The sequence below is a fragment of the Balaenoptera musculus genome, chromosome 14 (assembly GCF_009873245.2).
Source record: "Balaenoptera musculus isolate JJ_BM4_2016_0621 chromosome 14, mBalMus1.pri.v3, whole genome shotgun sequence".
NCBI classification, from domain to species: domain Eukaryota; kingdom Metazoa; phylum Chordata; class Mammalia; order Artiodactyla; family Balaenopteridae; genus Balaenoptera; species Balaenoptera musculus.
The window spans coordinates 27766762-27830621 of record NC_045798.1 but is presented as its reverse complement, the minus strand read 5'-3'; the positions used below and the strand labels follow the sequence as shown (position 1 = coordinate 27830621).

Sequence of the window (63860 nt, the reverse complement as noted above, 5' to 3'; positions counted from 1 at the left end):
ACCCAATCCTGATGAACGCGGGTGAGCTCAGGAACCACCGAGCCCTCACTGCCTGGCTGGTCCTGCTCCAGCCTAGCCCCAGGGCTGCCCAGCAGCGACAGCAGAAGCAAACAGGAGAGGCAGGCCTGGCTCAAGCCTTGAGACTCTGGCCTCTAGGGTTTCATGGGACAGTGATCGAGCCTGCAGTTCCATGAAATTAAGTTTGTTGGGTTTTTTTTTTCCTAATAAATTTGGGATCTTTATGGCATAAAACTGATGATCAAGTAACACCAAAAGCTTGGGAATAAAGTGGAACCATGAGCAACAGGCACTGTGGCCTTGTTACGTAGCAGCTGGGGGTCAGGAGCCTGCAGGGCCCAGCTCCCTGCCTGGCCGCCAGCCACTGACCCAGCCAGGGCTCCAGGCACTGGGCACGGCCCCCCACGGGCCCCCTTTTCATAATTATGTTATCGAGGCATGCAGCCCATGATGGCAAGAATGGCTAACGGCCCCTGATGGTCTTAGTATTTTTGAAGAATTTTCATACCCATAAGTTCCCCCAAAGCAGATGTAAGTGGCTCCTGAGCTACCAGGGTCAAGACATGGGACAGAACGGGAGGCAATTGAAGCAACATCTGGACGTGTCTTCTTTGGGCCCCCACCTGACAAGTGAGAAGACTGATGCCCAGACCCCCAGGTGCCCCGTGGGGCATGAAGGTGCGGCCAGGCCCCTGCCTGTGGGAGAGGGTGGATGGGAGGCGAGCCCTCTGCGGCCTCAAAGGCGCATTGTCCTGCCCCGGTGGCTGGAACTGGGCCGGGTGATTATAATAATAACGTCCTGACGCTCAGCAAGCGGATGGGTTTCCATAGCTCAGGGAGTATCTGGTTTTCAAAGGGGAGACATTGTACAAGTGGAGTGTTGTTCACATCAGCCGTTCTCTGCAGGTCAGAGGCCCGCCCGGCGCCTGCCTCCTCCCAGAGGTGCATGCCTGGGCACACCGGGCGAGGAGCTGCACCGGGAGGCCCTCCCCACCTGCCCTACAGGGCTGCGAGGACCAGGTCCTGCCACGGGGAGGCAGAGAGTGGGATCACTTCCCCCACGGCACACGCCTGGCCCTTAAGCCTTTTCCAGGCTGTGCCTCCACCTTCTGCCTGGCCAGCCCCCCTCCTTGGTTATGATTCAGTGCAAGGCTGTCCCTCCAGGAAGCCTTCCTGGAATGGTGTTTCTCTCTTGCCCTAAAGGAGCCTCCCTTCCTCATGTCTCTGTCCCCAGCATGGTGCCTGGTGTGTAGTAGGTGCTCGAGGCACAGCTGTTGATGAACCTGGGCGTGAAGACTTTACGTTGTGTTTTCCATCCTGACAGGTCTGAGGAGCCTGCTTTGCAAGGTCTGAGCTCCACACACCATGTGTCCGTGGAAAGGGGTGCAGCTCAGAGCCGACCCGACTTCCTGCAGCTTTCCTCCTCCAGCTCTCGTGTGCCAGGGCCACACAGGGGAGCAGGAGGCCAGGTCTGCTCCAAGTGTTCCACTAGGCGCTGTGTGTCTTAACGTACAGGCAGCATAGCTGGATTGGTGCTTGTGAGACAGATGTACAGGGGGCAGAGGGGCTGGTCTGGGTGGTGTCTGAGCAGCTTGTATAAAGCTAACTTTTCGCAAATAAAAGTGATCAACTCCACACAAAATAGAAAAGATACTGTCTGAAGGCACTGAAGATCAACCAAAAGCAATCAGAAACTAGAGGGAATCCAGCCACTGGAAAAAGAAATGCACTGAGTGAGATTCGCGTGTATATGCATTTCCCCTGAGGTCCCTCCCTAGGGCAGGGCACCAGTGACCAGAATGGGAACAGGAAGCTGTAGTCCTGCTGGCTTGAGGTGCCAGAGAACAGCTGGGGTCAGCCAGAGCATCTGGAAATGAGGGAGAAAATCCTTGAAAACCTGCATGTAAACTCCCGTCAGATCCTTAGTTGATGACTGAACTGCTCGTGTGGGAGCGAGACTCAAGGAGGAGAGAGAGCAGAGATTTCAGTGATCATCCACTGCAGGGGGACAGAGAGTTTGGATCTCAAGTCCCACCAAGTCACAGGGGCTGTGCAAACACTGTGGGCCTTCCCCTGAAACCACAGCAAGTCCACACCTTAGGAGAAAAAATTAGGTTCCAAGACTAACGGGTTTGTGTAGGACTAAAGGCAAAACTGCAACAGATCCACCCTCACAAAAATAAAACCATGCCTCCAAAAGTTCAAAGTGGAAGGCCTGCTGAAACAAAGGCCAACACACTTCAGAAGATAATAGACTCCAAAGGCTCTACAAAATGCCATCAGTGTCCAGAATGCAACTAAAAATGACTAGATGGGTGAGGAACATGGAAATGTGATTCCTAGCCAAGAGGAAAAAGCAGTTCCTAGAAACCAGCCCCAAGATGATCCAGATGTTGGAATTAAATTTTTTTAAAATAAATTTATTTATTTATTTATTTATGGCTGCATTGGGTCTTTGTTGCTGTGCACGGGTTTTCTCTAATTGCAGAGAGCAGGGGCTACTCTTTGTTGCGGTGTGCGGGCTTCTCATTGTGGTGGCTTCTCTTGTTGCGGAGCATGGGCTCTAGGCGCGCGGGCTAGAGTTGTGGCATGCGGGCTCAGTGATTGTGGCTCACGGGCTCTAGAGTGCAGGCTCAGTAGTTGCGGCGCACGGGCTTAGTTGCATCGCAGCATGTGGGATCTTCCCAGACCAGGGCTCGAACCTGTGTCCGCTGCATTGGCAGGCGGATTCTTAACCACTGTGCCACCAGGGGAGTCCCTGGAATTAAATTTTAAAACAGCTTTTATAAATATATTTAAGGCCTCAAGGGAAAAATTGGCCATAATGAATGACCACAAAGAATTTCAGCAGAGAAACGGAAATGGTCAAAGAGAACCAAATAGAAATTCTAAAACTGAAAAGTATAACAGTAATGAAAATGTAACTTGATGGACTTTAACGGATTTTAAGAACAGTTTGGAGATGGCAAAAGAAAGGGTCAATGATCTTGAAGACAAATAAATAAGAATTCTCCAATCAAAAGAATAGAGAGTAACAATAGAGGTAATTCTACTGTGGATCTGAGAGACCACAGTAGAAAGTCTAGGGACTTCCCTGGTGGTCCAGTGGTTAAGACTCCGAGCTCCCAGTGCAGGGGGTCCGGATTCGATCCCTGGTCAGGGAACTAGATCCCACATGCCGCAACTAAGCGCCTGCATGCCGCAACTAAAAGATCCTGCACGCCGCAACGAACATCCTGCATGCAGCAACAAAGATCCCGTGTGCCACAACTAAGACCCGGCACAGCCAAATAAAAAAAAAAAAAGAAAGAAAGAAAGTTTAATATAATGGTGCTTCGGAGGGAGAAAAGAGAGAGGATGGGGCATAAAAAAATTTTGAAGAAATGATGACCTGAAATTTCATGAATTTTGGATCAACTTATAGATCCAAGAATCCCAACAAATCTCAAGCAGTATAAACATAAAAACAAACAAACAGCCAGGCATATCATAGTCAAACTCTTGAAAATCAAAGACAAAGAGGAAACTGTGAAAACAGTCAGAGGAATAAGGACACATTACATGTGTCTGACTGCACATCGAAAAAATGAAGGTGAGAAGAAATGGAATGAAATCTACATTCAGAAAGAAAGACAACCCAGAAATATTATTCAAAAATGAGGGAGAAATGAAGACACTTAGGTGACAGCTGGAGTGATTGCTTGCACTACAAGAACTAAGGTAGGAATGACCAGAGCAAATTTGAACAAAGAAATGGCAGGAATGGTTCTGAGTTCTGCTGTCCACCAGCTGGCTCTGGGGACGGGCCCTGAGGAAGGTCCAGGGGCAAGCAGCACAGGCAGGCTTAACAGGCTGGCAGTCCTCAGGCAGCTGGCGTCACCTCTTGGGCTGCGTATCCCTGTTTCCTTGCTGCCCTGGCTCTGGGGATCCACAGACCTGACACCAACCCTGAACACTTCAGAGCCTGATGACTGCCTCTGGGCCTCCCAGTTCAAACACACATCCAGGTCCAATAAGCACATGAAAAGATGCTCAACGTCACTAGTCACTAGGGAAATGCAAATCAAAACCACAAGGTACCACATCACGCCCATTAAGATGGCCATTATTTTTTTTTTAAAAAAAGAAAAAAGAACACCTGTAGAAATTGGAACCCTTGTGCATTGCTGGCGGGAATGAAAACTCATGCAACCACTGTAGAAAATTTGGCAGTTCCTCAAAAATTTAAACATAGCATTACCATATGACCCAGCAATTCCACTCCTAGGTATATACCCAAAACAATTGAAAGCAGGGACTCAAACAGATATTTGTATACCCACATTCACAGCAGCATCAGTCACAACAGCCAAAAGATGGGAGGAACCCAAGCGTCCACCAACAGATGAATGGATAGACAAAATGTTGTATATATGTACAAAGGAATATTATTGTCTTAAAAAGGAACGATAATTCTGATAGGTGCCACACCATGGATTAACCTTTAAAACATTCTTCTAAGTGAAATGGCAAATAATATGTGATTCCAACTATACGAGGTACCTAGAATAGGCAAATTAATATAGACAAAGTAGAATAGAGGTTACTGGGAGCTTGGGAAAGGGGTGGTGAAGAGTGTTTAATGGGGACAGAGTTTCTGTTTGGGGTAATGAAAAAGTTCTGGAGATGATGGTGGTGAAGGTTGCATAATAATATGAATATACTTAGTGCCACTGAATGTACACTTAAAAATGGTTAAAATAAATTGTATGTATATTTTACAATTAAAAATATATATACATAGAAGATGGCCTGAACAACAAAAAAAACGTTTTGGACCCAAAAAGGTATTTTCTGATGGTGTGGCCCAGTTGGGTGGGTGTGGTTGGGTGTTTTGCACAAGTCTGCTGCCCACTCTCCACTGACTGCCCTGAGTTGGCCTTAGCTGCCAAACTGTCGGGAACTCTGTCAGGAACTCCCCCTCTCCTTTGAAGCAGGAAGTTTAAATTATCAGGTCAATTAGGAAAGACACAACCGAAAAATACAAGTTTCATTCACACTTCCAGGAGGCGTTTCCTGGCTGGGTGCCACCTCTATTATTTTTGGCGAGGCTGCTGAAAGCCCCACAAACCCTGAGAAGGTACAGTGTAATCTTTGATTCCGTTTCAAGGATCAAAGCAAGTGAGTTTGGCTGTAAATGCAGATAACATTTCAGAGATGGTTTCATGGAAGAAGTCGCTAGACCAGGGCAGAAAGGGAGCTGGTGTTACATCACTTTCAGTGACCTCGGCCGCCTTGGCACTGGTAACCTGCCCCCACCTGGGGGCCCCGGGGCACGAGGTGCTAGAGGTCTCGCACGTAGGGCACCAGCTGCCCCCCGCACCGGCCCTCCCTGTGTCGGGGCGCTGGCTGGGCAGCCGCTCGGGGTCCAGCCTTGAGGGATGAGTCGAGCCAGCCAGCCCACGGCGAGGGAACCGAACCCTCAGGGGACGGTCCTCGGGGCCAACCCCGCCCCGTCGCTCCTGGGCGCACGTACGCGCCCGGCCCCGGCCGGGTCTCCAGCTACGGGTACTCTGCGGGCACTCCGTCCAGGAAGCGCTGCAGCCCCTCTGTGCCAACCCTCCCTGGTGCCCTCGGCCCCCAGCATCCCTCCTGACGCTCAGCAGTAACTCAGGGCAGTGGTCACGGCGTCTGTCCCTGAGTCCCAGCTAGAGCCAGGTGGAAGCCACGATCCCGCCGCACTAAGCCAGTCCTCAGCGCAGCGCGCCCCCGGCGCCTGCGCACGCAGCCCCACCCGCCCTCGGGCCTCGGCCCTTCCTGCGCCTGCGCACGCGGCCCCGCCTGCTCTCGTGGCACTCAGCGCGGCGTCCAGCTGGGCGCGCTCCCATCAACCCTCGCGCCCTGCTGCCCCGCTGGCAGGGCCCGGAAGCGCCTGCGCGACCGCGGCTTCACGACGCAGGGCGCAGGCGCGGCGCGGCTGGGAGGCCAGCGAGGGGCGTTCCGGGAGCCGGCGCAGGGACGTAGGGGTTGGCCGCGCGCACGCAGGGGGCGTGGCCGCACGACACGGCGGTGCTAGGACCCGCGCTGCTCGTGGCTGGGGGCGCAGGCTGCGGCCGGCGGGTTAGTGCGTTGGGGTCTGCGCCCTTCCGTCTCTTCCCGACCCCGGTCCGCGCCGGCCCTGGCCTCGCCTCACGACGGCCGGTCTCGTCCGTTTTGTAGGTGCGCTCGGACTCGCTGTCGAGGGAACCGGACCGTCGTGGCGCCGCTTGGCCGCAGGTAGGTGGGCTTCGTGCGGCGGCGCCTGAACCGGGCGCGGCCTCGGCTCCGCGGGCGCACGCTGTCCTGTCCCGGGGAAGGGCCGGGTCCCTCGGCGCCGGGCATGCTGGGAACCTCGCTCCCCGAATTAGCGAGAGCCAGGCGGGACGGGGTCCCGGGCGCGCACGGTAGCGGCTGCCTACCCTCACAGGGGGCAGGAGCGGGAGTGGTTCGTGGTCATCGTTTTTTCAGAGCTCGGTGAGGAACTGGACTGGACGGCATTTACCTGTTGTCTTGGGTCTCTGCCGCCCTAGCGTGTTTTTAGTGTTAGGATGGGACGGGCTTTCGGGTGGAAGACCCCCACCCCCCGCCCCGCCACCAGCGTTGGGGGTTGGGGAGGCAGGTGCTGGGGGCCCTGGCGGCTCCGAATGCTGCAGGCCGCCCTGGGAGGTCCTGGGCGGAAAGACCAACAGGCCGTGCCCCCTGGAGGAGCTCCCGCAGATGGGGGTAGGTAAACACATGGGAAGCCGCCCCGAAGGTGAGTGCAGACTGGCGCTCCTAGGTGGGAGCCGGTGGAGCAGTGGGGGGCGGGGTGTGTGTGTGTGTGGAGGGCTTGTTGGGGAAATCGCGCCAGGAGGGGTGAAGCAGAGAGCGCTCTGTGCAGGCCAGGAGTGGACCTCGTGTTGCAGGGAGACTGGGGAGGTGGCTACCCTCAGGCTGGACTGCGGGAGGGCTCCTTGCATCCGACGGGAATTGCACCTCCTTTTTTGTTTTGTGCCTCTTTGGGCTGCTCAGGGGTGATGGCCACTGCTCTCCAGTCCCTTTGCAGGGACCACCTTGGGGTGGGGAGAGTAGACACAGCAAGTGGAATTTAACTCAGGGGGTCGGATTCTGGGCTGTTGACAGGGAGGGGAATGCAGGGAGGATGTGTTTGGGGTGGGGGTGGCTGCATTGTGAATAGCGACATGAGTCTGGGAGACACAGGACGGGGGTGGGGGGAAAGCTGGAAGGCACTCAGGTAGTGCTTGCCATGCTTTTGGGGCTGTGATGTAAAAAGATTTTATGACAAACTCTGCACCTGATGGTACAGTGCTTGGGTGGCTGGGAGACGGTTCACAGGACTGTGAAGCGTAGCTGGTAACTGGCGTGGTGACGTGTGGTGGGGTCAGCTGCTTCTGCCGCTTACTTGTTGGCGTGTGTGGCTACAGACGAGTGACTTCACTCACCACCGTGCCTCGGGGGTGGCGAGAAGACCAGCCTTGTCAGGGGTCAGTGTTGGGCGTGACTAGAGCCGTCAGTGAAGGTTGTTGTTGTTACTCTTCTCCTGAAATTCTTTGACAGCCATCCAGGCTGTCCAAGGAAGCCCAGGGGGATCTGATCTGGCCCCCTTTTTTTCTCCTGGGATTGACATCACTGCCATCACATCTTGCCTTTGAAACATCCCAGGTGGCATGTACCTGCCTTCTGGGACCTCCCAGGCCAGCCTCTGGGCCCCCTTGCATGGAGAGCTCCTGGTGGGGGCCCAGGGTCGGCTGCCCAGTGGTGGTGGTTGGGCCTAGTTCCCACTCTTCCCACCTTGTTTTTGGACAGATCGCCTTGGATGGTGGCCTGCGTCTGACAGTCCCATCAGCTCTTCTCAGCTCTTCTGAGGCCGCAGTGGTCAGCTCCCCACTCAGCACTTGCCTGGAGCACCCCTCCGCAGCCGTCTGTCCCGTTGTGTCTGCGCGCCGCTTCTGCCTACCCTCCGGGCGCCGTCCCTCCCTCCTCTCCCCCTTCTTTCTCTAGTTGGCGTGGCAGCTCCCGTCTGCTCCCAGCATGCCTCGTGGCCGGCGCCAGGGCCCTCGCAATCCCATCCGGGCAGCAGCCAACTACGCCAATGCACACCCCTGGCAGGTGGACGGGGCCACTCCTGGTGTTGCGTACACCCCCCTAGTGGATCCCTGGATTGAGCGGCCCTGCTGTGGGGACCCTGTGTGTGTGCGCACGACCATGGAGCAGAAGAGCTCGGCGAGTGGTGCTGTGGGTGGTAAGCCCGCAGAGAGGGGCCCCCCAGCAATGCGCATGGGCCCGCGGCCCCTCAGGGTGGACTTCCACTGGGTGCCCGGCTCGGACCCAGGCACCTTCGATGGCTCCCCTTGGCTGTTGGACCGCTTTCTGGCCCAGCTGGGCGATTACATGTCCTTCCGCTTTGAGCACTACCGGGACAACCTCAGCCGCGTCTGCGAGATCCTCGGGCGCCTGACGGGCCGAGCCCGGGCGTGGGCAGCCCCCTACCTCGATGGAGACCTGCCCCTGCCCGACGACTATGAGCTTTTTTGCCAGGATCTTGAGGAAGTTATTCAAAACCCGAACAACTTTGTTGAGTACCACGCTGCAGGACCCTGTTCTTTGCCTCTGGCCTCGAGCCAGCCACCAGTGGCCCCACAGCTGCCTGTGGTGAGACAGTACTTAGCTAGGTTCTCAGAGGCCCTGGCCCTCAACATGGGCACTCCCCCCAGGTCTGTCCCCGCTGCTCTGGCCACCCCCACTGTTTCTAGTTCCAATTCCACATCTAGAAATACTCTATTTGAGCAGTTGCTAGCCATGGAGAGCAGCCCTGGGCCTGCGGAGCCTCCTGCCTTGTCCAGCTCTGCAGGCAGCACCGGTCCTGGTCCCGTGGGGCCGTCTTCCTCCCAGCCAGGGGAGGCGGCCCCCAAACCTGTCCCTGCAGTTGCAGAATCTGCTGAACCCCCTGCCCAGAAACTAGGTCCCACTAACCCAGGGGCTCCAGGACCCCAGAAAACTAAAGAGGTTTCTGAGACAGAGGCAGGCCAGGAGGCATCCATAGGTACCCCACAGGGGGCAGTGGACACCCCAGCGACCCCAGGAGAACCACCATTCTGTCCCACGCCCCAACCCACGGCACTGGACTCCGAACACGGCCTGGGCAGGTGTGGCAGTGCCCCCTTGTCATGAAGTGGCCTGCGTGACCAGGGAACCCCACGGCCCCCTGTCAGGACAGTGGGGTATTGCCAGCTAACTCTAGATGGGGTACACCAGGTAGTGCCCTGTCCACTTGCCCCTTTGCTGGGCAGGAGATGCACTTGTTTGGCGACTACCATGTCTGAGCACAAACAGCTCCCCTTAAACCCCCACCCCAGGGCACAGCAGGACAATGGCCTCTGCCCTGTGCCCCTCATTCTCCAACTCCCTCAGTAGCCCAGAGGCTGCCTCCCACTGGGCTCTTGGCTGCATCCCAACACCTTGTTGGGGAGCGCCTTCTCACCTGGCCTGTTCCCGCTAGTTGGAAAGAGTTGCGTAGGTCAGTCCCCATCAAGTTTGTACAGTCCTTGTAACTACTCCACCCCAAACCCACCGCCTTCAGTGCTGGCTGGGACTGGACTGGGTCTGCTGTGCCAGCCCTTTTGGACCTAACTCCTGTGGTGTCTGCTTTGACTCCTGCCGCAGTCTCTGCTCCCTGTGTCCCCTATCCTCTGGACTGGAAGTTAAGGAAGGCTGCATGGAGGAAGCAGCTGCTTTCATTATTCAGTGTAAGTGGGAGGGTGTCTTGGCAGAGAAGGGTGCTTCCCTATGTATGGGCTTACCAGCAGCCCTGGCCCACTGGGACAGCTTTGATGCAGGAGGGTGGGGTGGGGGCCTCCTTGCCAGTCTTAGCTCCCTTCCAGGCATTTGCCTGCTGTGTTAGCATCTAGTCTTGTTTTGGCCCGTGCTGCCCTCCCCTCTGCTCTTCAGCAGTCCTGCCTCCACACCCACTCGTGCAGTTGGCTGCTTCAGCACTCACGCCCAGCGCTGTAATGACTTGTGTCTCTGGATGGACTGTGAGTCCCTAGGGTAGGGCTCCATCAGTCAACCTCGTGTCCCTGCTACACAATCGGTGCTATTAAACATGAGTTGGATCCATGGCTGAGTGAGTCCTTGTGTATCAGTGGGAGCAGAGCCTGGGCCCAGCAGCGAGCACCTGGTCAGCATTGCAGGTGTGGTTCATGACAGGGGCTTGGATCATTGCAGGGTCTGACTGAATGGATGGGAGTGGGAGGCTTGGTGGGAGGAGTGTGGCCTTGAGAACTAGCTTCCAGGCCGGCGGTGAAGTGAGGAGCAGGCAGCAGACCAGGGCTGTGAGCCCCCAGGCCCGAGGGTGGAGTGAAGGAGGACCCGCTCTGCACAGGGAGGGTTTTCTAGTAACATAGCTGACTGGGAGGCTCCTCCAGCCCAGGTCAGCACAGGAGGGGCACAGTGCATCTGCTCCGAGGGGCAGATAGGCAAACATTTCAGGCCCCTTTGGGTCCTATAATTGGGAAAAGAAAACACCTTCCTGGAGAGTAGGAAAGAAAAAGAAGTGGAAATACAACTGCAATCAGAAAGTCATTTTAGGAAGGAAAGTAATAAACAAATGTCTGGTAAAAAATTTTAAGTAAAATAGACATTGTTGGGATTACTTCCTTTAGTAATTTGCTTGAAAAGGTTCTGGGTTCAGGTGGTTTTATTTGTGAGTTATTTTATGGCACAAACACCTCGTAAGTAAAACAGCTGCAAGTCTTAGAAGTAGGTGGGAAGCTGATATAGCCCCGAAGTGAAACAAGCAAGCTGACAAGAAATCAGTGTGTTCTGGTTCTGATCCAGTGGAGAAATTTGGATGTTCCAGCCCAGCCTGGTCACACTGCTGCCCCCATGCTATTGCTCAGGCCCGGGCCCCCCTCCTGCAGGCTGTCCTGGTCAGCTGTGGCCTGGCCCACCTGTGGGTCTGGTGTCGTTGGCAACACTGGGGCCCCAGAGCCGCCCTCTGGGGCGGGTGGCCCAGTCAGCAGCCCTCTGCACAGGCTGCCTCTCCCGTCTCCACTTAGTGGACCTGGAGTGAGTTCCCTCAGCCCAAGATTGCCATCTTCCCTTCTGACCCCCGGTCTCACTGGGGGCCTTTTCCCCCTCGGGCCCCAGACGGTTCCTGCAGGCTCGGGTTATGGTCCAGCATACCTCTCAGGGTCAGCTCTGCCACGGCAGGCCTCGGGGCTTTGGGGAGAGACTGGACAGATGACCTGTGGAAAACGGGTTCTGTTGTTGTGACCTGGCCATGAAGAAAAGGACGGGGGTGGGGGGCAGGCCTCAGTTGTGAGGGCAAGGTCACCCATTCCTGGGGTCGGGAGAGGGTGGGAGGGCGCTGGCCTTCCAGACAGGCAGCACCTATGGTTCCGCAAAGTGATTGCCCCATCTTTAGCTGGCACTGTGCCCTGCCTTTGGGCAGATGTGATGACTCAGCTGCTCTCCTCTGGGGGGGAGAAGGAACACAGAGGGCCAGGAGAGGGGGCTCTGCTGTGTGTGGCAGAAGGGCCCTTGGGTCATGGCCACTCCCGGCTCTGCACATGCAGGCAGCCCACCCGGAGGAGGTGCTCTGGGCCTGGCAGGGTTGCTGGATGTGCTCAAGGCGGGCTGTGCTGGGGCGTGCCTTCCAGACCATTGTGTCTGTCCCTCGCTTCCCTTGGAAATACCCGGAGGTCTCATTTTCTAAAGCTGGGACACGGTGGGCACTGTGGGAAGGTTTGTAAAGCGCCCGTGTCCAAGGAAACTTCTAACACCGGAAGTGTTGAGGACGAGGTTCTGTGAGATACAGAACATTTTTTAAAGCTGCAGGAACGAAAGGACGTGGAAGTTGGTGTGGAAGGATGAGCAGAGAACTTGGAAATAAAGCCGTATAAATACAGGGGTTTAGTTCACTCTGGCAGGGCTGTTTCCAATTAATGGGGGTAAAGTGGATCATTCAGTGAGAGGACTTGGAGCAGCTGGTCAGTTGTCTGGAAAACAATGAAACTCACTCTGTGCCAGCCGTGCTCCAGGTGGATTAAAGATTTAACGGTAAAAAGTCACAAAAGCACCATGGGGAGGTACGGGCAGATTTTCTGCTGTGATTCCAGGACTCGAGACGTTCTAGGTGCCGGGAACCGCAGGAGGCTTCTGGGCACGCTGAACCCTGGCCCGCGTGCCGGTGGCGGCTGCTCGCTCCACGGTCTCGGCTGAACCATGAGCCATCGGAATCACCGGTCCTCAAGGGGGCGGGGTAGGGCTGAGGGTCCAGTGGGGTATTCACCGCCTTGTTAACAGCCTGGAGGTCCGGCAGCGAGGAGTGCGGTCACCAGGCTGCTGGCGCTGTGTTGGTCAGGGCGGGCCGAGTGTGCTGCAGGAACAGAACCTCCACATTGTGGCCACCCCGTCCATTGTGGTCCCTCGGGCCGTGCCGACAGGGCTCCACTGGCTACATTTCTCCACGACCGCAGAGGCTGGGGAAGGACCGCTGTGAACCACTAGTGGTGCGCGTCACTCACCTCCATTCCCCTGGCCTGAGGAAGCCGCTGCGCCCTCCCGCGAAGTGGGTGGGGCCCTCAGCGCCGAGCCACGGGACACAGCTGTGCAGCCATGAGGGGGGGCCACGTGGGCCGTGGGGAGAGATGCCCGTGCGCACCTGCTCAGGCTGCATGGCCTAAGCGACAGGAGGTGCTTCCTCCCAGTCCTGGAGCCTGGGCATCCGAGACTGAGGTGTTGGCAGGGCTGGCTGCTCCCGAGGCTCCTCACCTTGCTGTGTGTACCCCCACGGTCTCCCTCAGTGTGTCTGTGTCCTCGCCTCCTTATGAGGACACCGGTGCTATTGGATCAGGGCCCACCATATGACCGCATTGAACCTTAATCCCCTCTTTGAAGCCTCTGGACACAACCACGTCTGAGGTGCTGGGAGTAGAGCTTCAACATGGGAACTTGGGGGAGACAGCTGGGCCATCAGAATGCCCGACGTGGATTTCTTTGTTTCCCATCTTTGCAGTCTTGGGCAGTGCTGTCGTGAGCATCCTTCTGACGTCGCCCCTGTGCGCAGAGCTGCTCCAGCCCCGAGCAGGATGTGCCCAGTTGTTCTGTATCTGGGACCCCTACAGAGGGTTCGAAGACATTACTCTATATTCCCAAGTTTAAACATTATTCCTTTCACGTGACTCTGGAATCTCCTGGCCTGCAGGGCGCCCTTGACAGCCCGTTCCTTCTCCCTGGGTGCCCTGTCTCCCTGTTGGCGGGGCCGTAAGAAGGTGAAGAGGGACGTCCCTGGCTGCCTTCCACCTGTGCGTCCGAGCAGTGCCGGCCTGGGCCAGCGGTCGGGAGTGAGCCCGCGCCCTTACACCTGCCTGTGCGGATGGCAGAAGTGCAGCCACGGTGCAGGGATGCCTGCTGGCCACTGGGAGTGCCACATCGGCCCCCAAGAGGCCTCAAATGATAACGCCCTTCACCACCACCATGCTTAGGGGCCCCTCTCCAAGTGGGACTGGGTTCACGGGAGCTTCCTGGGCACCAGCCTGCGGGCATCGGCCCCGTCCCAGGCCCTGGGGAGGGCCGTCTGGGCACTGTTGTCAGCCCTGGGGAACTGGCCCCTGTGGACCATCCCGCCTGGCAGAAGTGGGACCCAGAGGCCAGTGCTGGTGCCTGGGAATGGTCCCACTTCCTGTAAAACATGGAGCTTTTCTGTGCGTTCACCGGGAACAACCAGGGCGGCAGCCCATTGCTGGTCGGTCCCACCCCAGCCCGCAAGTGCCGGGCAGGCCGGCTGAGAATGCCCAAGTGGCCTTCCTTCCTGCCATCTCCAGCTCCTGGACCAGTGGCTCCTCACCCTGGCATTTCCTCCTGGCCCGGCAAGGATGGCCTGCCCCTCCATCCCAAGGAGTCCAGTTGGCGCCTCCAAGCCCTCAGCTGTAGGAAGCCCTTCGTACCTTGTGTTGGTCAGGCCGCAGAGGTGCTTAGGGGAGAACAGGCTGTGCTCACCTCTGCCCAGGCACCCATCACATCACGTGGACCTTGACCCCAGCGGAGGAGCCTGGTCCTCCGTGGCCATCTTCCCCAAACACGGGGCGAGTTGGAAGGGACACTCACAGCCCCCAAGGGGCTTCACACGAATTGCTGGCAGCTGCCCAAGGGCCTGGGATGCTGCCCCAGGGAGGTGAGGTCAGCGCTGCTGCTGCCTGAGCAGTGGATCCTGCCAGAGGGAGCAGCGCCCCTCCCAGGCTTTGCAGGAGCAGGTGACTTGCTTCTCTTGGATGGAACAAGAAGCTCAGGCCCAGGACGGGTGGGTGGCTGTCCTCCCCGGGCCTCAGGAGCACAGCACTCAGCTCCACTTCGGAAACTCATGTCCACAGCCATCCCCGAGTTTGCTTGTGGACCCTCCTGCTCACGGGGAGGTGCCCTGCCCACGGGGGGCGGGGTGGGTAGGCTGTAGTCGGGACTCAGGGGGCTCCTGCCAGCTGGGCTCAGGAGTCTTCCCTGTGCACTTGCAGAACAGCCAGCACGGGCCTGCCAGCCTCAGGCCGTGCGCAACCGGGCACAACTGAGGCTACCACCTGGGCTCCTGGGCGACGCTGTGCCAGAGGCAGGCAGGCCTGGGGAAGGGCTATGGGGGTGTTCCTGGTCTCCCCCCACCCACACACACATGGTCACATCAGGCCCCGGGAGGCAGGCATGGCTGGGTTGGGGGAAGGCAGTGTAGGGATGGTGCCCGGTTCCCGCCTCCCCAATGGGCTCTGAGGCCCGCTAAGCACGGGGCCGCTTGTGACACTGTCTTCCTCGCCACCCCCTCCCCGGGCCAGGGAGCTGCCTCCCCGGAACCCCTCCCCAGGATCCGCATCTTTGAAGCCACGGATACTGACAGAGGATTCAGTGAATCCAAGGTCGCCAGCCGGGCGTTGACAGATGCCCGGCCACGATACTATTTCTGATTTAATAACCGAATGGGAGGCTGGCCCTTGGTAATAATTAGGGCTAATTACTGAGGAGGTGTTGACAGAAAGGCTGAGAGGAAACAAACTACCTTTATCCCGGGGCTTAGAGTCAGATTACACTGTGCTATCTGCCCCTCAGAAAGGAGACGCTTCAATCACTCACCAGAGGCTTCAAAGGGGAAGGGGCCCTGGCCGTGCACAGGCTCAGGAGGGCTATGAAGCACGCCTTTGACTCCGAATGGCCACGCAGAGCCCACTCCAGAGATGGTTTCCTTGTGAAGTTTGACTTCCCTGGGCAAACCTGCCGCTGCACCCGGGCCTGGCCGGGGCTCTGCAGGCACGGGGGCGGAGGGGGGGCGGCCAGGGCTGGTGCTGGGGCCAGGTCCTCCCTGGGCTGGGCCCACGCTTGGCAGTCTGCAGGAGGGCAGGGCGGCTGGTGCGTTTTCCTTGGCCCAGGGAGCGAGCTGCAGGGAGCAGGGTAGGGCTGTCACCCAGCAGGCTGTCCCCTGTCTCACCTGCAGCTTCTCCACAGCATTGTGGGCCAGTCCGGCCTCCTCGGAGGGGGCTGTGTCCTCGGCCTTACTTATTGGGGGACCACTCCTGGGAGCCTGGGTGTCACTCACTGGGCCGCCCTCACCCAGTGAGCCAGCGCCGTGGACGGGACGCTGACCCACAGGGACCTTGGTGACGAGAGGCTGACTACCTAGAGGGTTGTCCTGTGTCGTGGGCTTGTTGCTGACGCGCTGTGTGCTGACTCCCCTGGACCTCCCTGCGTTTCAGAGATGGGGGAGGGGCGGTGGTCAGACCTCCATGTCCTGCTGTGAAGCAGGAGGCTTCCCAGTGATCTGGCCTGGACCGCCCCCGGGCCGCCGCGTCTGTAACGTGACTTCCAGGGGCCAGTTCTGGGATTTGGGCCTTGCTGTGGTCTGAGCTGATCAGGAAGGTGGAGGGCGATGGGGCCTGCTCAGGATGGCCTGTCCAGGTGTGGCCTGGGAGGTGCAGAGGGACTGGGTCTCGGTGCCTCCTGGCCTGGAGGACCGGCCAGCTCAGAGTTTTCCTGCTAGAATGGCCGTGCCGCATGAGAGAGAGGGGACTGCTGGGTCAGCATCTTCCTTCCCTGGTGCTGCTCTGCTTTGGGAGTAACGATGAGCATGAAGATGATAAAAGTTACCAGTAAATTGCTTAGCTGAGTACTGACTACCTTGTGTTGGGGGCGCTATTGATGGATTTAAGTCTATTTATATTAGGGCAAAAATAAGATGGGAAATCACTTCAAATAGGAGAAGCACTTAAAAATTGGCATTAAATCTGTTTAAAGTCACCTTAACTGGAATGAGAAATTGGATCTAAAGCTAGAAAAATCTAGGCAGGAAACTGGGTTTTCATAATACCTTAGTGGTAAATCAAATACCATTAACTGTAGGTCAAGAAAAAATAGCCCCCAAATATTGTTCAATATATGTTATTTGAAAAATAGCCTCCTCAAAAATGGCCAGGAGGGCGGCGGCCCAGTGGTTGCCCCGTGCCTGGAAAGTGCTGGTGCCCTCCCCTTGCGACCGTTGTGCGTGGGGACGGCCCGGTCGTCCCGTGATGAACAGCCTCGAGCACTGTGATCCACCCAAGTCTGGAGCTTATTCCGATTTCCTTAGTTTTTCTCTTGTGTCCTTTTCCAGGACCTAAGCCAGGACCATGTGACACTTGGTCACATCCCCTTGGGTCCCTCTGGGCTGTGACGCCCGAGACAGTTTCGAGGTGAGTACCCTCCGCTGGGATTTGCCGTGTGTGTTTCTTGAGATTAGCCTGGGGTCTGGGTTTCTAGGAGCAAGACCTCCAAGATAAAGGGCCATCGCACCGCATCAGACCCAGGGAACGTGCCGTCAGCATGACCTTGATCGCCTGGATGGTGGTGGTTGTCGGGTCTCCCCTGTGAGGAGGGCTGCCTCCACGCACACCCTCGCAGTCAGGGGTCCAGCTCCACCGCCTTGCAGGTCACTTGGAATTCTGCTCAGATTTGTCTGCTCTCCCCGTTGGTCTATTTCTTCAGTCGTTTCCTTCATCACTGTGAACTCACAGTATCGATCAGGACTGATTGTTGAGACACGTACTTACAGGGAGTCCCAACACATGTACAGAAACCGCTCCACGGTCAGAGCCCTCCTCTCGCTGCCCCTTGGTCATGAGCCCACCCCTGACCCCTGACCCTGGCCCCCGGCACCTCCAGTCACGCTGTCTACCTGGCCCTGCTGTTTCCAGAATGCCGTGTGAATAGGGCCAAGCAGTATGTAGCCTGTTACTCGCTCTGATTTTCTGGGGAGGCGTCCATTGTGTTGCGTTCATCAATACTTTCTTCCTGTTTTATTGCCCAAGGGTGTGTTGTCATTTCGCATTCGGGCGATATTCTGAATAGAACAGACCAGTCAGGTACAGGTGTTTGTTTGCACATATGTTTTCATTCCTCTAGATTAAATATCCAGCGGTGGAGTGCTGGCAACTTGACGATCGGCTGTTTTGTGCTCCAGGGACCTGCTGGGCTGTCATCCAGGGCGTGTGTGCAGTTTGTATCCTCACCGGCGGCTTAGTGGCCGTTGGCTTCCTTGGGGGTTTGTCTTCTTCATTTGAACCGTGTTGTTTTCATTTGCATTTCCCTAGAGGCTAAGGATGCTGAGCATCTTCTTGTGCTTATTTGCCATCTGTACACCTTATAGGTGAAGTGTCGTCTGTTCAGATCTTTTGTTTAGTTGCTGTTGAGTTTTTAAAAATATTACTGATATACTAAAACGTGCACATATTTAAAGTGGATAATTTGATAAGTTCCAACACCTGTGTAAGCATCACTATACCCAAGACATGAATGTGCCTGCTGTCCTTAGGGAATCCCTAGGGTTTGCTCCCAACCTTCGACCTTTGTAAGGTCTCTCCCCACTCCCTGCAGCGCCCCTCCCCAGGTGCCACTCATCTACTTCCTGTCGCTACTGGGTAGTTTGCACTTTTTAGAATTTTATATAAATAGAATAGGGTATTTACTCTTTTTTTCTGGCTGCTTTTAGTCGATATAGGATTTTGAGGTTGATTCGTGGGGAGGCGTGATCAGTGCCCCTTTGTTGTTGAAGATGGGTGTACCACCGTTTGTTCAGCCTTGATGGATGTTTGGATTGTTCCCAGTTTGGGACTTTTTTTGGAGAAACAGCCACACTTTATTCCAAAGCCATCGTACCAGTATATTCATAGGAGAGTTCCTTTGCTTCACGTGCTTCCCAGCAGCCAGGGGTGTGGTCAGTCTTTAATGTGGGCCGCTCCCATAAGCGTGTAGTGCATGTGACTGTGGCTTTCGTTTGCGTTTCCCTGATGACCGAAGCTGGTGAGTATGTTTTCAGGTCCTAATCTGCCATTTGCATATCTTCTTGGCTATAGTGTTTATTCACATCTTTTGCCCATTTCTTTTTAAATTTACTTTCTGTTTTTATTTACTTTTTCTTTACTTTCCTAATGAATTTTGAGGATTCTTTATATATTGTGGATGCATGATTTACAAATATTTTCTCCCAGTCTGTAGTTTGTCTTTTCATTTTCTTAACATCATCTTTCAAAGAGCAAAAGTTTCTAATTTTCTTGAAATGAAATTTATCCGTTTTTCTATTGTGGATCATGCTTACTGATAGTTTTTAAAAATCATGAATGGATGTTGAATTTTGCCAGATGCCTTTTCTGTATCAGTGTAGCTGATATGGTCTTGTGTTTTTTCTTCTCTAGTGTGTTAATGTGATGGAGTTATCTCTATTGATTTTGGAATATTGAATCTGCTTTGCGTTCCTGAAATAAACTCTAGTTGGTCATAGTGTATTCTTTTTTTTTTAAACTTATTTATTTTATTTTTATTTTTATTTTTGGTTGCATTAGGTCTTTGTTGCTTCGCGTGGGCTTTCTCTAGTTGTGGTGAGCGGGGGCTACTCTTCATTGTGCACATTGCACTGGCTTCTCTTGTTGCGGAGCACAGGCTCTAGGCACGCGGGCTTCAGTAGCTGTTGCGCATAGGCTCAGTAGTTGTGGCTCACAGGCTCTAGAGCACAGGCTCAGTAGTTGTGGCGCACGGGCTCTAGAGCACAGGCTCAGTAGCTGTGGCGCACGGGCTTAGTTGCTCCACAGCATGTGGGATCTTCCTGGACCAGGGCTCGAACCCATGTCCCCTGCACTGGCAGGCAGATTCTTAACCACTGGGCCACCAGGGAAGCCCCCATAGTGTATTCTTTTTATATACTGCTGGATTTGATTTGCATTTTTTTTGAGGATTTTTACATCTGTATTCATGAGGGTATTGGCTTGTGGTTTTCTTTTCTTGTACTGTCTTTATCTGGTTTTGGTATGAGGATCGTGCTGGCCTCAAAATGAATTGGGAAATGTTCCCTTTTTTTCTGTTTTCTGGAAGAAATTATATAGAACTGGGGCTATTTTCTCTTTAAATGTTTGGTAGAATATGCCAGTCAAGTCATGTGGGCTGGAGTTTTCTTTTCTTTGCAAGGATTTTAACTAAAAATGCAATCCCTTTAGTCGCTATAGGGCTATTCGGGTCATTTCTTCTAGGTGACCTAGAAACCCCCTAGTCTGTGGTCTTCAATTTCTATTTCATCTAAGTTGTTGGATTTATGTGCACTGAGTTGTTTACGGTATTTCCTTATCCTCCTTTTAAAGTTAGTGGTGTCTGTAGTGATAACCCTTCTTCCATTATTATAATTTGTTTCTTCTCTTTTTTCATTTGTCAGGCTAGCTAGCAATTTATCTATTTTATTGATCTTTTTAAAGAACCAATCTTTGGTTTTGCTGATTTTTCTCTGTAGTTTTACAATTTTATGTTTTATTTATTTCTTTTCTGACCTTATTATTTCCTTCCTTTTCCTGGCTTTGGGCTTATTTTTCTTCTCTTTTCTAGTTTCTTGAGGTAGAAGCTAGGTCATTGATTTGAGACCTTTCTTCTTTTCTTTCTTTCTTTTTTTTTTAAAGAAAACCTTTATTTTAATTTTTTTTTTTTTGCCACACTATGAGGCTTGTGGTACCTTAGTTCCCCAACCAGGGATTGAACCCAGGCCAGCTGCAGTGAAGGCACGGAGTCTTAACCACTGGACCACCAGGGAATTGCCTCTTTCTTCTTTTCTAATTTGGCATTTGATGCTATAAATTTCCTCGAAGTCCTGCTTTAGCTGCATCTGACAAGTTTTGATATTTTATATTTTCATTTTTATTCAGTTCAAATATTTTCCAATTTCTGTTGGGACTTCTTCTTTGGCCCATTGATTATTTAAACGCATGTTGTTTGTTTTCCAAATATTTGGAGATTTTTCCAGTTGTCTTTCTGTTATTGATTCCAGGTTAAATCCATAAGGTCAGAGAACATTGTGAGCTTTTGGTTCTTCTACATTTTTTTGAGATATAATTGACATATAACATTGTATTAGTTTCAGGTATACAACATAATGATTTGATAGTTGTATATATTGCAAAATGATTGCCATGATCAGTCCAGTTAACATCTGTCACCTCACATAGTAACAAAGGTTCCTCTACATTTTTTAAGGTTTTTTTTTTTTTTTTGGCTGCATTGGGTCTTCATTGCTGCGCACAGGCCTTCTCTAGTTGCGGCGAGTGGGGGCTACTCCTCGTTGCGGTGTGCGGGCTTCCCATTGCGGTGGCCTCTCTTGTTGCGGAGCATGGGCTCTAAGTGCGTGGGCTTCAGTAGTTGTGGCACGTGGGCTTCAGTAGTTGTGGCTCGCAGGCCCTAGAGTGCAGGCTCAGTAGTTGTGGCGCTCAGGCCTAGTTGCTCTGTGGCATGTGGGATCTTCCCGGACCAGGGCTCGAATCCGTGTCCCCTGCATTGGCAGGCAGATTCCCAGCCACTGCACAACCAGGGAAGCCCTTAAGGTTTGTTTTAAAACACAGGATATGGTCTATCTTGATGAACGTTCCATGTATATTTGAGAAGTATGAGTTGTTCTGTTGGTGGAATGTTCACTTCATGTCAGCTCAGTCCAGTAGACAGATAGCAGTATTAGGTCTCCTGTACTATTTTCTGGCCACTTGTTGAGTTGATTCCTGAGGAGGAGTTTAAGTCTCCAGCTGTGATTATGTATCTGTCTACTTCTGCTTTCATTTCCATCAGTTTTTCCTTCATGCATTGTGAAGTTCTGCTGTTAGCGGAGTACATGTTTAGGACTTTTATGTCTTCTTGATGAATTGATGCCTTGTGTCATTGTGTGTTTTCTTTTCCTTGTTAATAGTCCTTGTTTTGAGGTCTACTTTGTCTGATAATAATGTATCCATTACACCTTTTTTTTGTCATTTGTATAGTATATCTCTTTTATATTTTTACTTTCAATTTATCTATGTTTTTATTTTTTTATTTTATTTACTTATTTATTTTTTGGCCACGCTGTGTGGCATGCGGGATCTTAGTTCCCTGACCAGGGATCGAACCCACGCCCCCTGCATTGGGAACACAGAGTCTTAACCACTGGACCACCAGGGAGGTCCTCTATGTTTTTATATTTAAAGTAGGTTTCTTCTAGATAATTTACAGTCAGGCTTTTTTAAAAATAGCTTATAGTTGTTGGGTCTTACAATAGCATGTTGAGAGCATTTATGTTTATTGTAGTCATTTTATGGTTCTATTTAGGTCTTCCATTTTGTTTTCTCATTTTCCTGATGCTTTGGCCCTCTGTCCCTTCTTTCCATCCTTCTTTTGGATTATTTGGATATTTTCAAATACTCTGTTTAAATTTTCGGTTAGCTTTTTGTCTATATCTCTTATATATTATGTTTTTAATAGTTAGTAGAAGGCTTACATCCATATGGGTCCCCTTACCCTCCCCCCTTAATGTTATAGCTGTCAGATTGCAAACCCTAACAATATACATGTTCACTTAAGAGGTGGAAATTTGTCTTTTATGTTTACTATTTCTCTTCCTCTATCTTCTTGGAGTTCCACATTTCTTTCTGATCTTTCTTTTGAGCTGTAGAACCTTCTTTAATATTTCTTTTAGAGGATTTCTTCCCGCAAGAAGTTCTCTTGGTTTTCCTTCACCTGAAAATACCTTTATTTTGCCTTCATTCCCAAAAGATAATTTGCTGGATGTAGAGTTCTTTTGTTTACTCTAAAGATGTTCGACTGTCTTCTGACTTTCATGGTTTCTGATATGAAATTCACGTTCACACAGATGATTATTTCCCTATGTGTAATGTGCCATTACTGTCAGGATTTTACTGCTGTTATTTTTCAGCAGTTTAATTATGATATGAGTATGGTTTTCTTTGAGTTTATCCTGCTTATGATTCATTGAGTTCTTGAATTTATACATTTGTGTCTTTTCCCAAATTCGTGACATTTCGGGCATTATTTATTCAGGTAATTTTCCTACCCCATCTCCTCTCCTCCCCAGACTCCCATGCATGAATGTTAGACCTTTTCTATTATTCCGCAGTCCCTGATGCTCTAATCATTTATTCTAGTCTTTTTTCTTTCTGATCTTATATTGGATAATTTCTGTTGACCAGTCTTCATGTCACTGACTCTCTCCTTTGTCATCCCTGATTCCATTATTGAATGTCTTTGTTTCAGATATTGTATTATTTAGTTCTGGAACTTCCTTTTTTAAAAAAAATTTTTCTCTCCGCTGGGAACTTTCCTTCATTCATTTCAAGTGTGTTTACCTTTGCCTCATGGAGTATAATCATAAAACCTGCTTTAAAACCCTTATCTGGGACTTCCCTGGTGGCGCAGTGGTTAAGAATCCACCTGCCAATGCAGGGGACACAGGTTCGAGCCCTGGTCTGGGAAGACCCCACATGCCGCAGATCAGCTAAGCCTGTGTGCCACAACTACTGAGTCTGTGCTCTAGAGCCCGCGAGCCACAACTACTGAGCCTGTGTGCTGCAACTACTGAAGCCCGTGCACCTAGAGCCCGTGCTCCACAACAAGAGAAACCATGGCAATAAGAAGCCTGCGCACCGCAACAAAGAGTAGCCTCGACTCGCCGCAACTAGGGAAAACCCACGCGCAGCAATGAAGACCCAACACAGCCAAAAATAAATAAATAAATAATAAATAAATAAATGTATGGGAAAAAAAAGCCCCTTATCTGATATTTCCAACATCTGAACTGTCTTGAGGTTGGCATCTGTAAATTGTCGTTTCCTTTGAGAATTGACCTCATTTCCTGGTTCTGTGTGTTGAATAATTTTGTGTTGTATCCTAGACATACCCTGGACCGGGTATTACATTGGGTCCTCTGGAGAATGTTGAGTTTCGTGTTAACAGGCATTCAATCCAGTTAGATTGTCTCACCCTCTATGGGCTACAGTTTTACTCTCATTTCCATTTTCAAGGCTCTTGATACACTGCTTTGGGTCTGTCCCACTCACCAGCCACTCTGGGGTCAGCCTGAGACTTGGGCAGTGGTTTAGGTCCTAGTTCAGGTCTTAAAGCTGGTGCTGCTTTGGGTCTATCCCACACGTATGCAGCTCAGAGAAGAGCCTGGGGCTTTTGTGGGTTCATTCACAGAATTAAGGGATCTTTTTCTTTAGCTCTCTCCTCTCTGCCATTCTCATACCCACATAGGATCTGGCAGGGTTCTTTCTCCATGGTTCCTCTGGCCAGAAAGACAGGGGTCTCTCAGAGTTACTTCTTCCACATAGCTCCATGTCCAGGGCCCATCTTTGGGGCAGGGCCAAGAGAGAAGAGAAACACAGGCCATCAGGGAGTCGAACCCTAACTTTTTAGAATCTAGGATTCTATTGGCTTTTTGACTATATTTCTTGTTTTTAACTCAATCTAGGACTTAAACTAATCTCAGTGCAGAGAAAAAGTGTCTCTCCAAGTTTTAGCCACCACTGCCTTGCAGCAGTGCAACTTGGACCCACCCTCAAGGCAGTGCCCCAAGACATAAAAATAAAAGCAGGAAGCTTGTGCCCATTCAGATCAATTCTCCAACTTTTTACTGGCCTCCAAAGTCTGTCTGCTATTGTTCACTTTTCAGAGTTTTCAAGTAATTGCTGTTTATATTTTGTCTAGAGTTTTTAGTTGCAATCGGCCAGATAGAGAGGAGAGAGGCTGTAGGGAGCCTGCTTCATCCTGGCCAGAACCAGAAGCCTCTTAAGGTGGTATTAATTTACATTTCTCCATGAGTGAGGTTAAGCATCTTTTCTTATGTTTAAGGGCCATTTTCATTTCTTCATTTGTGAATTGTCTATTCATGTCTTTTGCCCAATTTTCTATTTGGTATTTAGTCCTTCTTTAATTTTGAAGACTTTATGTGTTTTAAAGATACTTTGATTTTTATCTCTTTTGACGTGCAAAAGTTAAAAAATTTATTGTTAAGTATTTTATCTTCTTAGTTGGTATTGTAAGTGGGATTTTCTCTGACGGGTTATTGTTTGTGTACATGGAAGCTGTTGAGTTCTCTTTGCTAGTTTTATTTGCTGCTACTATCACTGAAGTTTTCCTTTAATGTTTGTTTTTTTGTTTGTTTGTTTGCTTGTTTGTTTTTTGGCCGCGGCCATGGCGCACAGCATGCAGGATCTTAGTTCCCCGAGCAGGGATCGAACCTATGACCCCTGCAGTGGAAGCACAGAGTCTTAACCACTGGACCTCCAGGGGAGTCCTGTTCTTTTAATGTTTGGATCTGTTTTATCATTGATTATCTAGGGCTTTCAATGTATACCATCATGTCATCTGGAAGAGAATTTAACATCTTCTTTTCCAATTCATATGCCTCTAATTGATTTTTCTTGTCTAACTGAATCAGCTTAAACCTCCCATACAATGTTGACTAGTAGTGTAGACAGTGGGTATCCTGATCTTAATAGAAATACCTCCGATATTTCTTCATAAGTAATGTGTTGGCTTTAGAACTAAGGAGGGTGTGTGTGTGTGTGTGCGTGTGTGTGTGTGTGTGTATTATAATCATTTTTAAGAAACCCATCAGTTTCTGTTTGCTTAAGTGTTTTAATTAAAAATGGGTATTGAATTGTCAAAGGCTTTTTCAGCATCTATGGAGATAATCATATGCTTTTTCTTCATAAATCTATTAATATGATGTATGACATTAATGGATTTCCTAATTGAACCAACCTTGCATTCTAGGATAAATTCCACTTGGTCAGCATGTATTATGTTCTTAATTTGATGTTGTATTTTGTTTGCTAATATTGTATTTGCTATTTTTGTATGATAAGTGATATCAATCTCTGTTCTTCTTCTGACCAAAGCTTTAAATATATCTGATGAATCTTGGTATGTAATGTTTTATCATTTAAAAAAATTTGTGGTTTAAGTATTTCCCCTTTTACCTAGAAGTCATTTAATAAATTTAAAAAAATTTTTAGTTGGAAAGATCTTTTTGGTTTTTATTTTGTTAATTTTTTGGTTTAATTGCACTGTGATCATAGAATATTGTTTATAATGTTAATATTTCTTCTTTGCGGAACTTACTGATGCTTCCTTTGTGACGCAGTATATGATCACAGAGAATGCATTCATGTGCCCTTGAGGAGAAGGTGTAGTGTCTGTTGTCAGAGTGTGGAGTTCCCTACAGTTCCATACTGTTTACCTTGTTGAGTCTTCTGTCTCCTTACTTATTTTGTCACTTGGTCTGACTTGTACTGACGGTAGTATATTACATTCTCCAACTACTAGTGAGTTTTTTTCTGTGCCTCTTTGCATCTCCTGTAGTTTGTGCTTTATAAAGGTGTTGTTTCTGCTACTTAGTACATAGATGTTCATACATTCATTGTGAACCACAGCTTAGTATTAGAAAGTGTCTGGCTTTGTCAAATCTGATGCTTTTTGGCTAGAATTAAACTTCTTTTAAAATTAATTAATTAATTAATTTTTGGCTATGTTGGGTCTTTGTTGCTGCACGCGGACTTTCTCTAGTGCGGCGAGCGGAGGCTACTCTTTGTTGCAGTGTGCGGGCTTCTCATTGCGGTGGCTTCTCTTGCTGCGGAGCACAGGCTGTAGGCGGGCACGCTTCAGTAGTTGTGGTGCACGAGCTTAGTTGCTCCGCGACATGTGGGATCTTCCCAGACCAGGGCTCGAACCTGTGTCCCCTGCATTGGCACACGGATTCTTAACCACTGCACCACCAGGGAAGTCCCTAGAATTAAATTTTGATGTCAGTGTTTCAACTCCTTTTTTCTTACTGTTTCCGTTTGCCTGACATTCCTTTGTCTATCTTTAATTTCAGCCTTTTGGAATCACTTTAACTTGTTTTTCTTATTGACACATATTCTGAGTATGAGTCCTTTATCAGATATATGTTGCAACTATTTTATCCTTGTTTCTAGGCTCATTTTTTACTTCCTTAATGTCTTTTGAAGAAAATCATGATTTTGAACTTCTTCCGTGTGACACTGGAGTTTATTCATTTTCAGTTCTGTGGAGTATTCTGTCATATGAATGTGCCAGAAGCATCCCATTCTGCAGTTGATGGTCATTTGGGTTGTTTCTAGTTTTTATTATTATGTACAATACTGCTATGAACACTCTTGTACAAGTCTTTGTGTACAAGTGTGCAAATTTCTTTAGGGTGTTTAAGCATGGGGTTGCTGAGTCATAGGGCGTGCCAGGTGGTCCCTGATTGTTTTCCACGGTGATTGTTTCCATGTAGGCCCCTCCAACGTGGTACATGGCTGCAGTTGCCCCACATTTTGGTCAGCATTTACCAGGCTGTTTAATTTTTGGCTAATCTGCTAGGAGTGCAGTTATTTCACAATAGGGTTTGACAGGCATTTCCAAGATTATTAATTAGGTTAAACATCTCTTCCTATGTTTGTTGGGTATTTATGTTTCTTGTGAAACATCTGTTCAAGTCTTTTGCTCATTTAACGTTTGGTGTTTGCTTCTTTATGGTATTGATCTGTGTCTTTATCTATTCTGGATACAAGTCCCGTGTGGGTTTGTGGCAAGTGTGGAGTAGTGAGTACTTGTGTTCACCGACGGCGGGCATTTTGCCACATTTGCTTTACTTCTCTGCCTGTGTACTTGTATGTAGCTAGACACAGGTCGAGGGTTTTTTTTCTGAAACGTTTGAAAACAGATTGCAGACATAACATGTCATCCCTAAAATACTGTATCCTAGGAATAAGGACACTCTTTTACATAAAATACCATTGTTTTCCCCAAGAAATTTAGCAATACCAATTCTATATTATCTGCAGCCTGTATTCAGATTCCTCCAGTTGTGGTCCCCGTTTCTGATCAGGATCTAATCAAGGTTCACACGTTGCATTTGGTAGACATGCTCTTTAGTCTCTGAATTTAGAAGAGTCACCCTGCTGTTTCTCTCGCTGTTTCTCTTGACCTTGACCTTTGCCATGAGTCTGAACTGGGTGTCCTGTCTGGGCCCCTGGTGGGTATGTTTGGAGGTTCCCGCACGTTGCTGGCAGAGGTGGACGGTGATGGGCCCTTGGGAGATGAGTGATGCAGGCTGTTTACTGCGGGTGGCCCGCTTCAAGGATGGTGCCGGTGGTGACAGCCCGGTGTCCCCTCATGAAGGAGCATTTCCTCTGTGATTCATAAACGACCTGTAGGCACAGCAGATCTCCTGCTCCCGATAGCTTTTCCCCAGTCAGGTCATTTTCCAGATCTGAGAGGTGATGCTCTCTGCTTGTACGTTCAGTTCCATCTTTTTATTTCTTTAAAGCCGTGAAGTGTTGTATTTCACAGGCCTGAACTCTCTGGTCGGATCCAGGTCTGCGCCTGCGGTTCCTGGTGCTCCTGGTCCTCGCAGTGCTGGGCCTCCTTGTCTGCTTTTACGAGTGTTGGCTGGGAGCCGGCATTTCTTAGGGTTTTTCCTGTGAATTCACTGAGGCCTGGGTTGAAGGGGTCCTTCTGAGAGATGCACAGACTGCAGTTGGGGGGCCCCAAGGTGTTGTGATTTGGGGCAGAGAGCTGAGGGCGGTGACGTTCTGGAGTCTCCGAGCACAGCTTTGGTTCTGGTTCAGCCTAACACTGAGCCCATGGCCCCGGGGACCTCATCCGTAGGGGATACTCCTTCGAGATTACCCACCTCCAGAGGGCTCAAACTTTGTCCCTCGTGGACCTGGGACTCGAGGTCCCTAGGGCAGCAGGTGCCCTAGGACAGGGCCAGCTGCAGGCTCTGTGGCCCTGCCCACGCTGCACACTGCTCCCACACCAGGGTAGTGGGGAGGCCGGGTCCCCCCCTCCACAGGAGTAACCCTGCGGCTGTCCTCCGTCTGTGGGCCGGGACTCGGGGGCTCTGGGGGCATTTGTAGCAATGGTGGAAAGGCTGTCAGACTGTCTCTCTTTTTAATTTTTAAAGGAATGTGTCTCGCAGAACCCAAAGTTGTGCTCCATGGATTAAGTTTCAGGCTCCTTTGCCCTCTGGGTGGGGGGAGAATGACAGGCCAGTGGAGAGGGGGGGCAAGGTTGGCGGGGGGCAAGGCCTGTGGGCGGCCATCGTGCTCACCGGGCGGCCTGGTGCCAGGAGATAGGATAATACGATTATTCTCAATTAGATTAATAAAGAATAATTAGACGTCATAAATCAAGTCATCATAGAGTATTGTCATGGGAAAAATATGTAGCTAGAATTAATTAGTTTTCAAATAAAGTGTTTACTTTAATTGCTTGAAATGATGGAGCCCTTAATTGCCGAGGCTTCGTCTTGGCCTGAGCGTCCGGCTGTTGTAACAACATGACGGGTTTATTCCCTACGTCTGGGGAAAACAGTGGAGGAGGACTTGATTTCATCACCTGGGAGCGAGCCTGGTGCGGTGAGGTTCTGGAAACGCCCGTCAGGCCGCAGGCAGGTGGCAGGTGTGGGCTGGGTCTCTGCTGGCGCTGCCCAGGGCCACCGTGCTGCCTGCGTGTGTGTGTGTGTGTGTGTGCGCGCGCGCGCGTGCGCACGCCTGTGTGAGCACATGTGTGTGTGTTGGGGGGCTGCACGGTGGGAGCCTATGCGGGGGTGGCCTGTCCCTCTGCCCCCGGAGCCCCTTCCCGACGGCCCACTCCGGCCCTTTCACTTCCCCCCTCTGGCGGCTGTGTGGGTGCCTCCCCCCTGCTGTGTGCAGGCTGGGTGGGGACTGTCCCAGAGCCCAGCAGGAGAGGCCCCCCAGCTGCCCCAGCTGCTCCAGCTCCCGGGGGGTCCGCTCCTAGCCGTGCCCTCTGCACCCTCGGCCCGGCCCAGGGCCTGCGGGCAGACAGACGTGGCCCTGGCTGCCTGTGAGATTGGGGTGGCGTGGTTGGGGTGGGCTCGGGGGGGACCCTGGCAGCTTCTCCTTTGGGGTGGGTGGGCCCAGCAGGCCTTACACACAGGACCAGTGATTTGAGGAAGGGTCTGTCCTCTGAGAGCAGCCCTCCAGGGGAGTGGCCGGGTAACTGGGCCCCGCCCCTTGCCCACACACCCCTGTGCCGGCCCTTCTGCCCCTTGATGGCAGCGTGCAGGCTCTGGAACACTTCGAACCTGAGCCTGGGAGGCCTAGAGCAGCTCACCGGATGGTTCCTTGGGTGGCTGTAACAGTTGGAGGTTGTGATGAGCAGGACTGGGACCTGGCGGGCCGTGTTTGCAGCCCATGTGACGAAGACCAGAGACCCCACACACCTCTGACTTGGCTGGGGGGGCTCGTTGGGGAGGGCCCCCCGAGGGAGAAGCTGGAGCGAGGCCTGGGCAGAGGGCAGGACGAGTGCTCCCGGTGTGTGGACAGCTGGGACGAGGGGGACCCTGCCCAAGTTGGTGAGGGGTGTGGGCACTGCTGCCCTTGCCTGGGGACGGTACCTGTTGGGACAGAAGGTGCAGGGGTGGGCAGCATCCAGGGACGCTCCTGTGCCTTCCCGAAGGAGGACAGGTGAGTCATTCACGCCCTTCCTCAGTCCCCAGGTGACAAGCATGGCGGCCCCGCCACTCCCACCACCAGACCCCCAGTTTGTCCTCCGAGGCGCCCAGTCGGCGGTGCACGCACTGCATTTCTGCGAAGGAGCCCAGGGGCAGGGGCGCCCGCTGCTCCTCTCAGGGTGAGTACCCCCGGCCCAGGGTAAAGTCAGGGGGTAAGGGGCTCAGGCTGCCCATCACCTGGGCACTCGCCCTTTCAGAGCCCTCGACGTGCTGTCCCCTTGGGCCTCCCCCGTGGAGGATGCAGGGACACGGTCTCCGTTAGAGGTGCCAGGCAGCTGGCACTGTCAGTGCAGGCCTCCCCGCCTCTCCAGAGAAGAGGCTGCCCAGGGCCCTGCCGTCCTCCCTGTAAGAGGAGCACGTGTCCCCTGGTTGTGTGTTCAGAGCTGTCCCCTGAGCTGGGAGCTGCTGGCTGGAGCACCTGACCCACTGGCTGTGTGGTGTCCAGCCCGCTCCCCACCATGCCCGAGCCTGACTGGCGCTTGTCTGAACAGGTCCCTGCGTGGGCTGGTGCACATCTGGAGCCTGCAGACACGGAGGGTGGTCGCCACCCTGGACGGCCATGGGGGCCAGTGTGTGACCTGGCTGCAGACACTGCCCCAGGGGCCCCAGCTCCTCAGGTGAGTCTTGGTGGCAGTGAGCCAGGTTGTGGCCTTCAGGGGGGTTCCGTGAGCTTTCCAGGGGAGGCCCTCGTGGCCTCCCCCAGCTGGCAGGATGGCCCCAACAATGGCAGAACCGGGTGACTTGTCGAGGGCAGCGCAGCCCGGGTGTGTGGGCCTTCCGGGCGGGTGCCCATTGAGAAGAGCCTGATGGACGCTTAGGACGGCTCTGTCCGAGCCCACCCTGGCCTGCTGGGGCCCCCAGGGCGAGGGCTGGGGGCCAGTACTTGGAGGAGCCTCCGCTTCCCTCCTGCAGGTCGCGGGCCCTGGTGTCCTGATAGCTGCTCTGCAGCGCAGCCTTCTCCCTGGCCATGGAGCCACCTTCCCGCGAGGCAGGGAGGACTAGTCGCCAGGGTGGCACAGAGCTGAGCCTAAAGCTCACCCAGGCTGATGGGGCCCCGCTCCCTGCCCAGTGCGACTGCCCCAGGGGAGACCGGGAGGCCGTGCAGGTGCCAGGGCAGTGGAACTCTGGGGCTGCCAGCGTGGGTGGGTGGGAGATGGCAGAGCGAGGGGTCTGGCCCCGTGGCAGAGGAGATTGCATGTGTTGACGCCATGGTGGGCCGGGACTGGGGAGTCTGGGGGCTGGGCAGCAGTGAGGGAGGGTCCTGTGGAGGTGACGGGCTGGGGCCCCAGGTGGGAGGCGGGCCAGGAGGCAGCAAGAGGGCGCTGGTGGGTGAGGGAGTAAGTCAGGGGGCTTCCCTCCTTCCCCTGGAGAGAGGGATGGTGAGGGCAGGGCACGGACAGGAGGGAGTGGGGGCCACCTGGCAGCCAGAGTGACTGCTGTCTGGGGCGGCCCTGACATCTGCCCCTGTACAGGGGTCCCAGCTTTCCCACCCCCGCCAGAAATCTGCCAAGTCAAAGAGGGCTTTCCCGGGCGCCCTCTGCCCCAGAACTCCCGGACGGTTCTGCTCTCCTGCTCTGGACTTGGAGCTTGGACACCTGGGCACCGTGGAGCCCAGTCCCCAGAAAACAAGGCCTCTTGGGCCCCCAGTGGCTTCAAAGCACTTTTGTGTGGGACTGAAGCCGCTCCCACTCCCTGCAGGTGGCTGAGGCCCCAGAAGTCCTGGAGGCCGTACCCTGGGTGTGTGTGCTTGTCCATCCGTCTCAGAGCCTCGCTCCTTCCCTGCCCATTTGCCCAGATGCACCCCTCACTGCAGGGGCCCTCGCATGGCTTTGCTCTTTCCCTGATGATTAGAGTGGATGCTGTGTCTGAGGACCCCACAAAGCTGCTGGAAACTTCCTGCTGAGGTTTGAGCCGAGGTGTAGGCCCTTCTGGGCCCCATGCTCCTCTGCGCACCTTGGGCTGGCCTTGGGGAGCCTCAGGCCGGGAGTTCCACCCCTTGGAGAGCTGGCTGGTGCTGTGCGGGGTGGCAACTCCAGGGGCGCCCTGCGCATGTGCATGGTGGATGGCGCTGTGGGGGCCCCGCCTAGGCAGGCGCAGACCGCGCAGGTGCTTGGATGCTGCACTAGAGGCCGGGGCCCAGCTGTGTTTGGAAGTCAAGCCTCCAAAGTGGCCCTTGAGGGGGAAGGTGCCCTTTCATGTCAAGGGGCCGGAGGACAAAGCTGGGAGCCAGGGCTCTGCAGACACCCCAGCCCCACCTGTACCCCAGAGGATGCACCTGTGCCTCTACAGCTGCCTGGGTGGGCTTGTTTCCTTCTTCCTTTATTGGGAGGCGTGATGTACTTACAGGAAGGTGCACAAGACGAGTTTCAGACCATCTAGTCAAGGGTGGACACCTGGGCAGCCACTACCCGCCCCACGCCCGCCCAGCGGCCTGTCCTCATCCTCAGGAGGCAGCCCCTCCATCTCATTCTTGCTTTACCGTCTGAATATGCATCTCCAAAAAGCATAGACTCATTTTATGTGTTGTTTTTTTTTTTAACCTAAATGGAATGATATGGAGCAGCTTCCTTTGTGTCTGATTCTGTGTCTGCGAGACCCGCCAGGGTGTGCATGGCTGCCGTGTGTTGTGTGGGCCTTTCTGTCTTATTTCTCTGGACGTGTGTACCCAGATTCCTCACCTTTCTGTGTTGGTGGAGATCTGGGTTGTCCACTTGGAGCTGTTGTGGACGAGGCTTGAGAAGACTCCCACTGGGCCTCCCGGTGCCGGGGGCCCCCAGATCCAGCGGTGGGTCTGCTCGGAGGCCACCAGTGTCCTTGAAGGGGCTCCCACTGGCCAGTCTGGGATGGTTAGGGCACAAAAATCAATGAGAACTGTGGGTGATGACCCATCAGTAACACAGGAATGTGTGAGTCCAGACTGATGGGAGGAGGGGAGAGAAGAGGCGAGAGCCCGCTGTCTGGTGGGTGTGCCTTGCGGACGTGGAAGATGACTGTCTGCAGGACCGGCGGGCAGCACCACTGTGGGTGGAGGCGCTGGGTCATCTGAGGCCAGGGTGGCGGATGTCACAGTGTCTTTCCCAGAAGTGCCCACGGCGGGGGGAGGGGCTTTGAGTGAACACACCTGGCGGGCGCCTCTGTCCAGGTGATCAGGGTGGGCAGTCAGCCTTGTGTGCAGTGTCATCCCCTTGCTGTCCTCCCCAAATGTGGAGATGTCACCCTGGGGATGATACACACACATACAAGGGACAGGGAAAGGCGCGGCCCGTCCAGTCCAAGGGCCTGGTGAGCACTGACCAGCCCAGCGTTCATCCCGGGGCCCCGAGCTCGCCACTCCGTGACCGGCACTGACCCACATGGGCTGTGCCAGGGTCCCTGGCTGTGGGGGAAAGCGTGGAGGTGGCACAGTTGGGCGCGTGTACAGTGTTAGCAGTTAGGGGTCCAGGCGAAGGAGGCAGGGAGCCACTGTTCTGGGGGTTCCTTAGAGACAGGCTGGCTCTCCCTCCCTGTGTGGCCGCCCTCGGCCGGGGCCGGCACCTCCATGTGAGAGCACGGTTCCCACTGCTGCTTCTCTCCTGAGCTCCACTCGGAGACGGTGTCAAGAGGCCTCATGTTCTCTCTGTCCTGCGCCGCTGCCGCTTCAGGCCGAGCGACTCCTGCTCCCCAGGATCCAGGCACATCCTGCCAACACCAGCGGTTCTCCAGGCAGAGCTGGGGTCTGGATCAGGATTGGGTGCCCTGGGTCCACCTGGGGGGCATCCATCCGCGCGGCACCGAGGTCTCCCAACGGTGCGAGTAGATGCCGGGCCCCACGTGCCCTCCTGTCCCCTTCCACAGCTCCAGGACCGGCCCACTGTCCTGTCCCCTTTGTCCCCACTGGCCTGTGCTGCTGCTTCTTCCCTTGTTTGTCTGGACCTCACCCCTTGGGAGGAGGACGGGAGAGCGGTTCTGTGGGGTGACCCTCACGTTGGCTCAGCCCCGGGGTTTCTTGGGGTCAGACTGGGGAGGTGGGCTTTCGGGAGGAAACCCTTCTCGTCCCCTTGTCGGGGGTCTGGGACATCTGCGGGGCTCATCCACCTGGGGAGGGTGTGTCCATGGTGTCCCACCGGCAGGGACCGTTCCCTCTGCTTCCCAGACTCCTAGGAAATGAGTCCCGAGGCCCAGCGTGGAGCATTTCTGGTGAGCGTCAGAGCCGCGCAGCAGACAGTGAGCCTCAGGGCTGCAGATACCCCGTCCCTCCGTCCTCAGCGTCCGCCCAGGGGCTCTGCCCCCCCAGCTGTGCCTGGGCTGGTCTCACGGGGAGGGTTTCTCCTCCTCCTTTTATAGCATTCTACTTTCATTGGAACTCTTCTGTTTAATAGGAATTCTCCTCCCTGTGTATGTATGTGTTCACTCATGGGTCTGGGCTCGTGGAGATTTCTTTTATTCTTGGGTTAGAATTTCATTCTACTGTTATTTATTTTATTGCTCAGATTGTTCCAACTTTAGTGCTTGTGTCCTTCGGACATGCCCTTTGTTGCATTTTTAAAAGTATTTCCTTATTTTCTGGCCCTACAGGGTGCTTAGAACTCATCTTGGCCCCCCACCCTGCCCCAGCTCTTGCTGTCTGGGGGAAAAGGGATAAGAAGCCAGACCGGGCGCTGGGTGTTCTCGTCACTCCTGGGGTGTCGTTGCCTCTGGGTCTTCTCAGGGGGCAACCCGGGCTCCCCGTGTGCACCTCCATGCTGCGTACACCCTGTGTGCACCTCTGCGTCTGTCCGTCTGTGTCTGTGTTTGCACAGATATGCGCTCATGCCGACGTCTCTGACTCAGGGCCAACGCCTGCCGGGCTTCTTGGTGACCCGGCCCCCCGCCCCTACTCCTATCCGTCTCTGTCCAGCTCTGCTCCTGCTGGACGTGTGAGGGGGTCTCAGGATTGCTAACCCACACCTGTGAGAACACCTACCAGCCAGAGTCCCGTGTCTCTGTCCAGTTCCTCTGTCTCTAACCAGACAGTGCCTAGAGGACACGCTTCCTGAGTCTCTCAGGTCGGCTCTCATCTGCTCTCCCCTGAGCACCGAGTGCCGGGCATTCATCTCTGTCTGCAGCTTGTCCTGGGACCCTGACCTCCTGGTGGGTTTTTTCAGTCACACACAGAACAGTTCACTCTTTGTGGCGAGTTCTGTGGGCAGGACCCTGTTGTCCTCTGCCCCTGCGGCCCTGCCTCCCCCAGAGGGTCACACGGGTGGAAGTGCAGTGTGTGGCCTTTCAGACGGGCTTCCTCCCCGTAGCAAAGGGCATCTAATTCCTGCGGGTGGCTGTGTGTCCCTGCTGCTGCTCTGGTGTTGAGCGAGGTCAGGTGCGGACGGATGCTCCATGGTGAGTTATCAGCCTCCTGCTGGAGGGCTGTGTCCGGTTTGGTGAGCAGAGCTGCCGTGGACATTCGCTTACAGGTTTTTGTGTGAATGTAGGTTTTAAATGCACTTGGGAACATTCATGAGGGTGGAGTTGCCAGGTGGTCACAGTTAATTCACAAAGGGGTGGAGGGCGGGAGGGGTGGAGGGCCCACAGTTTGACAGCACAGGGAGCAGCAGGGAGACCACGGGAGGCGGGCCATGGGGCCTGTGCCATGGGGCGCCCGGGGCCTCGGTCTGCAGCCTCCCCAGGCCAGCCCATGTGCGTGAGCTGGCATCAGGCGTCTGGGCTGCAGACTCACGTGTGGCCCTTCCTCAGCTGAGGTGCCCCCAGGCCCTCCCCAGGAAGTGTCCCCTGCCGTCCTGTGGCCTCCAGCCGACCACAACACACTGACATTTATCCTCACCTGGGAGGGTCACGGCCCGTCTCCTCTTATTTTGGCAGCCAGGGCCGCGACCTGAAGCTGTGCGTGTGGGACCTGGCGGAGGGCAGGAACGCCGTCGTGGACTCCGTGCTCCTGGAGAGCGTGGGCTTCTGCAGGGGCTCTGTGCTGGCTGGGGGCCTGCAGCGCTGGATGCTGGCTGTGCCGGGGAGAGGCAGCGATGAGGTGAGTGAGCCCATTCACCCTTGGCTCCTGGCTGCAGGAATGCTGTGTCCCGAGCAGCTCCTCCAGCCAGCCTTGGCCTGGTCACCTGAGGTGGCCCTGGTGCTGGGGGTCGGGAAAGGGGCCCGAAGTGGGCCAAGGTCTCTGGGAGGCCCTGGCACCCAGCCAGGAGCAGCACGGGATGGACGAGGTCAGGGCCCGAGGCTGTCAGGGGCCTTGGGAGCAGGCAGGCATGGAGGGAAGCCCCAGGCAGACCCCATGAGGTCGAGGTAGGCCTCAGAGCCAGGACAGCAGGGGAGGGCGGCCTTTTGGGGTCATAACTGGGCACTGGCATGAGAGGTCTTGGGCAGGGCTGAGACGCAGGGCGTAAGGGCTGGCACCAGGGTGGCAATCGCAGTCACAGATGAGTGGGGCCCGTCAGAGGACAGGGCTCCTAGGGGCAGTGGGCGGGATGGAGCCCCAAGGTCACTGTCAGATGGAGCTCAGGCTGAGTGTCCAGCAGCGATCTGTGGCAGGGACTGGTCAGGCTGGACAGTGGTGTTCACACCCCAGGGACAGAAGGGGCAGAATCCCCAGGGGAAGCAGAGCCGAGGACGGGGTGCTGGCGGGGAGTGCCGAGGGCAGGGGGATAGGGGTGCTGGTTGGAGGCAGTGGGGGAAGGAGCCCCAAGTGCAGCGGGACAGCCTGGTGTGTGGGGGCCTGGGGGCGCCGAGAGTGGGCGTGGGTTCGGGGTACATGTGCAGGGGGAGGGAGGCCCCTGCCCACCGCCCATGCCCCGTCCTCCCCGTGTCCCCTGCTGCCCTGAGGGCCTGTGCGGTGGGCGGGGCTGGGCAGGGACTCAAGCCCTGCACCCAGGAAGTTTGGCCCCCGCCCAAGAGGAGTCGTGAGTCTTAAAGCAGATTCAGCTCATAAATAATGAGGCAGGAACAGGCATCTATTTGTTCATGATGGCGTTTAAGTCACCAATTAGGAGCTACATGCAATTTTCTTGCCAGTTTGCCAAAAACCTGTTAAAAGTTTTATTAATGTGAAAAGAGAGGGCTCTGCTTTCTCCTGGTGGCAGCAGCCGGGTGGCGCCGAGCCTCCTCATTGGTGGGGGCCGGGCCACACTTCTGCTGAGGTCACCTTCCGCTGCCCCCGCCAGCCTGGCCCGAGACTGCTCGTCCCCTCTGCTTCTCTCTGGCTCCCCGGCTCCTGGTACACCACCACCCCCCCGCCTGGGAGCCACAGGTCTGGGAACCTTGCACATCCTGGGAAAAGGGCTGTTTTCCATGTTCCCACCTGGAATCGGCGCCACTGGCCTGTGCCCAGACAGAGCCAGGCCCGGCCGTCTGGGTGGCCACACTTGCCCGAACCAGACATTTTTCCTTCTGGAAACAAAACTTGCCCTTGAATGCCAGGTGGAAGCATCCCGGTGTGTGGGAGGCCCCGGCAGAGTGCGGAGCCCCTCCTGGGACCACAAGGACCAAGGAGCACTTGTTCTGGATGCCAGCACTGCGCCCCCTCTCATGGCGCCTAGCCCAGGCCTGGGCTGCCCTGGTGTCGCCCTCACTCTGGGCCACTCGCCTCTGCCCGATCCCCCCGCCCTCGCGCCTCTCCTCACTGCCACCAGAGGGGTCTTCCTGAGCCCCCAGATCGGGGGTGGGGGCATCCCTCTCTGACCCGGGACCCCCTCCCCCATCGCCCGGCAGCTTGTCCTCCTGACGTAGTGACGTTTTAGGAAGCTGGCGTTGGAGCAGAAATAGGAAGGCAGGCATCCAGCCCCCAGCACCATGTTCCTTGAACTTCCAGGCCCCCCGCCTTGGCCGGGACGGGCTTGGGTGCCTGAGGCCCAGCCAGTCCCCACCCCTGTCTCCCTCCCACTGACCTCGGAGGATAGAAGGGCTCCGAGGGCCCCCTCCTCTTTGGTTTGCTCAGTCACTTCTGGGCCACACTCCATGCCACCGCGTCCTCCTGTACCTCCGTCATTTTGCTGGAGCTTCCCCTGAGCTTCTTGGGTGCTGCTGGAACTCCTTCTAGCAGCTTCTAATTCATGGCGGGATGACGCTCATGTCACTTAGGTCCTTTTCCGTCTCTTTGGGGCAGTGAGGACTAGGTGTCTGGGGTAGATGCTGGCCCTGCAGGCAACGTGATATGGGCGGAGGGGGCTGTGTGTGCATGTGTGTGGGCGTGTGTGTATACGCGTGTGCACGTGCATTAGTGAGAGCAGCAGCAGGGCTACACACCTGCTCTACACTGCGTGGTTACACCTTGAGTTCACCCTGGGGTTTCCTCCTGGGGGTTCTGTGCCCCGGGTGTCAGAAGTGGACCAGCAGGTGTAGGTTCTGTCCCCTCGATGCCCCAACACGTCTGGACCTCAGACTCCTCATCTGCAAAACCTGGGGCTGCCCTGTGTCGACGAAGGGTGCCCTGCAGCTCTGCGAGGCGCACACTGTTGTTGGTGGAGCCTCCCCAGGAGGGTGGCCGGAACCACCAGGTGGGAACATGTCACCCAGCCAGGCGCAGGAGGGGCTGTGTCAGCGTCAGGTGACGCTGAGCACAGGCTGCACACAGGGTGGAGGAGCAGGCGCTGGGGCCCCAGGTGTGCAGGTCTGGGTGCCATGCGACAGTCTGGGAGGGCTCAGGGTCATCCACATGTGGGGCCCGACCGTGAGGAGCTCCAGGAGGAGGGCGGGAGGCCGAGTGAGCTGAGTCAGTGCCGTGGGCCAGGCCACCTGCTTGGCCAAGAGGTCAACGCAGAGGAGGCCTGAGGTGGCTGCGGGGCAGTGACACTGCTCGAGGGACCTGCCGGTCACTCATGAGTGACGCATGCATTCCACACAGCCTGGCAGCCCCCGAGCCCAGGAGCCCATGGGTCAACGCGGGAGGCACGGCCTGGGTTCCCAAAGGTGCAGACAGGCGCACAGTGGCCGGGCTGAGGCCTCAAGAGTCTCCTGTTTGTGCAGCACAGACTTGACTTGGCTCCGGCCCAACTCGGCTTGTTTTCTTACTGTCAGGTTCAGATTCTGGAGATGCCGTCCAAGACGTCAGTGTGCTCCCTGAAGCCCGAGGCACAGGCCAGGCCGGGCATGCCCATGTGCCTGCAGCTCTGGCAGGTAAGGCCCAGCGCCCGCCAGCCACGCCCACCGACCACACCTGCCGGCCACGCCCGCCAGGTGTGAATCATGCCCGTTAGGGACTTGGTTCCTCATCACCTACGGGCACTGGCCCCTGGGAGGCGTGTGCACAGCGTCCTCCTCAGCCTTGGTGTCCCCAGCCCTCCAGCCCTCCTGCTGTGAGGATGCCTACAGACCCTTTGGGGATGCTGGGCTCGTCCTCGTCTTCGCAGGGCGATGTGGGAGACAGCGGCCCCCTCCTGGGGGAGCCACATGCTCCCCTCTGGTCTGCTCACCGGCGCGGCCTGGCGTGGGGCCGGGAGGGGGTGCTGACTAACCCTGCAAGCCTGCACGGCCCCTGCGTCGCCGGGATTAATTTTTGTTACTTCTTTGCCTTGTTGAGGCTGGAGTGGGCTTAATGTGCTGGCTTTCCCTGCGGCCACACTTGGTATTTCTGATCTGCGGCCATTTCCTTCTTTCTTGGCTGTTCTCTCTGATTAGAGAGGGTCTGGAGGCATCTCCTGGGGCTGTGGCAGAAGCCGGGGGGCAGCGGAGTCACAGGCCTGAGTCCCTGCAGGATGGGTTCTGCCTCTGGGGCTGAGCCCAAGGCCTGGGAGGGACCCTCCTGACCAGAGGGGCAGCTTCCCACCCCCAGCGGTCAGCACCAGCTCAAAATGGGCGTCTACTTCTGGGGGCAGCAGAGCGGATGGTCCGGTGCATTCACGTGGAAAGAGTCTCGGCAGCGTCTTTACAGCTGCAGAAGCCATGGGGAGCAGGTCACTGACCAGGGCTGTCCCGGACTGCTGCCTACGGCCTGTTTTTCAGCTCCGAGCAGCTCACCTGTGCCTCCTCAGAGCCGCCCCGGGCTGCCTGGGACCAGGAGGACGTTCCTGCCCCTGCTGTGACTCTCCATATGGGTTAGACAGCCAGGCTCGCATGGTTTGGAGGTGTCTGTGTGCCCGCAGGGTCCCTGGGCCCAGCTCTTGTCCCTCCAGGGCCCTGCCCTGTCTTGCAGTTGGTGTCCCTGCCATCTCTGAACTGAGAGAAGCCCATGGTGGGGGGGCGGCGTGAGGAAGTGGGGGCTCTGAGACTCACATGGATGGCAAAGCTGCTGGTGCCGGCAGGCGGTGGCAGGGGGGGCGCCTGGAGGGGCAGCGGAGGCTGTGGAGGTGGCCTGGCGCTCACAGGCCCCGGGCGGGACGGGGCTGCATCCGCTCACCCTCCCTCCCTGGAGATGCTGTCATTGCCTAATCGTGTAAGAATTCCATCAGAAAAATGTGCAGAAATGGGATGTACAAACTTGTCAAGGTAATTGACATGGTTGACAGAAGGACAAATCGAGTTGTGTTAGTTGATACAGATCCAGCGCAAAGCATCCTGTTAAGAAAAGTCTATTCTGATTTGAAATGTCCTTTTATTCCTCTCCAAGCCTGGAGGTCCAGGTTATAGCTTATTGATCTGAGTGTGGCAGAGTGGCCTGATGTGGGATTCCTTTCTGAAACATTCAGAGATTTCTTGTTTTGCTCCTGAGAGTGGATGGCCTGTGTTGTTAGGATGATTGTCATGTAGGAGGTCAGGGGTCGTCCACACCAACCCTTGGAGCAGGTCCGCCAGTGCCCCCCCCACCCCCAGCCAGGGGCTCCCCGGGGAACCTCGAGGTGCTGGGGGGCACACCCGGGGGGGGGGACGCAGAGCGAGCACAAGTCAGCCTGGCACCAAGGGCGTGGCCACCAGAGGACTGAGGCCCCAGAGCACTGACCCGCCTGCAGGGTCTATCCTGGGGGGCCGCAGGGACCCTGTGTGCCAGGAGAGAAGGTGGAGGGGCCTCAGTGCAGGGGCAGAGCCTGGCACGGGGCCCTGTGGCTGGTCTGGCTCCTGTCCTGGCCTCCCTGTGTGCCTGCACAGGGGGCTCAGCGGTGTGCAGCCCCCGCTCCAGCCTAGGCACTCAGAGCTCCCAGACCATAGGGGGAGCCCTGGATGCAGGAGGAACATGCAGGGTGGGGGCTGGGGAGCAGGTTGGGCCAGGCAGTGCGGTGGGAAGCTGGTGGGAGGACACAGCAGTGCCCCAAGGGGGACGGACCCAAGGGGCCCCGGCAAGTTCCTCACAGCTGCTTTCTTGGACTCCTCCTTCCTGCTTTTGTTTTTGGGAGCACATGTTATCATCAGAAAAAAGGGCTTGTGGGAGGCGTCCTCCAGATCCCAGAGCTGGTCTGCACAGGGCTCCCCTGGCTCCCCTCACTCTGCAGGGCCCTGAGACGTACCCCTCACACCAAGCACAGCGAGCTCTGCTTCCTGGGTTGGGGACGTAGCGTCCACTCATGTTAGACACTCGCGGTGTGCGACACCTGGGCGTGGAGCTCCTCTGGGTGGGCAGCGAGCTCCAGCAGGTGGGCCAGGAGGGCCCGCCCGGGTGCTGTCGGCCACGCCTAGGCACGTGGCTCAGCACCAGCCTTGCCCACCAGCAGCGGGCCCCCATTGGAGCTGCAGGCGACCCTGGAGGCAGCCTTGCTGGCGGCCCCCAGGCCCTGTGCTCACCGCTGGCCATCCGGGATTTGAGGGCCGCCGGCTGAGCTCCTGGCCTCGGGAAATTCTCCGCTGGCAGGGGGCGCTTGGTCATTTCTGAGCCCTGGGAGCTCAGTGGAGAGCAAAGGTGCCGGGTCCTGGCGGCGGTCCCGGGACTGGGCACCAAGCACGGGGCGGCCGCTCTCGGTCGGTGCCAGGCCGACCCAGGGTCCCCATGCTCCCCTGCAGGCGGCTGCGCAGCCCTCTGACCCGCGCCCTCATCCATCATGCTGCTCGGCCGGCGAGGCGCTGACTCTGCAGCCTTGACGGTTGGGGGGCTTCCGCGGCGACGTTGACAAAGTACAGAAGGTTCATTTTTCATTGAGACGGAGCTCGAGATTTTCTTTGGCCGGCAGTTCTAGACAGGTGGCCGGCCCCGCCCAGGGGTGGCCGCACGTCTCGGCCGGTGGGAAGGAGCGGGAGGACCAGCCAGTGTCCCAGACCCCGACCGCAAGCGCCCCACCCAGCCCGCACTGGCCCCAGTCTGGGTGTCGGCCCCCTGGGGGTGTGCAGACCCCCCAGGGCTCAGTGGAGAAGGCGGCCTATCTCAAGCCCCTTCTCCTCCAGAAGGCCTGGGACCCCTGAGCATCCCCCAGCTGACTGCAAGCTGTCCCTGCAGGCTGACTCCAGTCCCCGCCCTCTCCTCCTGGCCGGCTACGAGGACGGCTCGGTGGCCCTGTGGGACATCTCCTCACGGAAAGTGTGCAGCCGCGTTGCCTGCCACACGGAGCCCGTCATGGGTCTGGACTTCGACTCCCAGGAGGCCAGGGGCGTCTCAGGCTCTGCGGAGAAGACGCTGGCCGTCTGGAGCCTGGATGAGCAGCAGGCCCTGCAGGTCAGTGGGCCAGGCCCGAGGTGTCATTTATCCTGCTCTGCACCAACAGTCTGATGGGCTGGAACAATATTTAGGCATGAAGAGGACTTGTGGCAGGTCCCCAGTTAATTAATCATCGGACCTGGCGCGGGCGGGCCTGGCGGGCGGCAGGAGAGGGGCTGGCGCTCGTGAGCCATTCACAGGGTTTGGGTTTCCCTCAGACCTTGGCTAACAACGGTCACGTCTTGTCCATCTAGAGGAAAGGCATGTAGAATCCAGGACTGTGCAAGCCCGTTTGCAAAACTCAGAGGAATTTGGTCAGTAAGGAACTGATCAATCAAAAAGAAAAAAAAAAAAAGAAAAAAACTGAAACCCTACATGGAGAAATCCCTGAGTGAGGCCCCTGTGGCTGTCTGCAGGCTGCCCGGGGGCAGTGGGAGGGCCGTAACGGCTCAATGGCTTCCCATTCCACGTGGCTGGGGGGGCCCCTGGGGCCACATCTGGGTGCCCAGTGCTCAGCCCTGTTGGGAGGGGGGGATGGAGTTGGCCGGGAGGGGAGCCTCCTGGCCAGGCCTCAGATGGGTGAGGTCCTGGGGAGTGAGGTGCTGGGTGTGCCCTGTGCCTGTCAGCCCCCTGAGGGCAGCCTGAGTGCACACTGGCTTCTGGGCGGGGGCGCCCCCATTAACCAGGAAGCCTCAGAAGGCTGAGACCTGACCACGGCCGGCTCTGCGAGCCCAGGTCTGGTGGGGGAGTGGGGCCCCAGCGGGGAGCTGTGTATCCCACCTCCCGGAGCTCTGGAGGACAGGGCCTGTGGCTGCGCCCTCTACAGGGGCTGCGTGGTCCAGGCTTCCCTGCAGACAGGAGGCCTCAGGAAGAGGGCATCTCTCAGGCCCTCCCCAGATGGGAGGCCTTGCCCAGCAGCCCGGGGCCCCCACAGCCAGGGAAGAGGCCCTGTGCACTTGGGTGGGTGGGGGAGGGCAGGCATGGGTGAAAATCGGGAGAGACTGCCATGCCCAGCGGGCATTGCCACACCCTGGGTGCAGGACAGCGAGGGGCAGGGCTATCAGGGGTGGGTGAGGAGTCCTGGGCAGGAGCTAGGGGCCGAGGGCGGACTCGGCAAGGAGACCTTCCATGCGGCAGCTGGAGGGACTGCTCTAGCTTCCTAAAAAGCACAGTCTGTGAGAGGACCAAGCTAGAACCAGAGCGAGTGGCTGTGGCTGCAGGGTCTGGGCAGGGTCCTGAGGGGGGAGCAGCCCTGTGGAGTCCCGGGGAGGGGGGAGGGGTCATGTGACATGGGGACAAGGCAGGTATTCCAGCTTCCTTGGCATCGCCCCCTGCCCCCCACACCCCCCCCTCAGACCAGCCTGTGCCACGCTCGCCTGACTTGCAGTAAAGCAGCTTCCCGTCCGTCTTCCTGTCCTGTGTCCCAGGGAGTCCACAGAGGCCCTGCGGGATGGGGTCAAACAGGCCTCCCTACGGGGCTGGGGCCGGCTGTGGGGGTGGAGCTTCTCCAGCATCCATCCCAGGGGAAGGGTCTCCAAGGCCTTGAAGTCCTGGATGTGGGTGGTGGGAGTGGAAGTCACCATAGTGCTCATTTTTAGAAATGGGGCGGAGCCACGTGGTGCTGGGTCTTCATGTTCTGAGCCGTCAAGGACACAGAGCCTGGCCAGGCAGGCATCGGGGTTCTCCCCACACCCTCCTCTGCTCCTGCCTGGTGGGAACCAGGCAGTGACCCCCACCCCCAGTGAGGTCCAGTACTCTGTCCTGCTGTGACTTCAACTTCAGCCCAACTTTGCAAAGGCCTAGAGACCCAGGTGGCTCTCCTGAGGGCCCCACCGACTGCAGTGCCCCCAGGCCCTGCCCCCAGGACCCCGGGAAGAGGCCCCTCCTGCCGTCCTGGCCCAGGTCGGCCTGGTCTCCCCTGGCTTGTTGGAGAAACAGCTGCAGGAACTTCAGACTTAAATTTATGAGGCATGTTCCAGCGCAGAGCTGGAGGTTCACTGTGCAGATGAATTGGAAAGTCAGAGCATAGGGAGGCCAGGCCAGCCGGGAGGTTGGTGGAGGCTGTGCCGCGGCCGGGGCCTCTCTCAGCGTGCATCCCAGGAGGCGCCGCTCCTCCCTCCGACCGCCCACTGTGGCCTCGCTGGAGACGTCCATGTCCCCAGAGGCCCAGACACCTTCAGGTCCTGGAACACAGGCCTCAAGGAGGAGGTGTCGGGGCCTCGAGGGCCTCAGCGTCGCAGTGTCCGCAGGTACCTCTCCCTGGGCCCTCGGTGCCGCAACTGGCCCTGAGGTGCTGGCCGTGGAGCCACATGGGCAAAGATGTGCCTTACCTCGCGGCAGCAGCTCTAATGAGCCCAAATCAATCTCCCTGGGCGGGTGGGCGGGCGGGCGCTGCAGAGGCGCAGATGGGGCTCCCGCGTGGAGTGAGGGTAATGGGAACCAGATGGGGCCGTGCTGCGCGCACATTCCTGGCACCTGAGGTCATGTTCTGTGAGAGCCACTGGTGGCCGGGATCCTTCCTGGAGGGTCCTGGTCCGAGACGGGCTTGGCCAGGGGCCGCGGCGGTAACTGGAGCCTTCAGCCACCCTCTCTAGGACGTTGGACGCTCACCCACCTGTAGGGGCTGCTCGCTTTGCTCCCCTCGAGCCCGGGGTCTGGGCCTTGGCTGTCGTCAGACACAGGTGGTGCACAGACCTGCCCCTCCCTCCCACACTTGGGGCAGGGTCCACGGCCTTGAAGCAGGGGCTGATTTACAGCCAGCGGTATTTCTAGGCCGTGAAGTAATAACTAGGCCCCCACCCCAGCCAACCCAGGCTGGAGTCAGACGACCACTCTCCCCCACCACGCCCACGGCTGGTCGGCCAGGCGTCCCCTCCTCCCCGCTGCGTGGCCACTGCCCGCCTGCTCCCCAGCCCTGCTGGGGGCTTCCCTCTAAAGTGTCAGCAGCGGGACACTTGGGCTGGTGCGAGGGAGACCATGGGGCCCCGAGCTGAGGAGCTATGGGCACAACACCACCACCACCCCCCACAAACACATCTCGGGACACCATGGGCGGGGCTCCGGCCACCTTGACCACACACGGGTGCTGGTGGGCCCCGATAGGACTGGTCTCTTCCAGTCCAGGTCCCCACTGACAGGGCCTTGTGCCTTGATTCTGAGCTTCCAGGAGGGGCTGCGAGGGTGGGGGCGCATCACTCCTGTCCCCTTTCCCCTGGGCCGTCCTGGGCATCTCAGCCCTTCCCAGGTGGCAACACTAGCATGGATGCGCTCCGCTCCGCGCCCGACTCGCAGCCAGCCGCGCAAGGACCACTGCTCAGGCTGCTCTGCAACTCCCCGGCCCCCACCTGGGCTCCCGGCTCCACCAGCAGATGGCAGATTTGGAAGCAGCCCTTTACTCCCTGGGAAACATCCCTATTGTTAACAAATCCACCCTGAAGCAGGCCCCCGAGTGGGTTCCGGCACACCCACTGCTCCAAGCCCAGGGCGGAGTTCCTGGGAGAGGAAGAGTCGGGGGCTGTGACGGTCACTTTGTCCTTGTCCATGGGTCGGGGCTCAGGCTGACGCACCCCTGCCGCGGGCACACGTGTGGGCTTTGCCTTCTTATACGGGCATGGCTGCACCAACTTCCGAGGGAGGGGGCGGTGGGGGTGAGGGCCGTGCTGGGCACCCGCCCAGTGAGTGGGTTATGGCTGCTTGTGTGCAGCACAGACAGGAAGCACTGAGCCTGGATTCCTCTGGACAAGAGCATCGGAGTGGCAGAGAGCGCAGGACATGCGGGGACGCTGCTGGTCTCCATGGACGGAGGAGGAGGGGCCCGGGACATCACGGGCCTGGGCACTGGACAGAGGCCGCAGGAAGGCAGGGCAGGCGGGCATGGAGGGGCTGGATGGGTTGCCGCAGGGGCGCTGCCCACGTGCTGGCTGCACTGACCTTTTTCAGTTGTTTGTGATTGCATCCCTGTTTTATCTGCAGGACTGTCCCCTGTCCATTCCTGACCAGGCTTACGTTTGTTTTCTTTAAACATCTTTTCCCCATTTCCCGTCTACCTTTCTCTTCCTCCCCTGAGTCCTCCAGGCTCGATGTGCAGCTCTGACCGGGTTTCATCACACTCACTTCCGGGCGCCCGATTTTTCTTTGTTCTCTGACTGCGGAGCTGATCAGAGTGTTTTTATGTTTCCAAATGTTTGATTCTTTCCCCAGTTATTTTTTATTTCTAGGCTTCTAACTTGATCCATTTGTGGTTGGAGAACCAGTTCTGAGTGATACCAGCTCCCTGAAATGCCAGTAGGTTCCTGTGGCCCCCATGCTTGGAAAGAGGTATTTCTGCCACCCGCCACCCAGCTGCGCCTGCCCCTCAGGCAGCCGTGTGGTTCACGTGGGCCACGTGGGCCGAGAGCCATGCCTGCTACGGCCTCTGGCGGGCGCTCTTGCTGGGTCCATCTTGGTGACTTTCCTGGGTCCTGTGTGTTCTTGGTCTGCATTTTGAATCTTCCTGGGGGGTTGAACCCTTGTTATCTCTGGAAAGGATTTTTGCCTGAAAGCCCGTTTCAGCAACGATTCACATGGCTCAGGCCAGGTGTCTTCTGGCTGCACTTCCTTCTGTAGCTTTTTTCCATCTTTCACCTTCAGCCTCCCTTCACACACAGGCGTCCCCTCGTGGGCCAGCCGCGCACGCGACCTCATTGCACGGGTTCTGTTTTGTCCCGTGTGCGCTGCCTGGCCGTCTTGTCGGGCCCTCTAGTGGGGCTCTGCTTTTTCATGCTTTGCGACAACCTCTGCCTTTTCTCTGGAGCACTTGGTTTGCTTCCTTCGTGTGCTTTGAGGACACGTGGTCTCCGGTGACCCCCGTCTGCTGGGGACTCGTGGCGTCTGGTCCTCGCTCCTGGTCACCTCGTGGGGCTTCTCCTCGGCCACTCCTGAGACGTTCTTTTTGTCTGTGGTTTTCAGGGGTCTGGCCTCCCTGAGTGACATTGTCCCATGGCCCCCGAGGCTCTGGTCAGTTTTCTCTCTTCTTCAGGTCAGATAATGTCCATTGATAATGTCCCCTAGTTTACGGACTTTTAAAAAATAATAGTTTCCAATCTGCTTTTAAGCCTGTCCTACACATTTTTCACGTCAGTTATTAGCTTTTCAGTTCTACATTTTCTATTATTGTGCTTTTTTTTTTTTAACAAAAGACTCTATTTTTAGAGCAGTTTTAGGTTCACAGCAAAATTGAGAGGAAGGTACAGAGATTTCCCATATACCCCCAGTCCCCCCACTATCGACATCCCCCCCACAACAAGTGGGACATTTGTTAAAATCGATGGAACTACACTGACACCTCATCATCACCCAGAGCCCATGGTTCACATCAGGGGTCACTTCTGGTGATGTACATCCTATGGGTTTGGACGAATGTATAATGACATGTGTCCAGATGTTCAGTGGTATCTGTTGTCATTTGCATTTCCCTAATGACATACGATGTGGAGCATCTTTTCACATGCTTATGTGCCATCTGTGTATCTTCTGTGCTGAGGTGTCTGTTCAGGCTTTTTGCCCATTTTTAAATTGGGTTGCTCATTTTCTTAAGAGTTCTTGTGTATTTTGGGTAACAGCCCTTTATCAGATGCGTCTTTGCAGATACTTTCTCTTAGTCTTTGGCTTGTCTTCTCATTCTTTCAACAGTGTCTTTACAGAGCAGAAGTTTCTAATTTTAGTGAAGTCAGATTATCAGTTGTTTCCTTTATGGATTGTGCTCTGGTGTTGTATCTAAATACAAGGTCACCTGGGTTTTCTCCTGTCGTCATCTAGGAGTTTTATAGTTTTGCAATTTACATTTAGGTTTTTGGTCTATTTTGAGTTGATTTTTGTGAAGGTGGCAGGTCTGTGTCTGGATTCGTTTCTTCTCATGTGGACGTCCAGTTGTTCCAGCACCGTTTGTTGAAAAGGCTACTTTGCTCCTGTGTCAAAGGTCACGTGTTTATGGGGGTCCATTTCTGGGCTCTTTGTTCTGTTCCGCTGATCTGTTTGTCTGTTCTTCCACCAAGATCCATGGTCTTGATTCCTGTAGCTTCACAGCAAGTTATGAAGTCGGTCCTCCCGCTTTGCTCTCCACCTTCACAGAGTGTTGGCTGTTCTGAGTTGGTTCTGAATTTCCATTTCTCTGCTCATAGATCCTATCTGTTCACTCATCAAGACAATTTTTTGGTAATTATTTGCATTTTCTTTCATTTTTTGGAACATTTAAATATTGCTTTAAAGTCTTTGTCTGATATGTTCCACACCTATGCCATTCTGGGCTGGTTTCCATTAACTGCTTTTTTTCCTACTTCTTTGGGTGTCTAGTAATTTTTGTCTGTGCCAGACATTGTACTGATGGAGATGGAGATTGGATTCTGTTACTTTGCAGAGCAATCACTCTCATCCCTGTGGCTGTTCACCTGTACCATGGGCTTGGCTTCCACTCCGTCAGGCAGTATGTGGGGCCCAGGGTCATCCCCAGGCTCCTGTAATGCGGTGGAACTCACCTTCCAAACTGTACCTCCCCTTCGCACTTGTGGGGCTTGGTTTCCAGCTTCATCATGGTTGGCCAGAGTAGGCCCAACCAGGGTGTGATGCCTGCCCTGCAGCGTGGCCACGCGGGGTCTCAGCTGGTCTTGTGTGGACACACAGATGTCACCCTCAGCTGCTGGGTCCAAGATCACTGTTGATCTCTTGTATTCGTTCCCTTTAACCCTGCAGCAGCCACTGGCCGGTTAACCTTGTGTGGTGCCCTGAGTGGGCACAGCCCAGCCCTCACAAGGACTCGTGGGACCCACATGGCCTGCAGTCCCTCCCCCAGCCCCCTCCATGCTGCTGCCTCACCCCACGGGTTCCAGCGGCTCCACCCTCTAATCACCTCCTTGGCTTCACGTGGCCGCTGTGCTCCACCTGGACTTTGCGGCCAGACCTTCCCCCAGCAGAGAGCTACCGGGCCTCTGGGAGGCTCCCCTGTCAGCTGCCCTTCCCGCCGGTGTTGGTGCCTGGACACAGTCACGCAGTGTCTTTTGTCCAGTTGGTGGTTGTTGGCAGCACACGGAGTGGTCTGGTACCAGCTGTCCATCACAGCCACCTCCTGTAGTCCCAGCTTCATGAAGGGTGTCTGTTTGTCTGCTGAGCAGACATTCGCAGCTTCTCGTTGTGAACTGTACACACTCTGTCGTTGTCAATTGTGGGCACAGTCTGTCCGAGTGCTCCCTGGTCCCCAGGGTGGGCCCCGACTCTCTCGTCTGCTGGCTCCTGGGGTTTCTTGGCCAGTCATTCTTTTGGTGTCTCTCACGTTCACAGCACACATTTGGCTTTAACTTTGGAATCCAGTCAAAAGTCTGTTGAGTATATTTTTATTCCTTTTCAGAGAAATACAAGGGCAAATACTAGGAAACGATTACACCTGGGTGGGGAGAGGAAGTGAGGTTGTTCTGTCAGCACCTCAGTGGGTGTCAGATAATCTCCGTAGAATGAGGCTGACTGTTGTATCTTCAACCCAGATGACAAAGATGAGCAGATCAGTGAACTTCACACCCGTCTCTTTTGCTGCCCTCCCGTATTTCTGTTAGTTACACAACCGGTTCTGTAGCCTTGATCCCCGTATTGTCTCAGGCCTAATCCTGCAGGGGACTACGTTCCCTACTCTCTGCCAGGCCACTTGCTGCCGTTCTCCTGTTTTCTCCTAAGAGACTGGACTTAATCTCCTAGTTCTCCAGGAAGAGCTGATGGGACGCATCCCCTGGGTTCTTACATGTTCACAAATGCTCATCTGTTGTTCTCATACCTGAGCGACAGTTTGGCTGGCTATAAAATTCTCGGGCCTCTCCTCCCAGCTTCGCAGGCGTCACCCCACCGTCTGGCCCAGACATGGCCCAGACGTGGCCATGGGCCATTCTGCCCTCACGGTTGACTTGATCCTTTTGCCTGACTGTCAAAAGGACTAATCAGCTTTGCGTCCAATGACGTTATCAAGCGCACCTTCCTGTGACCACTCTGTAGCCTCTCTGTGGATCCTAAGACTTCAGTTTCTAGAAGCAAGAACAGATTTTCTAAATGGCAAAGGTCAGAGCAGCTGTGCGGCCTTCCACATCTTCTGTTTCTCTCCAGTGGCCGCGCCTCTGTCCCCAGGTTGGGTCACGCCTGCCTTTGCTGTCTCTTCCGATTCCCCTCGCTTCTGCAGTGTTTGCTTCTCTCGGTGCCTGTGGATCAGGCTCCCTCCTCTGGGTTTGCTCTCCTGGTTCTTGTTTTATGGAGATCATTGCTTCATGAAGTTCTGTTTTGCTGATTTGCAAAAGTGCCTGGTGAGTGTCTGGTTGCTTCCGAGGAATGCTGCCATCTTTCGCCGAGTTTTTTTCCTCCTTTTCCCTGTGTTGTCTTTGAAAAATGAATGACTCTCCCTAAGGCTGCTCTGGCCCAACAGGAGGTGAATTAGCAGAGAAAGGGGAGCTGCTGTGGGCACACCAGCAACCCCGAGGCAGCAAGGACTCCTGGCGCCCAGGGCTGGGCCAAGGCAGGATGGGCGGAAGGACGTGGCCATTTGGGTCATCATGACGATGGCCAAGTGTGTGTTGTCAGCGTGGGGCAGAGCTGCCAGATGGCCCCGCAATGGCTGTGCATCCAGCCCCAGGCGGCCTTCCTCCTCGCATGCCACTCAGGGCTGCCCTTCCCCCGGCTTTGCTGAAGGTGGGGTTTGCGTTCCTTCTGCTCCTCCTGCTTTGGGTGCGGTGAGGTTTCGCGAGAGAGGACCCACTGACCTTGCTGCTGTCCAGTGGGCCGTGCTGCCTGGACGCTGGGGGGCAGTATTTCCTTGGGGAAGGGCCCAGGCCGCAGTCCACTGAGGTCTGTCCTGTCCCAACCCGAGGGTCTGGCCAAGGGCAGAGGTCGCCTGTGCTGGCTCCAGGAGGTGGCAGTAAGTTGGCAGGAGCGCTTGGCTCCCTGTTCCTGACGGGGGCGTCCTGGTAGAGGGAGAGGCACGGAGGCAGGTCTAAGAAGCCACCTAACGGTTCTCCCTGCCACTCTGATCACAGGTGCGTGGGACTCACGTGCTCACCAACCCCGGGATCGCCGACGTCAAGATTCGGCCAGACCGTAGGATCCTGGCCACCGCGGGCTGGGACCATCGCGTCCGTGTGTTTCACTGGCGGACGATGAAGCCGCTGGCCGTGCTGGCCTTCCACAGCGCCATCGTGCACTGCATGGCCTTTGCTGCCGACGGCTTGCTGGCCACAGGGTCTGGGGATCAGCGCATCAGTGTCTGGTCTCTCTACCCGTGCACGTGACTCGTGGCTCCTTGTGAGGACACTTGGATAGCTGGAAGGTGGTGCAAAGGGTTGGAGGCCATGGGCCACGGGCCCCTCTGGTCATGGGAAGAGCCAGTCATTCGGGCTTCCTTTCTGCATGGGACCTGCTCCCTTTCATGAAGCACAGCATCTGTGCCACAGTGACTGCCATTTAAAGCATAACCAGGCCAGACACTGGGCACCAGCAACCCAGACAAGAGGCCGACCCGGGGGCTCCTGATAATAAACTTGTTTGCAAACCTGCAGGCTTGAGGTACGAATTCTCCCAGGTGACCCCCTGCTTCCCCGGGTGGTCAGAGCCCAGAGCTGTCTGTCCTCAGAGCCTCCACTGGGCAGGGTGGCTGGTCCGTCCAGCAGGGACGCCAAGTGTGGGCCCCGGGTCCTGGGCTCCTCGCACCGCAGACAGCCAGGAGCTCCTGCATCACAGGGTTGAGCCGGTGACGGGCTCCTGACGGGAGCACGGCAGGGAGAGGGCCCCTCATGGGGGTGGTGGGGAGGGCACAGGGCTAGGCCTCCAGCAGGACCAGCAGGAGGAAAGAAGGGCCACCTCGTGGAGTGAGGCTGAGAGTGGCAGGTGGCTGTCCCAGGATGGCTTCTAGGCGTAAAGCCCAGCAGCTCAAGCAAGACAGACGGGGACCAAGGGCACTGTTGCAGCCGCTCACACAGGGTAGCCGCCGGCTGTTCCCACGTGGGGCCGAGCCCAGACCTCAGGACAGCTTCTCTCAAGGCTGGGCTGTTGATTGGGAAGGAATGGGACCCTGAAAATTGGGATGGGGACTGTGGGCAGAACCCGACCAAGCTGGGGGCCACAAACCCCTTCGTTCCATCAGCTTCTTTGCCAGGAGAGCCCCCTTCGCACCCTACCTGAGGTCAGCCCCCCTTTGGCTGCAGGACCTGAATGGCCTCCCCTGAGGCAGGGGCCCCAAGGGGCACTCAGGACCCCCCTACTCCGCACTTTGCTTATAACCAGACTGGGTCCCAGCAGGCCCGAGAGGGTGGGGTCTGCGGTGGCTGCGCTCCAGAAGGGCTGCATGGCTTTCCCAGGCATCTGGAGAACACGTGTGCATCCAGGTGGCGGGATGCCGAACCCACTGGAACAGGGCCCTGCTGGAGAGTCTGGCCTCCAGGTTCAGCTCGGGGGCTGAAGGGCTCTGAAGTTTGGCTGATTGGTTGAAGCAGGGACCATGAGTGACACAAGTGGGGTTGAAATGCCAGCACTGCGTGGGGTGCTGAGAGGGGGCACCGAGGGTGTTGGGGGAGCTTCATGTGAGACCAGCTCGCCCTCCCTGGGCCCCAGAAGATGTGCCTCCCCACAGCTGTGAGGGCCACCTGCATCCTTGGAGAGCTCTGTGGTCACTCTGCCCCGAAGGTCAGAAGCGGCATTGGGAACGGGTCCTGGGGCTGCAGAGCCTCGTGGTGGACAAGGGTCCAGAGCTGCGGGTGTGGGCGGATGACCTTGGGCCCCGGAAAGGGGAGCCAATGGGCAGCTGCTGAAGCCTGGCCTGGTCCCCGTGGGCAGAGCAGAGCGTTCTGGATCCAGAGAGCAGACGTCTGACCTGGGTCACCTGGACCAGCAGGTATCTGCCCTGCAACCAGGCCCAGGTGCCCACCACACTGCCTGCAACCTGTGCTGCTGATGCAGCCGGGGCCCCCCAGGCCCACACCCCTGACTGGGGGGCTGTGCACGGTCCCAGCTCAGGGACGGGCCTCCCCATGGGCCAGTTGGACAGAGGTGCTGCCGGGTTTCCTCCAGCACATCTGGGAGGGGCTGCGGCCCTTGGGATGTTGGGGGGTGGTGCGCATCCAGGAGGGTTTCCACATCACGAATGCCAGCAAGACGGGCAGCTCTGTTTAGGCTGCGGAGACTTGAACCCCACGTGTGGGGCGTCCTCTGGGCACTGTGATCTGCTCAGGACCCCACCTTCTGCCTTCTCCACGGGAGGCAGTAGGGCACTGGGTGCCCCTTTCGGGAGGCGGACCTCTGCTTCTCCGGCCTGGCCGGGCTCCTGCATCTCTCATGTGCCCCCACCCCCAGCAAAGCCAACGTTCAGGCCAGCGTCCCCTCCCGTGGGTCTGTCCTGGAGACTGGACCAGAGGCCGGTGCTAAACAGCAAAGGACTCTGTCTCAGGACCCACTTGGCCTCCTCGCTAGAGCATAGCTGTGAACATACCAGTCATTCTGCGGGTCCTGCTGCAGCTGTGACCCCGAGGTGCCGGGCGCTGGGCTGGGGCAGCCTCTAAAACCAGGCCGCGGCTGAGGACGTGGTGCCCATGCCTGCTTACATCCGCGCCATCAGCTCAGCGGTCCTTTGGCAGAATCACTGAATTCACGAAAACAGCTGTGGCAGTGTGTCCTCCCGGCAGAGGGACAGGGCACCACAAGAAGCCAGAGGTGCCTGCCAAGCGTTGGGGGTGAGCTGTGCGTGCTGCCTGCCGTGACTCAGCCCCGGAGGGGGAGAGGGCTCGGGAGACACAGTGTCCATCCGTACCTGGCCCTCACCTCCGTTGAAGGCACAGGCTCCCAGAAGATCACGGCTGCTGGCCCTGAGCTGGGCTCTGGGCTGCCCACCAAGGCCACATGCTGTGAGCAGTGTCCCAAGGACATCTTGTGGCCAAATCTCCATGCATGGGGCCGAGTTGGGTTGTGACAGCCCCGCCAGACGCTCAGGACCAGAGGAAGTGGGTCTGGGGACACAGGCATTTCTCCTGAGCTTGCCACTGCCTGGCCCTCTTCCAGCCACCTGGCACTCTATGGGTGGGTCCCATGGTCATCCCAGCATCGCGCTGCCCCGGCCCCTCTTGGACAAGCAAGAGGTCAGCGGCGGGCCGGGCAAGTGACCAGGGGACGCAGCACAGTTGGGAATTCTCACCTTTTCCTGGGCTCCATGAGCTTCAAGAGGTCTGAGAGGTCAGACCGCCACGTGCTCTGTAAACATGGCCCCGGGGGCTGGACACTGCCACCGAGGGGTTCCCTGGGGAGGGCTGTCCTGCAGGCTGCTCTGTGCCACGTGCCGTGAGCGTCTGCACCCCCAGCAAGCAAGGCTGTTAGGTGTTTCCCACCCGTGTCTCTGCAGGAGCAGCTCTGCGAGCGGTGTGCAGAGAGGAGACGACCCGAGGTTCTTTGGAGGCTCGGTGCTCAACCAGCTGGCACCTTGCGGGGAGCCTGGTCTGGGGTTAAGCTGAGCAGGCTGTGCACCTGGGCCGGGGCAGGTGTGCAGCGCCCTCCCCGCCCTCCCTGGTCTCCTGTGTGTTGGGGCTGCTTGGTCCTGCCCAGATGCGGCCACCCTCACACCAGCTCGTCTGGAGGCCCCTCAGGATCCAGGCAGGCGGGAAGTGCGTGACCGGATGGAGCTGAGTGAGGTGGGGAGGGCAAGGCGGCTGCTGTGTGGTGGGGCCGTGCCCACCAGGTAGAGGCCACCAGTCCCAAAAGGATCCGCTCGGGGAAGCATCTGAGTGGGAGGCACAGCCACAGATGAGAAAGCAGGACAGACTCATGGTGGCTGAACTGGAAAATGAGGTGGCGCTCCTGGCCTTTCCCTCATCCCACCAGGAGGACGCAGGAGCCACCTGCGTGCACGGCCAGCACCTGCCCTGGGCGCTCAGACTCAGAGCTGGCGGGCAGGTTCACTCTCCGTGTCGCAGACCAGCGCCCTGTGCACAGCGCCCGGACCTCGGGCCCCAGGGCCAGTGTTCATTGCCTGCCCTTCACAGAGACGTGTGTGGCTCCTGCCTTAAAGCAGAGCTGCTTCCGTGGCACTGGGCAGACGGGTTGGGGGGGGGCAGTGAATCTCGTGGCTGCCACAGGCCAGGATGTGTTCACAGGGGCCAGGAGCAGTGCTGAGGGTCCAGGGGCCGCCATGGGCATCACGGTGACAGTCACTGGTTCTGTTCAAATAGGCCAAGAATCCTCATCAACACTCTAATAACGAAGTGTGCCAGAAACGTACTGTCACAGCAGGTAGCCGCACGCGCCTGAAGACTGTTTTGCCCCAAACGTCTGCATCCCCACAGTCCATAGGCTGGAATCCTAACCCCCAACATGATGGCAGTTGGAGGCAGGGCCTTTGGGGGGTGACTAGGTCATGAGGGTGGAGGCCCAAGAATGGGATTAGTGCCCGAACCAGTATGTGGGCCCTTGCCCGACCCCGAATCCACCTTGGTCTTAGACCTCCAGCCTCCAGAACTGAGCAGAGCCTCTGTGGTTGATAAGCTGCCCAGCCCGTGGTATTTTGTTATAGCAGCAGGAAGAGGACAGGATGACAGGATGCCTGTGTGTTTGTTGTTTGTCAAGACGTGCATGTTGAGAAGTTGAGTCCCTGGTCTGGTCCCGTTGCTGGGATGTTAATAATCAGCCCAGACTCAGGGGCATGCCCGTGAGTCGTCAGTCAGGAAGGTGGAGGGCCCACCGGGCGGTTTGTCTCTCTCCACGGGACAAGGCGGCATGGGGGCACCGCCCATGGGGTGCCTTCGGGTGGGCTCTCGGCATGGTGGCCTCAGGGGAGTCATTCTTCGTGGGGGCACCGAGGGCTTGGCCAGCGAGCCAGGCGGGCACCCAGAGCCACCTTTGCCTAGCCCTGGTGTGTGGGAGACACAGACCCCACCTCCTAATGGAGGGCCTTAGAGTGTTTGTAGCCTTTACAAAGTGAGACCCCAGAACTGAGGACGCGCCTTGGAGGGAGAGAAACAGGCGAGAACCAGCTTCCACGAGTCTCTCCTGAGACGTTAGAAGTAGACGTGAGGCTGTCATTTTGTTAAATGTTTAGAAGAGTTTTTAATGAATTTGCAACCAGTGTTTAAGTGTTGGGGAAATTTTGCTTTATTTTATTCATAAATTTTGATTTATGAACTGAGTTAGAATGTGACTATATAGGGAATTACCATTACACAACATACAATTTATCAATCTTGAGAATTTATTGAACAATTGACATTTTTTTTTTTGGAAATTTCAGAGACCAAAATGAAGGGAAAAAACCACAGCCCCGTGTAGCCAGTGCCCAGCTTCAGCGTGAAGCAGTGGCCTCCAGGTATCAGGTGAGCTCTGGCCCCCGGGGCCTGCAGCCACTTGCCCAAAAAATGGGATAGCCCATCAGGTGGGCCTGGATGGACCCCTTTCTGGATACACATCTCTCCTCGTGGGCAGGACGAGCCAAGGCCACGGCTGCACCCGCTGCAGCCTTGCCTTCCTGGCCGTGACCCCTGGCCCTCGATGGCCCTCTTACCTCCCTGGAGAAGTAAAGAGGGAGAAGGCGCTGTTTTGTGATTAGCAATAAATAACAGACCCAAGAGCTACGCCAACACATGGACGAGCTCAGACACAGGGCGTGGAGGGAGGAGGGGCAGCACCAGGGTGGGGTCCGATCAGGAAGAGGTGAGCAGGCCCGGCTCCATCTTCACGGCGAGAGGACCTGTTTCACGACAGCTGCAGTCCACCCGGTGCAGCCGCCCCGCCCCTCGTAGTCGCCCCGTGGCCCTGCCGCCCTGTCCTTCCTGGTGTCTGCAGCTCTGCCTCTTCCGAGTGTGGAGACGGGTCCCAACGTGTCCCACCGTGTCCTGTCTCCCCAGGCTGTCCAGGCCGCCTTCCCCCCTCGTCTGCATCGGGTCCTGTGGACGGAAGGATGAATGTCTCTCCCACCCCCTGCCGGGCTCACCTGGCCGTGTCCTGGTTTTGTGGACGTTGGGGTGCATCCCCATCCATCCATCCCTCATGGGTGGATGTGCTGCCATGAGGCTTCGCCCACCAGCCTGGTCATGCACGGTCCTGAGCAGGGCCAGCTGGACCCGCCCCCGAGGGGTCTTGCCTCTGCCCAGCCTGTCCTGAGCCCCTTGCCCTCCCCAGAGCCCCCAACGGATCCTGGTGGGCATCCCTGTCCCTCACTGGGGGACATGTGGTCCTTTAGAGCAGAAACTGTGTCTCAGCAAACACTGTGGGGCGGGCACGAGACGTACCTGGAAGTGTCGCTCTGGCCCCTGCCTCTCCCCACCCTGGGCCTGGCCCCCGGAGGGTCAGAACCCCACAAACAGAGGGAGAGACGCTGGGCAGGCCAGGAGGGGCCGGTGGAGGGGCCAGCAAGAGCCCAGCTCCTGGGGTTGAATGTCGGGGGTCGGTGGTCGGCACAGGCTCTGACTGTGAAGCCTCAGCGACTTTCCTGGTGGTTTCAGAGGAGCAACAGGGGTCAGTGAAAAAGATCCCACCATCGCCTGCCCTGCAGGCCCCTTCTGCTCCAGAGTCAATGGGACTAGCCGGGCTCTGGTGCTGGGAGGGGCTCTCTCCCGGGTCCTGACCCCACACCCAGGCTTGAGCCCAGGGCTGGATGGCCTGCCTCATGGCAAGTCTGGGTCCTTGGGCACCAGGGGGCTCGTGGAGGGGGCTGGGTAGACCCGGCCTCATGGACACGTAGCCAGGAGAGTGGATCCCGTGGGAGGGGCACTCGCCCACCCGGTTGCCACCCAGCTGCGTGCCAGGCAGGCTGAGGGGCTCAGAACACTGCAGCCGCACTGCGAGCTGCTCCAGACCCTGTGACACCTGCCCTGAAGATTCCTGTGCACTGCAGGGGGCTGGCCTCCACCCACCCCCGTGTGACAGCCACAGCCGACAGTGTCTCCAAATGCTGCCCAAGCTCCTGGGGACAAAACTACCGTGTGAAAACCTGCTGGTTTAGAGACAGGTGAGGACTTGATCAATTTGAGATGAACAGCATGGTTTTTTGCAGACTGTGGATAATCCAGCGGGTTTTTTTTAAAAATTAATTAATTAATTAATTAATTTATTTATTTATTTATGGCTGTGTTGGGTCTTCGTTTCTGTGCGAGGGCTTTCTCTAGTTGCGGCAAGTGGGGGCCACTCTTCATCGCGGTGTGCGGGCCTCTCAGTATTGCGGCCTCTCTTGTTGCGGAGCACAGGCTCCAGACGTGCAGGCTCAGCAATTGTGGCTCACGGGCCTAGTTGCTCCGCGGCATGTGGGATCTTCCCAGACCAGGGCTCGAACCCGTGTCCCCTGCATTGGCAGGCAGATTCTCAACCTCTGCGCCACCAGGGAAGCCCAATCCAGCGGTTTTTAATTGTTAAATATACATAAATATACATTAAAAATCATTGCCATTTTAACCATTTTTAAGTGCACAGCTCAGCGGCATCAAGTACACTCACACTGTCCTGCAGCTGTCACCACTGTCACCTTCAGAACTTTTCATCTTCCCAAACTGACACTCTGTCCCCAACAAACACTTAACTCCCCCTCCCCCCACCCCTGCCCAGCCCCTGGCCCCCACCGTCTACTTTCTGTCTCTGAATCTGACAAGCCCAGGGACCTCATGTAGGGGGAACCACACAGGATTTGTCCTTCTGTGTCTGGCTCATTTCAACAGCATCACATCAAGGGTCATCCACGTTGTAGTGTCAGAATGTCCTTTTTATTCCCCTGTGTGGACAGTTCATATCTTTTTATCCATTTTTCAATTGATCAGTTCTATCCATTGATCAGCTATTGACAGGTGGGCTGTTTCCACCTCTCGGCTGCTGTGACTTGAGCTGCCCTGAGCGTGAGTGGACAAGTTCGGGTTCAAGTCTCTGGTCTCAGTTCTCTTGGGTCCACTCCCTGGAGTGGAATTGCTCGGTCATATGGCAATGCTATGTTTCACTTTTTGAGAAAACTCTAGTTTCCCACAGCATCTGCACCAGTTTACATTCCCACCAGCAGTGCACGGGTTCCAATTTCTCCCCATCCCCACCAGCACTTGTTATTTTCTGTTTGTTTTGTGTTGATAATATACATCCATCCTAATGGGTGTGAAGTGATCTCCTGCTGTGGTTTAATCCAGGTTTTATATTCATCATTAAGTTATTTTCTGGGTGTACACATGATAGGATCTCTGGCTTCTGGGAACTTAATTCCCTGGGGAGAGACACATGCATGGAAGCAGCTGACCACTGGAGGGACCCAGCCACAGAGCGCAGGGCTGGGCCGGCTTCCGGGAGCGAATCGGCCCTGTCAGCATGAGGAAGAGGTTATCCCAGCCCACCTGAGACCAGGCCCCTTCCTGGCAGCAACGGTGTCGGGCTGCCTGATGCCTGGGGGCTCCCGCCTGCAGCCCACCCATGAGAGGGCGGGATTGGCCCCCATGGCCTTGGACTCAGGAAAGCAGGTGATGGCAGGACAGTGACAGTGGCAGATGAAGCCCAGGCAGCTCTGGGGCCAGCCCTGCAGCACTTTGTGGGCACGATTGGGTGTCCAGCTCTCCTGAAGGGGGTGCTGACTGCATCCTGGGCCCCGTCTCTAAATGGACCCTCCCAGCCAGCCACCCAAAGGGAGGGAGGGCTTGATCATCAGAGTCAAGGAGGTGAAATGTGCCTGGGACACCCCAGCCCGCAGAAGGGGAAGCAAGGCCGCCACCCGCCTCCTCAGGGCGCTGGGTCAGCTCTCGGGTAGCGCTGTCTGGTGAGGGAATACAGCAGCAGGCACGCGTGGGGCGTGGCCTCTCCTCGGCCACCCCCGTGGACAGTGACTTTGCCCTAAATGGCCAGAGGCTTCTCGCTGGCATAGGCTGGCCGTGGGGTGGTGGGTGGGTGAGTGCCCGCCTCCTGGCTCCGCGGCAGCCCAGTCCCCACCTCTCAGGCTCTCCCAGGAGAAGGGCCCGGCCAGAGAGCTTCCAGATGGGCCAGCTGCGTCTTAAGGAAGCTGCCTGTTTTTCTTAGCCCCTTTAAGACTCCACTCACTGTTACCAGAAGGGTGACAGTTTGCACAGACGCGGCTACTTCCATATTTTGCTTCAGCCTCACAGCCACACCCAGGGGCTCCGAGTCCCCAGCACAACGTTGGAGGGGAGGAGGTGATGGCCTCGCGCCCGACCCGGGTGTGTGGGGTTCCTGCAGCCCTGAGCCCCACCTGCTGGCCTCAAAGGAAGCGGCGGCCGGTCGGCCCTTGGGCACACAGGGGTCCCAGCGCACTAAGGCATGTGGGAAGGGCTTGTGTTCCGGGCAGCAACCCAGTCTACCAGGCAGCCCCTGCCATGGAGAACCTGCCTGCCCTTGGGGATGCCCCCCCTGCTGGGGGAAGGCCCAAGTGCAGCCGGGGCCTTGGAGAGACCCCAAGCGCTGTCCTCTCCCTGCACGAGGCCTTCATTGGCCTGGCTGCCATCACCACCTTCACTGGGTGATGAGGTCACAAAAGGTCCTGGGAAAGAACCTAGAAAATGCATCCTGGGATAAAGGTTGGGCTCTGAGATGGGAAAAAGGGGAGAGGAACTGAGGCTAGGACGACCAAGAGGAGCCAGGAGGAGGCTGGGAAGACAGGAGTGCTGGGAAGGGCATTGTCCTGGAGGGGCCAGTGCTGGGGGAGGGGCTGCGGAGGATGAGGGTCTCCTGGGGGTGGGTGGGGGGCTGGCTGTCTTCGGGACAAGAGGGTAGCCCCCAGAGCTGCACGGGCCCTACCCAGTGGGCACACACACACATGGCTGAGAAAACGAGCCTTTCCTCAGGTCCGGCCCCGTCCACCAGAGGCGCAGGCTCCTGCTGATGCCACCAAGGAAGACTGAGCCTTAGGATGTCCGAGATGGCATCTCTGGATTACTGGCATGGAGGTCCTCGCCGCAGGAGCACCCGGCTGTCCGCCAGCCCAGCAGGGTGCCGTGGTGGGGCTGGGAGGAGGGGGTTAGGTGTGTGCTCTGTGTAGTCGAGAGCTGATAAAGGATGTCAACATTCCTCTTTATAATTAAGAAGATAATTTAATCGCTGCTATTAAAACCTCAGCTCCTCCCGAAGTGGGCTGCTTTCAACAAAATACCTTTGGTTCTGCTGTTTCCCACACACAGACCTGGCAGCAGTTAAGTGGAGACGCCGAGATTCCGAAGTTTCATCTCGTGAACCCATCTGGTTTGAAGTAGTACAACAAGCAGGAAAGGGAATTGAATCAAAGGCACAATTTGAGTTTTTCTAAATACAGAAAACGTGTGAGGTAGACCAGCAAACACCCCCATCATCCCCTCCCAGGGCTGGGCCGTGTCCCCTGCCTGTTCCCAGCTGGGCCCGAGTCAGGACGCAGAAGCCACTTCCATATTGGGGAAGGCACATGGGGACAGGCCTGTGCAGAGGTTCTGCCCGGGAACCCGCAGAACTGAAGGGCCTCACTGGGCCCACACAGAGGAGGAGGGGGCCCCCCGTCACAGTAGGGAAACCAAGGCCTGGGCCTGTGGAACCAGGCTCGCCCCCTTTGCACCCAGCTCCAGCTGGGCCGCACTCCAGCCTCCACGGGAATCATCCTTTTGGTCCTAGAAGAAGCTCCCGGCCCCCACCTCCCTCTGGCCGCCTGCACGTGGCTTTGATCTGCAGCAGCACCTGGAGGGCACTGCATCACGCTCCCCCGCCCCCACCCCCGTCCATGGCCCACATACCCTCTGGACCTCCCCAGCCCCAGGAAGGGGGCTGCAGCCCCACAACCGCCAGGGCCCTTCCCTCCTCAACTCGGGCCTGAGGACCACCGGACAGACCACCTGCATCCCACGGCTGGCAATGCGGTGCAGGGGGTCCGTCCTGAGCATCCTCACACCACGGGGGGCGGTTCTGTGGGGTCGCAGGGCTCCAGAGCAGGGGCTCTGGGGACTCAGGTGAAGGGGTGCAACTGCCGGGCTTGCGGGGCGCCTGGCACCGGGCAAGTCTCCAGAACCGCCAGCCATTTGCGCCGGGGGCATGGGGAGGGCAGGCAGTTCCCAAGCCTCCCTGGGAGCTGGGCCCTTTACGTCCCAGACACAGGCTGTGGGACGGAGGAAGGCGGCAGCCGGACCAGGGAGCCGCCTGCTGCTGGGCATTGTCACCCCGCACCCCAGGGTCCTTGGGCTCCTGAGACCCCTGATGTGGGGCCCGAAGGCCCCACCCTCCTCCACTTGCTCCCGACTTTCCCTCTTTCACACAGTGGACGTTGTTGTTCTTTGAAGAGCTTCGGGATTGAAGAGTCCAGAGCCCCTGGACCAGAGCTCTGAGGTCCCTCCTGGTCCTAGCTCTCATCCTCACTGCCCCGGCAGCCAGAACCTGGGGACAGGCAAGAGGGGTGGAACAGGGCCTCTGGGCCGACAGGGAAACGCAAGGAAGATGCTTGTGGGGGCATCCAGCAGCTGAGGGTGAGCTGTCGCCCTGAGGAGGAGGGGTGAACAGGACCCCAGCCACACACAGAGAAGGGTCGGGGTGTGGGAGGAGGGGCCGGAAGAGGGAAGACGATGGACGGTCCCAGGGAGGATGCCTGCAGCTGAGGGTGCTCACCAAGCACTTGGGTCAGGATGAGTGACCGAGAGAGGCCCAAGCGCCTTTCTGAAATGCGAAGCCCACAGCAGAGGCTGGGTGCCCCAAGCCAACCCTTCTCTCTGACCCCCAGGATAAAAGGCAGGGTGACGGCAGTCTGTGGGGGTGATGGGCAGCACAGTACCCACTCGAGAACAAACAAGCACCCTTCACCGGAGACTGTACACTGGTCTGAGATAGAGAACCCTGACCGGCGCATTGTGGCCGGCTGGGCACCCGGCTCACGACCCGCGTATGACAAGTTCTCAGCCAGGCCAACTTACCTGTGGGGTCAGCGGAGAGAGAACCCGCCTCTGGGGGCCGTTCCCCAGGGCAGGCGACCATCTGCAGGGTCTAGCCCACAGGCCGCCTGGCTCTCGAATGCAGCTGGCTGGGAGCCCGACGTTGACCTTTATTCTGTCCCGTTCATCAGCGTGTGCGCGGCCCCACATCAGACAGCAGCGGGGCTCTCCCTCTCCAGTGGGTGGTGATCTCGGGAGGGGCCACGCTCCGCTGAGTCCTCTCACCTGCAAATGCCAGGTGCCAGCGTTGGTTCAGGGGAAGCATCTCCTCACTTTAGCTTTGAACAAAACCAGAAAAGAGATTTCTCCACCCATGGTTCTCCCCCGGTCTGGATGGTGAAAGTGTGCAGCGGGGAGAGGGAGGCCTGAGAACCACAGTGGTCCCGAAGGGGTGGCCGGCGCCCACAGGGAAGACTAGTTCAGCAGGGCAAACCACTGCCCATCACTCCTGCAGGCCTCCCAGGACAAGGGGGTGCTGGGTGCATTTGTGGCCCCCAAGCAGGGGAGCCCAGTGGCACAGCTGGCTCACCCAGAGGGAGATCTGCAGTGGGGAGTAGACAGTGTCCATCAGGGGTGGTGTCCAGGGATCCCCTCAGGAGTGCGTTCCTGAAGCTCTGTCCACGGA

General features: G+C 56.5%; 2 protein-coding genes across 5 annotated transcripts; both read left to right on the top strand.

Moving 5' to 3' along the window:
• The first annotated feature begins 6034 nt into the window (after positions 1-6034).
• Positions 6035-51908, top strand: GNB1L (G protein subunit beta 1 like). 3 transcript variants are annotated; one of them, XM_036823569.1, is made up of 9 exons: positions 6035-6117; positions 6217-6273; positions 16661-16739; positions 29863-30003; positions 30376-30501; positions 35720-35882; positions 38876-38974; positions 42156-42371; positions 51392-51907. In XM_036823569.1, the coding sequence occupies exons 4-9, from the start codon at positions 29879-29881 to the stop codon at positions 51641-51643; spliced, it is 981 nt and encodes a 326-aa protein (XP_036679464.1). In that variant the 5' UTR covers positions 6035-6117; positions 6217-6273; positions 16661-16739; positions 29863-29878; the 3' UTR covers positions 51644-51907. The 3 variants fall into 3 exon arrangements, with proteins under 3 accessions (XP_036679464.1, XP_036679466.1, XP_036679463.1); XM_036823571.1 differs by lacking the exon at positions 16661-16739 and having other exon boundaries at positions 6052-6117; positions 51392-51899; XM_036823568.1 differs by lacking the exon at positions 16661-16739 and having other exon boundaries at positions 6061-6273; positions 51392-51908.
• Positions 6047-10154, top strand: RTL10 (retrotransposon Gag like 10). 2 transcript variants are annotated; one of them, XM_036823566.1, is made up of 3 exons: positions 6047-6117; positions 6217-6273; positions 7843-10154. In XM_036823566.1, exon 3 carries the CDS (start codon positions 8068-8070, stop codon positions 9205-9207), a length of 1140 nt encoding a protein of 379 aa, XP_036679461.1. In that variant the 5' UTR covers positions 6047-6117; positions 6217-6273; positions 7843-8067; the 3' UTR covers positions 9208-10154. The 2 variants fall into 2 exon arrangements, with proteins under 2 accessions (XP_036679461.1, XP_036679462.1); XM_036823567.1 differs by lacking the exons at positions 6047-6117; positions 6217-6273 and adding an exon at positions 6314-6510.
• Positions 51909-63860: the final 11952 nt, after the last annotated feature.

What these genes read in the sequence shown, in the direction of transcription:
- RTL10 (XM_036823566.1), top strand. Translation starts at nt 8,068, where the DNA reads ATGCCTCGTGGCCGGCGCCAGGGCCCTCGCAATCCCATCCGGGCAGCA.
- GNB1L (XM_036823568.1), top strand. Translation starts at nt 29,879, where the DNA reads ATGGCGGCCCCGCCACTCCCACCACCAGACCCCCAGTTTGTCCTCCGA. An exon ending in CAGGGGCCCCAGCTCCTCAG is followed by an intron (nt 30,502 to 35,719) that starts GTGAGTCTTGGT and finishes TTATTTTGGCAG; the next exon opens with CCAGGGCCGCGACCTGAAGC. An exon ending in CGGGGAGAGGCAGCGATGAG is followed by an intron (nt 35,883 to 38,875) that starts GTGAGTGAGCCC and finishes TCTTACTGTCAG; the next exon opens with GTTCAGATTCTGGAGATGCC.